Source organism: Benincasa hispida, chromosome 10 (genome assembly GCF_027475165.1).
Source record: "Benincasa hispida cultivar pf3 chromosome 10, pf3_genome.v1.1, whole genome shotgun sequence".
In the NCBI taxonomy this organism is placed as follows: Eukaryota; Viridiplantae; Streptophyta; class Magnoliopsida; order Cucurbitales; family Cucurbitaceae; genus Benincasa; species Benincasa hispida.
Window position 1 is genome coordinate 40,870,892 of NC_143487.1, and position 72,089 is coordinate 40,942,980.

Here is a 72,089-nt window from a genome sequence, read left to right on the forward strand (position 1 = left end):
AGTTGATCCTTCACCGATTGTTCATAATAACGATTGGGTCAAATGCTATTTTACCCCCAAGGTTGGATCTTGTTCCTTAAGTCCTACCGATTCTCCAATGAACAATTTGCTTGTGATCCAATCACCGAATCGAGTCCCTCTCGGGCCAATGAGAGGATGGGACCCCTTGTTCAAGACCTAGACTAAGTACTTAAGAGAACAACTTCTTTACTATCTGAAAAAGCATGTAGGAGTGAATTCCTTCTTGCACCCTGTGACCCAATATTTCCCCTAAAATGGGAAGCTTATTGAACTGACGTTGTTGAGCCAAATCTAAGGATAATCCCGAATAAACAGAAGTTCATAATTAGCTCAGGATTGAGGTCGAGTTACTTAGGTCATCGTTTTGAAACAGTTAGTCTTAAACAGTAAATGGCATTATAAAGTAAGAGTGACTTATTTCTTAGTCCGATCTTATACAAACTCTTTGCATAGGATGCCCTCACTCACATGTCTCTAATGAACGATTCAAAATCACATCGTTTGTACTAACTATAGTGTGGGCCGCATCTAATAGTGTTATCAGAATAAGTACCCAACCTTATTCGTATACTATAGACCATTATGGCTATTTACTCGAACTTGATCCATTCTTATATATCGACATAAAGTTCAAGTACTCATGTAATAGCCATGGATCTTAGTTTATTAAATTTAATTTTTACAAGTGCAATCTACATATTCAATAAAAATTTTATTGAATAAACCTCAATAACATCTTTATTGCAAATAGAATATGTTTAATCTTACAAACTGTGAATTTTAAGACATACAACCAAACAACATATATGTCATCCAATAACATATATCGTTTCTCATCCAAAAAAACTTAAGCCTGCTTATTGCAACAAATAAAATGACCTCACCAATACCGACTGTAAGAGTCATCTCTCCAGCTACCAATTGTCTCTAGGAATTAAATCCCTGATAAGAAGAACATACGTGATTAGTAGGTCCTGAATCAACTGTCCAGACAGAATCATCATTCTCTACTAAGCACGTCTCGAAGCAAAATAAATTAGATTTATTTTCTTTAGAGTTCTTCCTTTTTTTGGAGAGTAATGGGATCAACTCCATGACCTTTGTCATAAACTCCAAGTTTCATCTCATATGACAATCCCCGTGTTGGGTTTTATGTCCTAAAACTCGCAGTTTGTAAAATGATGAACATTTTCTATAATCAATATACTTAATATTGATTCCATAAATAGTATGAAAGTCTAAATCCAATAAACGAATACCCATGATTATTGTATGAGTACTTGAACTTTATGTGGAGACATAAGAGTGGATCAGTTTCGAGTAAATAGTCAAAATGATATGTGGCCTACTCTGTAGTTGTTACAAAGAGTTGTAAAGTGCTACATACGATGTGATCCTAATTTGTACATGTTAAGGAGTGAGGGCGTCCTATGCAATGAGTTTGCATAAGATGGGACCAAGAAATAATTACTTTATAACGTTGTTTACTATATTAGACTGACTATTTCACCTAGATGACCTAAGTAACTCGATCTTAATCCTAAGTTAATTATGAACTTCTGTTTATTCGGGATTGCCCTTAGATTTGCATAGGTGAGGGTTGGCTCAACAGCACCAGCTCAATAAGACTCCCATTTCAGGGGTAAGACCGAATAGATAGGTAGGGACATAGGGTGCAAGATGAAGTTCACGCCTACTCGATTAAAGGATAGAAGAAAGTCTCAAGTACTGAGTGTAGGTCTTGAACAAGGGACCTCACCCTCTCACTGGGCTGAGAGAGTTTGGTTTAGTGATTGAATCACAAACCAGTTGTTCATAAGATGATGAGTAGGAACTTAAGGAATAACATGTAATCTCGGGGGTAAAACAGATATTTTGCCTAGCAGTTATTATGAAAAACCTATGAAGGGTCGACTTGCTGATTATGGTTAAATTATGTGGACATAATATATCTACAATGAGGAGAGTGCAACTATGGGCTTTAGTGGAGTGACCAATTAATTAACTGATAACTTGTAGAAATACAAGTTATTTATACTGTTTTATTTAGATATTACGGCTAAAAGGAAGAAAAGTTGCATCGAAAGTATAGAAATTGGCTAAGATATGCGAGGATTATAAATTGTCGTCAATACACCCACTAACACCATTGCGATGGTAGAAAAGAATGTTTCAGTTCTGTTTTGCAGGAAATCAAGTCACCGCATGCATTCATGGTTCAGAGATAAACTGAACAATGCATCTACGTCACATTGCGCCCGTCAATCGAGAACGAAGAGACAATCAACGCAATGACGACGCATGCGACAATCGATCAAGAGCTTTGTGATCGAACTTTCAATCGCATGCGGTAATCAAAAAACAACACCGCATGCGGGTAAACGATCGAAGATGTAAAGAACAACACAATTGCAGAGGATTCTAACGCGTGTACAACTATCAGTTTTGCATTTCTGACAGGATTGATTGCATAACAGAAGGAATATTCACTCCACCATTTCAGGAATTGCCTTAACAATAAAGTGAGGACTACAATGCAAAGAGTTAAAGCTTCACCTATAAATAGCTTATGCAATTCCATTGAAAAATATACTCTATATAGGAAGACTTGATACTTGAATATTGGAATACATAGAAACGTGTATATACTGATCTCAGAAAGAGACTGGTCTGAAGAGCTGATCAGAGTAAATCCGGGATAATCAAGAAACAAGGCCGAGAAGTGAGTTTCCGATTTCAATCCCTGTCGTTGAAGCTCTGTACAAAAGTCACTTCTACCAGACGAGCAAGCCTGAGAGGGAAGCTCTTCTCTTCATCCATTCCACATGTTGGCAAGCAAAACCTCCATCCAGGTCTGTTTCAAGACGTTGACACTCTTCTGTATTTGTTTCTATCTCTTTATCATCACTTGTATTCATCTTCTTAATCTTTTTATTCACACCATGTACCAGACGCTTAATCTTAGTATTAATTGTTATGATCATTTCTATTATCATCTCTCTGTCCATTTCCGTTCATCCATGATTCACTTTCTCCATGATGTTCTCTTAATTCTCTGGGTAATTAGTAAGAATTAAGAAAGTAAATTAATCTGTGTTAAGGAAATAGTTATGTTTAGCTAAGGCATGCTAGACGACATCTTCACCTATGAGAGCAAAAGTGGAGATGCTATTCTGCCTAACGAGAGAGAGTTGGAAGAATGTGTTAACTAAAGCGAGAAGTACTTCTAGAGATGGAAGCAACCTTGCATTCATCACGTTCATCCCTGTTTCACCATAGAGATATGGGAACGCGGCTGATCACCGAGAGGTGTACGCCAAGGGAAAGCGGAACCTTAATTACATCTTTAACGCAATTAATGAACTTGCGATGTTTTTACTAGTTATTCTTTTTATTTCTGATTCATCCATAAAAACTTGCCATCGCATACCACGATACTTTGTATAAACTTCATAGTCAGTCTCGAACTTAGTATCATGTATCATGTAGCTTGTATCTTGTATCATAATAGTTTAGGTTTACTTTTTAACGCACTTTTATTTTATCAACGCAATTTATGTTTTCACACTTTAAATTCATGTACAAACCAAATTCTTTATTAATTGTAAAAACCGGTCGCATATACCATAAAAGTAACACATTAACAAAAACAATCCCTGTGTTCAACCTCAGATTACTCTGAGAAACTTGCGTTGGAATTATACTTGGTTTCAACGCAAGGAAATTTGTGACACGCATTACTCTATAGCATACTACAGGCATATAGTTAACAACGTATATTTAGAAGTAGTATCACATAAAGTGTGCATGAGAACCAATACAACATAAGATAAATTTTACGTTACAATTTTATGGTAACATGAGCTTGTAGCACATGATCTAAGCATCGCATACAAATCTTATGTTAACATTAACAAATGGGGATTAATCAAGTCTAATGAGTTTAGCCAACTAATCTCAGATCATTGGAGCCCATGATCTATAGGTCCACGAGGTCCCCCTATTAGCTCGTAACAGACTAGCTTTAGAATAGCGTGTTGAATTTATTTGAAATGTTAAAATTAGAATCAAGGGAATAGTAATTATATGAGATATAATTACATGTTTAATTTGAGAATTAAACGGAATAGGGAAAATCTATAATTAAATATGTTTTAAATATATAAAGATGGATATGTGTAAAAATTAATTTAATATTTGATATTAAATTAATTAAGTTTTATTTAAAAATTAATTTATGAAATTAATTTCTTTTTTCAATTTTTAAAATCAAGATGGATTTTGGAAATATCATTTTTGGTTTTATGATAAAATTGGAAAATTAGAAAAGTAAAACACAAATGGAAAAATTGGGTTTTCCATTATCCATCTTTCAACTTGCTCACACAAAAAGTATTCTCTTTGCCTCTTCTTACTCCAAGCATGAGCTGCAACTCATGCAACTCTCTCTTTTGTATGTTGATCTGCAATATAATAAAGAATTTGGAGTGAAATTTAGGCATGCAATCTATAGAGAATTTTAGAGAAAATTCGGGTTGGAGAAAGGGATCTTCACCAAGATTGCTGCTGTGAGCTTTTCTCCTTCATCCCTTGATTCAAGTTTGTTTTGAGTTCCACAACTCAATCTAGAGCACCAAGAGATTAGTGGGGAAGATCTTGAGGTGGTCTGCAACAAAATTTGGGGAAGATAGCAGCTGAAGAAGGAGCTTTGAAGAAGTTCTACAGGAGGTATGTCTTAAAACTCACATGTTTTCTTCAAGAGCATGCTTTATATTTTGCAAAAATTAGTTAATTAAAGTGCTTAGATGATCCTTGTGCTTCTGCTATTGCTGATACAATCCTACACCTCGTTGATTAACTTTACTAGATTTAGCAACATTTGCCTTTTCTATTTGCCTCTTTATATTCAATATGGATTGGTGTTTATCTAGGGATTTGACATTATGAAGGAAATCAAACACGAGGATTTCCAGGATCAGCGGAAGAGATCGTTTCAAATTTCATTCGAGTAAACACAATCAATTACAGTCTAAGAATGGAAATTAACAGGTCATGCACAAAAAGAAATGACAGCATACTTTAATATGATATAAGGGATAGCGTCCACAGCAACTCTTGAACACAACGAATGGAACAACACAACCAACATCACGAACACCTGAATAGAACGAATAGATCCTCGAACCCAATCGAGTTTCACTCGATCCACAAACTTAGTGAGGACACCACCACATTGGTTACCTTGGTATTCTCAGTGTGAGAATCCAGAAGTTGTGGGCTCTATATGATCTTGGCTTGAGGAAGAGACTAGAGGACAACGATCGAGTAGACGATCGATCAAGTGAGAGATAAGATGTTGTCTATCGTATACACGATATGCTCAATCTTGTAGCAAACGAAAGCCTATCGTGTCAACTTGCCACTCGTTCGTTTAGCTACGATCAGCTAAACTACTATCGTATAGTCAAAGGTGCACAATCGTTTGGTCTTTGTCAGCTATCGCTTAGTGAAACTCTTTCACTTGTTATCTTAATCCGTGAGTTCTTTTTCAAATGCAGTAATTTCTAAAATTAGGAAAATAATTTTTCTTTTATCTCATGATTACCATAAAATCACCAATAACCTCCCACTCAATCGGTTATTAGAGAAAAAGAAATTAATTATCATATAATTAATACATTATAAATAAATATGATAACCAACTTAGCATATTATATTCATAACCTTTAGCTTTAATATTTCATCGCATGAAACATATAAACTATAGTTCTTTTTCTATTTTATTGTACTTAATGTAAATCATATTTACATTAATTCTTCCACTTAATGTATCTCATACATCACACCAATTATATCATATATAATTGAGTTTTCTCTTGTTAATTTTAACACTTCAAACTAACCCTAAGAATTGATTCTCAACTTGAATCCATTGAGCTACCAAGGGGACCTTACGAACCTGTAGCTTGAAGCTCTAACGATACGTCCAGAACTGACTAAACTCTTTAGTCACGAGATCCACCATCCGTTAACCGTCGGGCAGTCCACTAAAGACCGACATCTACACTCTTCTCACTACATATATATTTCTATGTCCATATCAACCAATCAACAGTGCAATAACCCTTCATAGATCGCTCGTAAGTTAGGCTTGGCGAATTTACCATTTTGCCCTTGTAGTTACATCTAACTCCTCAAGTACCACTGATTCCTTTAATGAACAATAAGTCATAGTCTTACTATGACTGGGTTCTTTCTTCCAAAGAGAGGATGTGGCAACTATGTTCAAGACCTGGAATCAACCTTAATGGAGCAATCTATCTACTTACTCCTGCTTCAAGGAAGGAATGAATTCTGTCTTGCATAATTGAGTTCCTAGCTCCCCAATCAGACAAATCTCCAAAAAGGTAGGCTTGTTGAGTTGGCAATCTGACCACTCTCACCCATACTAATCAAAGGACTACCCTCATAGGAAGGAGTTCCCAAAATACTCAGGATTAAGATCATGTCACCTATGGTCGTTTTAGTGAGATGTAAGTCTTAAGTATCAACAGTGTTATATAAATAGACTAATCATCGTGGTCCGGTCTTAGAAAAATTATTTCTATAGGACACCCCCGCTCGCATGTCTCCACATGAACAGTCAAGATCAGACTATCTGTAGTAGTTCACAATACTTGTAAACCTCTACAAAGCGGATCGTATCCGTAGTGTAACCAGGATAAGGTATTCCTACTTAATCCTTATACTACAGACCTTTTAGGTTATTACTTAAGGCATGATCCACTTGTATATCTCATATACATGCTTAAGTTTACATAAAATAACCATTGATCTTTGTTTTTTGGATATGAGTAAATGCAAATAAAATAACTCTTATTTTATTAATAACAATGTGTATGAAGTTTACAAACTATGAGACTCCGGGAGAATTAGGATACCAATCCCAACACATTACTAGTTTCATCGTTAACAACCCCATTTTGTTTGAATTGGTAGAACTTTCACTCAAACAATTCTTGCATTAATTGCATAGTCTGATGTGTAGTGACCATAACTCTTATTCTTGCATTGAAGGCATCAGGTATGCTTGCCAAAATGTAAACTCGGGCCCTATCATTTGCCTTCGTCCACTTTTCATATGCATGACAAACATTTCTTGTTGCATCAGGGGTTGGAACTTGAGGACAATCCTCAGTCAAGACGATGTTGAGGTTAATAAGTATTGATTGAATCTTTTCAAGTCATATAATTTAAACTAGTCAAACAAGTGGAGGCAAATAACGAAAAAACACAATTTGACATTTTTGGTGAAAAGAAACAAATTGATCTACATTAGATTTTAGCATAGCTTCAAAACATCCAATTAATTTGGATACAGGTCATGTCACCTATGGTCATCCTGGTGAAATGTAAGTCTCTACTTTTAATGGTGTTATATAAAAAGACTAATCATTTCGTGATCTAGTCTTATACCAACTTTTTGTATAGGATACACCCACTCACATGTCTTCACATGAAGGATCAGGATCAGATCACTTGTAGCACTTTAAAATACTTATAACATCTACAAAGCGGACCGTATCCATAATGTCACTAGGATAAGGTACCTAGCCTTATCCATCTACTACAGACTGTTTAGGTTATCAGTTAAATATGATCCACCCTATGTCTCTACATACATCTTTAAATTACATAAAATAACCTAGGATCTTTGTTTATTTGATTGGGTGTATGCTCATAAAATAACAATTATTTTATTAATAATAATTTGTTTAGACATAGTTTACAAACTACGATAATACAAGATTGGAAACCAATCCCAACATTCATAGCTTTCAATGCAGGCCTCACACTTCGTCATTTTTCTCTCTAAAACTTTGAACGCATGGCATGGCAAAACCATCCTCAAGCTCTCTTATTCTTTTAAGCACCACTTCCACTTATTTCACCCGAGAGCCTTTCTTTCTGTACTTAGAAAATGTTCTGCTCACTTCTAAGTTCGCCACACGCCTAACTTTCCATTTCTTTAAGCTCTCATGGTCCCTATACGTCGACTGCCCTTTACAATCCGAGAGCACACCTTCCTAACACTTAGGGAATTTTCCTCTTTTAAACATTACAAATACATTATTCATTACATGTAACTTGGCTTACACTTATATTAATATTACTAAACATTTTAAACACATAATTAAGAGGACTTGAACATAATTGACTAGTAAACCATGTTTAGGGCTTACAATTTACCTTCCCATTAGAGATATTTTGTCCTCAAAATTTACTTTAAACAACATCACGTGAATAAGTGTGGATACTTGCTTCTCTTATGCTCTTCAACTTCCTATATGGCTTCCTCTATTCCATGGTTCCTCCATAAGACTTACTATGGAATATTCTTGTTTCTCAACACTTGTTCCTTTCTGTCTGAACTTGAACTGGTTGTTCTTCATACAAGAAATTTTTCTTCAACGGTATTGGCTGATCTTGTAGAATATAAGCAGGGTCTGGAAGGTACTTCCTCAACGTAGATACGTTGAAAACATCCCGTATCCTAAGTAACTCTATGGGTAGGGCTAATCTGTAAGCCGTTGGCCCAACCTGGCTATCTCATAGGGTCCGATAAATCTTTGGCTCAACTTACTTTTCCTTCCAAATCTAAGTATTCCTTTCCATGGTGATAACTTATGAAATACTCAATCTCCAATCTCAAACTCGAGCTCTATTCTCCATCTATCATCATAACTCTTCTATCTATCTTGGACTATCTTTAGATTTTCTCTTATCACCTTAACATTATTTGAAGTCATCTGTACTAACTCTAGCCATATTAACTGCCTTTCACTAACCTCATTCGAACAAACTTGAGTTCTATATGGTCTTCCATACAAGACTTCATATGAAGCCATCCCGATGCTGGAATGGTAACTATTATTATAAGCGAACTCTACTAATGGCGAATGTGTATCCCAACTTCCATTAAATAGTAACACACAAACCCTCAACATATCCTCTAATGTTTGAATCGTTCGCTCGAACTGTCCATCTGTCTATGGATGAATTGTGGTACTAAAATGTAACTTAGTACCATGCGCCTTCTGTAAAATGTAACTTAATACTATGCGCATTCTGTCCATCTGTCTATGGTGAACCTCAAATCTATATCTAATACAATCGATATTGGAAACCTTAATTGACTCATATCTCTGTCAACATATGTCTTAGCCAACTAATCAAGGTGGAAGTGGCTCTGACTTAGTCATTTTATCTACATTCTGTCTATAATTGCCAATATACCATCATAACCATTGGATGTCTTGGGTAAACCAAAAAGAAAATCCATGGTCACATATTCCCATTTCCATTCAGGTACTGGAAGTGGGTTAAGTAATGTTGCAAGCCTCTGACGTTCTGGCTTAACCTGTTGACAGATCAAGCATCTATCTACATAGGCCACTATATCTTTCTTCATTTTAAGCCACCAATAAAATTTCTTCAAAGTTTTATACATTTTGGTACTACCTAGCTGCATAGCTGATGTGTGAACGCAATTGTATATATCGAAGTAATAAATCCCAAAATAGGGTATCGCCCTCAGGGACCAACATGAGCAATTATTCCTAAGCTTAGCTATCGTAGTTGTTTATCAATTTTATCCAGGCAACCAAACGATGATTTTTATCAATGATTAAAAAGAACAAAAATTCAGTCACACACAAATACAATTCAGATCGAACTTATCCAGGGTGTTGTTTCAGTTAAGGAATACAATGAGTAATGACATGCAATTGATTGAAATTGATGATTGAGGCTAGAAGTTTTAAAATTAGGAAATCCTCTCTCGGGCTCAAGCCTTCCTAATAACTAACCATCGACCCAAATCTCTTCTCTACCCAACGAATTAAATTCTCTCTGAAGACATCTAATTAACTTAAGTTCATTCAATCAATGGCCAGTTAATCAAAAGCATTAAGCACAAACAATTTAGAAATCTATACAAAATAAATCAATTGTAAATTCAAATACTCAAAGTAACATCCCTAAAATCTATAGACACCCTCGAAACAGAGTTTAGCCACACATGATTCTAACAACAGTAACCAACAAATAAACAGTCATCATGGCAAAACAATAATGAAAATGTAGAAGAACAATCTCCTTTCAATAGGATAAAATCCCAATAACGATCTCCTTGACTCTCACCACAATTTGTGGATTGGTCTTCTACAAAACGCACGTTCTAAATCAATTCTTCCCATCACAATCAGCCCAAAAATTCTTTCGGATAAATCCTCAATAAAAATCTTGAGTCTTCAGCCCAAACGGTTCGAAATCGCTCTGATTTACCTCTGTACGTACTTGAATTTTTGTCTAAGACTCTAAAATTGCTCTCCCTTTCAGACTTAGCAGTGCAACACAGTTTTTATAATGCTCTCGCAATGTTGCAATGCTACAAATTAGCATTGGAATGTTGGCATCATGTCAATCGCACATAGAAGTCGTAACGTCGCGAACACTAGGTTGTCATGTTTCAAATTGCCCTCGGGTCTATAATGTCAAGGAGCAGTGTTGCAACGCTCATCCAATGTTGGCTCAATCCAATTATTTTCCAAAATTGCCTCTTCTTATGCCCCTTGATCCTTGGTTTCTTCCTAATTCCATTGCCAACCCATAATTGCTCAAATTATGAGTTTTGTAGTGGGTTTCTTTTTTTCTTTTTTTTTTTTATCATTTTTGCACTAATTACTCCTAATGCTTAGTTTCTTGAAATTACTCATAAACCACAAACTAAACAAAGCTAGCAATATTAGTTCTAAATTTAAAGGTAATAAAAGCACATTTTATACTTTTGAATATCATACGCTGAACTATAAGTCTCCTCTAAAACTGCATTCTTCAACGCCTCGTAATTTGGAACACATAACTTGTGTTCCTTTAGTAAGGCTCCATCTTGTCTTAACACATAATCTATTCTCTGTTGTTTACTTACCTCTTCAACTACCCTTTTGAGATAGGATCTGATAGCTCTAAGAAAGAGTTATTATTCCTAGCTTAATTCGAGATTATTATCGAATTTTATGTTTTTATTTCCCTATTTCGTAGGTACCGAGCAATCAAGAGGTAGAATTAATCATTTGGTGAAGAACAAGATTAATTTGAAGCAGTTTGGAGTTGATTTTAGCATCCGGGCTTCAAAAGAGTTGAAAAGACCAAAATGCCCCTACCAGAGCATCACAACGCTCGTAATTTTCCTAGGTATGACGCTCGTGCAATGCTTGGAGGTAGTAGATCGTGATGCACCTAGCGTCGCAATGCCCTAGAGTTAGAACATTGCCACCGTTGTAACGCCACGCAACGCTCCAACCCAACGTTGTGTGACAAAATGCTCAGTGTTACAACACTCTCAAGAGCGTTGCAACGGTACGAACTTTGACGGACGGAGTGCAAAGCATGCGCGTGAGATAGCGTTACCCCTAGCGTTGGACTTCTGCATTGACACTCCCCTTCAAACACTTCAGCTCTGCAACGCTATTTCTAGTGTTGCAACGTTGTCCTTATTTTTTATAAATATTCCTCTTCGGTTTTAGGTCGAAGGATGCTAACTTTTGGAGGCTGAGCTGATGGAGGCCAAAGTTAAATTTTATTCTTCTTCCTTTCCCTTCAGAATTTAGTGTCTTTAGGTTAGTTTTTCTTTTATTTTGGGTTGTAATCAATGGATTGGATGTGTATCTTAGATTTTTCTATGAATTAAGAGGTAACTCCTACTTAATTTCTTTTGAGCAAGAGCCCTATGTTTATTTCCTTGAAGGTTTTCTAATTAATTTAACTTAATTTTTGTGCACTCTTTGGTATGATTTGATTGATTCTTAATGGATTTTTTATAAATTGATCTGACAAATTAGTTTATTGAAATTTTTGTTTGCAAAATCGTCGTAGCCTATGCATATATTGATTGATTTAGTTGCACATACTAGAATCACATGTGTAAAGTTTAGACTTTTTTTTTTACCAAATGCATGTATGCCGTAATATAATCTTTTCCAAGTAAATCATGCTACAAGATATGGCTTTTCCGGCTTGCACTATGTCTCAACAATTGAACCCATTCGTAATTTAATTCTATTTTAACTTGTATGTCGCTAAGAAGAAAGAGTTGTAAATTGAATTAGGGCTAATTTGGTTTAATATCTAATTTGGCTAATTGGGCTATTAGATTTTCTAATAGGTTGACGGGTTGACAGATTCACTGTAATTAATTGATGCCTAATGAGAGAAATTGCATAGGAAACTCTCTCTTTCTCTAGAAATTAGATAGACTCCTATTCTAGATTACATTTACCTTTTTATTTTTAATTTCACGCATATATCCCTTCCACACAAAACATCCCTTTACCAGTCTAGTTAGAACATTAATTTAACGAAAGAAATCGTGCTTCTAAGCAGATCGACTCAGACTTACCACTGTTACTACGTTAAAGTAGTAATAGGAGTAGTTCAGTCTATACAAATTTTCTTTTGATCAAGTTTGAAGCTTATTAACGACGTAAGTTTTGGCCTTGTAAAAAAGGGCACCGCTACCGAGGAACCCATTGACAGTTTGTTAGTTAAATTTCTAGTTAGAGTATTCTTTTGCTTTTGATTTAATTTCCTTCTTGTGTCAGTATTTTAAGCATGGACAGATATCATCATCAGGGATGGGGACAATCAAGTGGAGCATCTCAACTTAATGACAAGGTTCGTGACCTCCGAGGTCAACTTGCTGAGTTAACTTCTTTGGTTACTCAGATGGTTGTAGGTAACCTGCAACAAGTGCAAGCATGTAGGACTAATCACCCTGAACAAGTATGCCCAAGTCTGCAGTGGAGCCCTATGCCACGAAACTACTCCATGGGAGGGTATCCTAGTTATATGGATGACGATTTTCATTGGCCTAGATGGGAGGAGTCTTATGGCTATGGAAACCTAGGATGGGACCAGTTCCACTATGATTCACACCCTGCCACATCTGACATGACGATGCATGCTCAACCTGCTAACTCAAGTATGTCATTAAAAGATGTGATTAGATAACTTGCTATTAACAATATTATTTTTTAGCAAAAGATCTGCAACCTCCAAGAGTGCTTTAGTTTTCAAACTGAGGTTGAAGCTGATCTTCAGAGTTTGAGAGACTCAGTCACACAATCTTCTAATTCAATTAACCGAAGATGGGAACCCTAGTTACACAATCTTATGACATCACCGACGCGTGCAGCAATGTGGTAATCTATGTTGACATTGAGGATTAGTTGAAGGATAGCATGCTATGTTTAGAACCAATTTGTGAGGACTATGGAGAATCTAAGCCTAAACTTGCTGATTTCAAGGTGATAATGTTAGGGGTTGAAAAACCTCGCCCTGTTCTGTCGTCTAGTATATCGTATATTTTTTTAGTTTTGTTCTTCTTATTCTCAAGAGTAAGTTGAGTCAATTGAGTCAGAGTCTTTATTTTCAGTTGAATAAGTTCTTGAGTCTTTTGATTTTTCTTTTTCCCCTTTTTTCAAACAAAATTAAAAATACCAAATTCAACCTATCTGGTTCTCTTCAAAAGATGAAGAGCCTTATAGGCTTACTGGGCTATATCGACTCATCCAAGAACGAATTAGAGAAATACAAGAATTTCTTTATGCCTTGACAGAGGATAGGTTACGTTGAGCAATCGACGTTAAAAATTTGCCCTTCTGGAGGGAGCCGGGTGAAAATTTTACTGTTTTCTTTATTTGTTTTCTATATTAGCTTTCTTTTTGTTTTTGTTTTGTAGGGACGAAAAAAAGAGCAAAGCATCCTTTTTAGAGGTGAGCCTACTACCACAACCATCTCATGCATGACTATGTTTCTAGGGGAGGTTTTCTATTCCCTCAAACTTTTTCTTTTTTGAGCTTTACTTGAGACACATTTGGGACAATGTATTATTTTAAGTTTGGGGTGGGGTACTTGTCAAGTAGTTTTTACTAGCTTGAGGTCCTTGAGCATTGTGCTCGGACAATGCTTGTGTGTTTTGATTGCCTTGCTTACTGTTTGCTCTATTGCTATCATGATAGTTTATGACGCACTCTTCATGTAATAAAATTTGCAGGAAAGAACATTATAAAAGCATGATCATGATTTTAGCCTGATTTTAAAAACTTTTCTTATCTCTCATGCATCTTTATGTCATTGTTTTGGGAAATTAAAATCTTGCGTGCTTAGAATTGGGTTATCTAGTTTGTACTTCTGTTGTCACCAGAAAGGTCCACCTTTAACTTAGGAGTAACCATACTTGTCATAGAGCAAAACTAGACAAAGTGGATAAAATAGGGTCTACTGTGAATAAAGAAAAAGAAAAAGAAAAAAAAAAAGAGAAAATGAGTTGAAAATATAAAAAATAACATAAAAATGAAAAATAAAAAAATAAGGCATAAGTTTTGGGCTTGTCAGGATCTCCCGACTGAGTTCTGATATTATCATCTACCAAGGTAGGCCTTACCTGAACATGTGCCAATAGCTCACCCAAGTGACTTACTGACAATGTTGTATTAGCACTCTTGAATTCCTGCAATAACCTTCCCTTTAGAGAACTAAGCACTTACCTAGGGTAGCTCGACTTCCTGCCTAATGTATCGGCTACCACATTTACTTTGCTTGTGTTGTAGTCAATGAAGTAATCATAATCTTTAATTAACTCTATCCATCTCCTCTGTCTCAAATTCAACTCTTTCTGCTCGAATATGTACTTCAAACTTTTATATAATACGTAAATATATCATTTCTCACCAGAAAAGTAATATCTTCAAATCTTTAATTCTAACACCGCAATTGTTAGCTCTAAATCATGCATAGGGTAGTTACCCTCATGTTTTTTCAGTTGTCTGGATGCATATACTACTACTTTTCCATCCTGCATCAACATACATCCTAATTCTTATCTGGATGCATCACAATAAATTTTGAACTCCTTCTATGGAACTGGAAGTGTTAGTATTAGTACAGACACCAATCTTTATTTCAACTCCTGAAAACTCTATTCACAATTATCTATCAATTCAAACTTTGCATCTTTTCTAGTCAGACAGATTAATTGGAGAGCTATCTTTGAAAAGTCCTCTATAAACCTCCTATAGTAACCTATGAAATCAAGGAAATTAAGCATCTATGTTACTGTGGTGGGTCGTTCCCATTTAACTATGGTTTTGTTTTGTAGGGATCAGCACTAACTCCAACTGATGACACCACGTGCCCAAGAATACTACTTGGTTGAGCCAAAATTCACAGTTACTGAACCTGGCATATAACCGTTTTTCACGCAGTATTTGTAACACTATCCTTGGATGCTCTGTATGCTTTTCCTACTATCTGAATAAACTGGGATATTAGCTATAAATACAATTACAAACTGATCTAAGTATGGATTAAATATCATGTTCATTAGGTCTATAAACACTATCGGGATATTAGTTAAACCAAATGGCATAACTAGAAACTCATAATTCCATACCTGGTTTTGAAGGCCGTCTTAGGGAAATCTATGTCCCTAACCTTCAACTAATGGTAACCCGATCTCCAATCGATATTAAAGAAAAATCATGCTCCTTTCAACTGATCAAACAAATCACCAATACGAGGCAATGAATACTTATTACGTATAGTCACCTTGTTCAATTACCTATAGCCAATGTATAACCTGAGTGTGCTATCTTTCTTCTTCGCAAACAGAACCGGTGCTCCCTAAGGTGATACACTGGGTCTGATATAGCCCTTATCAGATAATTCTTGCAATTGAGTTTTCAACTCCTTCAACTGAGTTGGTGCCAATCTGTAAGGTGCCTGCAAAATAGGTGTTGTTCCTGGGATCATATAGTAAACTCCACCTCCCTACCAGGTGGTAACCCTGATAACTCCTCAGGAAATACATCAATAAACTCTCGCACCCACAAAAATATCCTCAGGTCCTGTCATATTCTTGTGACACTATTACATGAGCCAAATACACTGTCCATCCCTTACTCAACAACTTCTTGGCCTTTACCACCAACAGTACTTTCGATTTGCCTTGTAGTCTGAATTTCACTTCCTTCTTATGACAATCAACAAATGCATGGTATCTAAACAAGAAATCTATCCCCTGAATAGAATCAAACTACAATTCTAAGGGAATCAAATCAATCACCATGCTTTGTCCCTCTATTAAAATCACACAATTCATATAATAATCATTTATAATCAATATGTCACCAACATAGGTGGAAATAACTAACTCTTCAGGCAAAGTTTCTAACACTCTATTAATACTCAATGTAACCATGCTGAAAGTAAATGAATGGGTCGTTCCTGGATAAAATAATGCATGAGCAAGCCTATGATGAATAAATATCGTACTAGTAATAACATTTTGTGCATCTTCAGCCGCCTGTGGGGTTATAGCATAAACCTTACCTTGTTGACGTGGCCGTCCTGCTAAGCTCTTCTGTTTTGCACCCCTGGTGCCCTCATCCTTTGTTGCACCTGCCTTAGGCTGACTCAGTCTTGGATACTGCTCTCTGCTCAACCCGTGCCCCTAAAGCTAACTAGGCACACTCTCTTCAATAATGTTCGGGCTGTCCGCACGGGTAGCAGACATTATGCCCCTCGTAACACTATCTTGAATGATGTTTACCACAGCTTGCACACTAAGGTTTCCTAACTGAAATGGTGACAAACTCTAGTGTATACCCCGATCTAGATCCTCCAATTGTCTGAATATATCTTTGCCTGTTCCTTTTCTGCTGGCTTTCTGTTGTACTACCCTAGGAAGTCGTTTGGCCACTGTAACGGGGCTTACCATCTCTTCTTCCTGAGCCTCCTGGAGAAAATTTTCATTTCTCACATCTGAAGACCTCGCTATCTTGCCTATCCTCTGACAGGCTTTCTTCAACTCTCATTGCGAATTCAACTAGCTGAGAGAAATCCATCCAGATGGCTATGCAGTCATAAGAGTTCAAATCTCTTTCCTCAGTCCATTCCCAAGTCGTTTACATCTATCCTTCTCCTGAACTATAATGGTAAAAACTTTTATTCATATTCAACAACTTTCATATTCCCATGAACAAGTTTCAAAAAACTTGTTCCTCTCTACCTGACGAAAGGAAGCGGGATAATACTTTTCCTCAGTTTAAGGCTTTAAACATTTATTGAATTTTTGAAAGCTAGTCACTCACTATCTTTGAGTTACTTTCTCAAAGGGTTGTAGGCCTCCCCGATATGCGTTTTCCCTGTAACATCAATAAATATCTTTGGTTCATGCTACTAGCTCCCTTTTGATCTTAACTTCAACATTTAAGTTTAACATCAAGCTTAGACATGCCTCACAAGTCAACATCGTATAGCTTATCTCAACATATAACCATACTTCGACAAAATTTACCTTGCACTCAACTGGTAAGTGACTATACGCTAACTATGCTCACTTAGGCCCTAAGACACGCCCACTGTGTCTATGGGTTGAGTGCTTGTTTACACTTCCCTTAATGCATATCGATCGATGGCCTCTTCCTCCGCGCAACTATGTGCTCACTTTGCACACACACCACGATCAGCCCTTCGTTTAACCATGTATGTCCTTGCGCGCTTGCCCATGCATAGCCTCAACCGTGAACTGCTTTCTTGTCCCTCGGACACAACTTCATGGTTGTTCATCTATCAAATTTCTAAATTCAATTTTAAGTGTTAATAACTTAAATTCCATGCATTATCTCATAAAATTTCCTTCCACATACTTGTTCCAAGACATCTTAACTAACTTTCTTTAAATTTCCAACCTCTAATTCCTTTCCACTTACTTGAAAGTTTTCACTCTTTCCACTTGCCCAATTAATTTAAAAATCTTGAGCACTTGAGGGATTCTTCAACTTCCAGCTCAATTCTATAGGAATTTTCCTCCTATAGCCCTAGATTAACTCCTTCACTATTCAAAGTTCAAGTTGGTAGCGACGCTTTTCCTTTAGAACGAGTAAAATGCTCAAACCGAGCTTTTTCATCTCTAGCTTTCTTTCATACCACATAAGCATGATTTGAGGGCTTAATAAAGTGACACTTGGTCACTAACTCTAATTAAGGCTCTAAACATGCCACATGGCCCTCCTGAAGCAGTTGATTATCCTAAATACTTTTCTGCTCCTTAGTTAGCACATACCTTATACCTTATGGCCTGCCTAGCTCTTTGCTTAACACCCCTCATGCGCTCTCCCAAGCAATTTTGGCTGCACACATATCACATGCCTTGGCCCTCACTAACCTCTAGTGAAGCTAATGCATCCTCGATAACCATTCCCTCGATAGGCTCTTCTAACCTCTTCATAGCTCTCAACGTGGGCCTCATACTTGATCATTTTTCTTTCTAAAACCTTGAATGCATGACATGGAAAAACTATCCTCATGCTCTTTTATTCTTTTAAGCACCACTTCCACTTACTTCACCCGAGAGCCTCTCTTTCCATACTTAGAACATTCTGTCCACTTACAACTATGTCAAACGTCTAACTTTCAATTGCTTTAACCTTTCAAGTTCCCTATGCGTTGAACCTTTACCACCCGAGAGCACTCCTTCATAACACATAGGTTTCCTCTTTTATAGATTACAAATAAATTATTCATTACATGTAACTTGGTTTACATTTACACTAATATTTCTAGACATTCTAAATAGATAATTAAAAGGACTTGAACGTAATTGACTAGTAAAACAAGTTAAGGGCTTACATATATATTTCTTGTCTCTCTCTTCTTTCTCTTTTCTTTCTCCTTCCTCGCCCTTCTATCTGTTGTTCTCTCTCCTCCCTTATTATCTTCTCTCTTTTTCTATTATATATGATGGCAAATATAAGTTGCAGGTCTACACTGGTTTGGGTAGACAAGGAAGAAACTATATGCGGGCTCAAAGACCTCAGAAAACCAAAATTATTTAAGAAAAAAAGAAGAAGAAGAAGAAGACGACGACAACGACTTAGGGTAACTTAAAAAATGAATGAACAATCGAGCAAATAGACCATCCAAATCTAGACAAATAAGAAGAAAGTGGTAGGAAGGATTAAAAAAATATTTTTCCAATCATCTTGCCACATTATCTATTTAATCAATTTTATGTTTAAACTTGATAGAATTATTAGTTGAGAGACATTTTAAACTTATTTTTGAAAACTTTTGGACTAAAGCTAATTTAAAACATTAAGAACCAAACACGCCTATTGTTAAAAACTCAATGACCAAAATTACATTTTCCTTAGTCTTATTAGAACTTATAGAGCTATGTAGAACAATGTCATTGATAGAATTATAAGTATAAAATGGGTAGACCAATATTTTATTCAGACTTTGATAGACTCTATTATATTCTATGACTATTTATGTCCAATAAACTGTAATAGTCAATGATCGACTTATATCCATTCAATGATAATTTTTTTTTTAAAAAAAAACAAATCAAATAGTTTTTTTTACACAATAATGACTAGCAAACATTTTATTGAAATCAAAATTAATAAACAATTCAAGAGAGTTTCATCTTAAATTTGGATAAAACACACGTGAAAAAGGAACATAAATTGGTTAAATATTTTTCTTCAAACGTCATCACTATTACAAAGCCTTATCAAACACAAATCAACAATCAATTAAAAAATTCAAACCAACATAAGAAAGCACTTGTGAAAAACATATACTCCCTATTTACAAATCAACATAATATTCAATTACAAGGTCGTTTAAAATCCGCTAGCAACTCTTAGTATAAATATACTTCTATAAGTAATGTACACCCAAAGGTATGCAACCTATAGTGACTGATGGCAAATATCGAACTCCAATAGCTTGTCGAAAACTCAAGAGCCATCTGGTGAAAAAAGATGAAAAAGAAAAAAGAAAAAGAATGTACTAAAACACTTCAGTGACTTGTAAGTTAATGACAAAATAATATCAATAGAACTCATTAAAACATTATTAATGCAAGAATTGTTTATACTCAAATAAAACATCAAAGGGATCTATAATAAAAACTACTAAAAGTACATAATCCTAGCCAGCAAAACTTGCCACAAATCTATACCTAAATTTTTGTCACGTTTGTTATAGAATAATCTCAAATACGTGCTGTTATACAATGCATAGAATAATCTTAGATTACCATATTATATATCAAAGAATTTTTAATTATATACAGTTGAGCAAATTTCTTTTATACTTTAATACAATATTGTAATAAACGACTAAACACCTCAACACACGACATAAAGTGTATATATGTGTGTATAATGAAGATCTAGCAGTTTGAAAACGACCATAAACATAAAACTTTCGATCTTTCTCTAATACATTCTCAATTTATTTTCTCTAAAAAACAACCTTAGGTAACTTAAACATTTTTCAACGTAAAACAATTTTAAATTCTCAAATAAGCATAAACCATCTCAAGCACTTCTAAAATCATAATTTCAACTAAAATCGTGATATTACTAAAATTTCATAACAACTTTCAAACGAAGCTATTGCGAAATTGGCAATTAAAGAACACAAAAAAGAACGTAGAGATAGGAAAGATCGACACACAGATATACGTGGTTCACTAACAATATGTTAGCTACGTTTACGGACAGAGTGAGAACAATATTATTTGAGAGAATGTTTTCAAAATTACATTAAAACGACGTCTCTAAGGTTAGAGAGTTTATATAGTGCATTACTCTAATAACTGCAAATAAATAAATATGTTGAATACAGACAAATTCAAGACATTTCAATAGAAGCTCATAACAATAGATCTAAGATCATAGACGTTATAAACTCTTTAAAATTCTGTGCAATGATAAATCATTTTGTTTGCAATTCAGATATTCGTAACAAACAAAAAATTATCTCATAATCAAACAGTCAATATATCATATTCCCCATTTGCTGTTCACAATATGTTTTCCTTTGAAAATACACTATAAAATAGTTTTGAATATGTTTAGTTTGTGGGTGCTTTACCTTCAAATGATAGAATCATCTTCATAATCAGAATCTGCACAATCTTCCTCTTCATATCTAATGAGACTAAGAAATTTAAAGGAAAAAACAATCAATGGATAGTTTAGAAATCATAAGGAATGAAAAATATAATTTAGGGGTAAAGTTCCTATATTCCATTTCAAAATTATTAATGGTAAATTTTTTCAGATAAACAGCAACATGTAAGTTTTGTCGCGTAAGTATTTAGGTCTTGTTTGGTAATCTTTTCGTTTTTAATTTTTTTTTTTAATTTTTTGTTTCTTAGAAAAAATCATACATGTCTGGTAACTGTTTTTTATTTTTTAAAAAATATAATTGCTAACTGTCTTTTGTTTTTTATTATATATTTATTTTAACATTTTTTAAATCATAACGATAAAAACATTATCGATATTTTATAGGAATGAATTAATCATAAATCAGACAAAAAAATATAAAAAATAAACATATCGATAAAATAAAAAAAAATAAATAGTTTAGTTTGAAACTATGCTGTTTCGTTAAGACAATTTTATTTCTTATATGATACTCAATGTCACATGAATAGTCATTTTACAAAATAGAAAAATTAACTAATATGTGAATACAACCGTTCAATCACGCGACTCAACAAATACTATAATAATAGGTTAGTAATGAAGTAATTATGTATAAGAGAGAAAGGAATTGGGGTAATAATTTTTTATGTCTTTTGTGTATTAAGTATCATAAGAAAAGCATTATTAGAACCAATTTAGATAATCATATGTTTTAAGAAAATACGTATTTTTTCTTTAAGATTGTCTATTTCACACAAAAGAGAGGGAAAAAAAAAAAAAAAAACTTATATACACAATCTCATCTAAGGTTGTCTTTTTCTAAATTTTTAAATAATAATAATAATAAATTTTATTCGCATGTCCAACCATTTTAACTTTCAATTTTGAAAGAATTTTTTAAAAGCTTTAAAAAATATGAATGTCAGAATAAGAAATTACAATTGATGTGAATATAAAGTGTATTAAAAAAAAATATTTCGAACATTACTTTTCATTGAAAATTTTCATATAAAAAGTATGAAAAATAAATTCAAAGTTAAAATACAAATTTTATTGTAGTGAACAACTACAAGTCACATTTTTGTTTTCAACTTGTAACTTTTTCTTTTTTTCCTTTTAAATACGTTATTTTCAAATCTTCATAATTCCAAAAATAAATTATAAAATTTAATTTAAAACATACATACCACTGGCAGCATACATATAATTCATGGTCGGAAGTTTTGGATGGTTCTATTTACACTATTCGTTGTTGATGATACTTCAAATTCTGTATCTTCCACCCACATGGATTGCAATTCAGGTGTCATTATTACTCCAAGTGAAAATGTCTTCATTTTAGGGCATCTTTTTATGACCAAACTCTCCAAACTTGGAAACTCAAGCATGCATTTTCCAGAGTAAAAGCTATCCAATCGTGGTAAACAATCAAATTCCAGCTTACCCAATTTCTTGAAAATAACACTTTCATCATTTTCTTCTTTTGCTTCAACTATGCAACTCATTCCTTCACAATAAGACACTTCAATGGATCTGAGATTCACTAGGTTTTTTGCCACAGTAGAGCTAAACAAATTCATCATTCCATTGCATTCCTTGACGTGAAGTTCATTCAAGTTTAAGAACGTGATTGATGATGGCAGTAAATACTTCAAATTCTCACATCTTTCTACTTCAATGCTTTCCAAGCTATCAAAGCTTGTGGTCATTTTAGTGTTCTCCTTCCATATGTGTGCCAGCTTGGTACAACCATGAATTTTCACTCTCTTTAGACTTGGAAATTTCATGAACTCAATGACATCTTTTCGCCACACGTGTTTTAGATTTGGTAGATTGAGTAAATGTAACTCCCTCAAGGACCATGCTACTTTTGTGTCACCAAAACTCTCCTTTTCAATTTCAAAGATTCTCTTTAATGACGCACAAGAAGTAATTTCTATTGTATCTAAAGAAACAAGTGATGTCACCATGTTCGAAGGAAACATGCATCTTATTTTGGTGCACATTTCAATTCTAATTGATTGGAGTTTGCAAAAAGAATTTGTAGTTGGCTCATTATTTTTATGCCATAACGTCTCCAAATTTTTGCTTCCGATAATTGATAAATCATTCAATTCGGGAAATAAAACCTGTCATTTCAAAATATAATCCTTTCGTTATCAAGAGTATGGTCATCTGAAATTTTTTTCCTTAAAAAACTAAACACAAAGCCAACTTATGGGATTCTATTTTACCTAAATAATATAAAAATGTATCTTAACAATTTATTAAGCTTCGAGTTGGATAACAATTTTGTTTTTAGTTTTCTATTTTGAATTTTACATTTTCATCTCAATTTCCTTGTCATGTTTTCAACTTCCTTACAAAATAGTAATAATAAATTTGAGTTCTATTTTAATAAATATGATAGAAATTAAAATGAATAACAAAACAAACCAACTTAAAGATGGGAGTAGTGTTTGTAAAACTTTATTTTTTTAAAAACTAAAAACCAAAACCAAAGGTCAATCTAATAATCATTTATTATTTAGTTTTATGGTTGTTAAATTTATGTTTGTTTCTTCCAAATTTATCAATTACGATTTTTACCTTTCTTAATGAAACACTTAAATTCCTAATTCAATTTTAATACGAATAAACAAAAACACTATACATACTTTTCGAAAAGTATTTTTTCGAGCTTCCAAAATTTTACCTTTGTCTTCTAAAACATCAGTAGAAAGACTAGATGACAAAACATAAAAAGTTAAAAGTATGGATAAAGTAATACTTTTCAAACACTAAAAACTAAAAATCAAATGATTATTAAACAGAACCTTAGTTTTCTCTTTTCTAAACTTCGACCAAATCATTTAAGGAATAAATTCATATTTTTGTTTCTTTCATTTTGTTAAATCTATTATAATGTTTTCAAAACTAGATTATACCAAATAGAAAGCTATAAACAAAAACAAAAGCAAAATTGATTAAAACATAAAACAAAAGAAAAGTAGAACAACAGAAATTTGATGGTACAAACCTGCTGATCAAAAAAGGGAAGGATACTTTGTGGACTTTCTTGGATTAATCCTTTGGTACAAAAACTTGAAAGTTTATCCACATTTTCAAGTATTAAAGAAGCTAAAGGAGTAGTACAAATGTTGGGTTGATCTTCAATTTCCATGAATATAATCTCGTCCATCATACCACAGTTAATCACCTCAATCTCTTGAAGATCTGAAAGCCCTTTAAAAATAGAGAATGAGAAAAGATTCCTTAGCTGCCCACAAAATTGAATTGCTATAGTTTTAAGCTTCTTGAAAGGACTTATTGTAATATGCTTTGGAACAATATTCTCCAATCTCCTCATTCCATAAAGAATCAAATACTTTAAAGAAGTGAAATCACTTCCAATCAAATGTGGCATTTCTGAATTACTATGTTCATCAATAATCCATAGATACTTCAAAAGAGGAAAACCATTTCCATTTGGTTTGAAAATGCCATTTACAAAATTACCCATTGAATCACTTACAATCAACCTCTCACTTCTTTGCAATAGTATTTCAAGTCCTCCATCAATTGAACCAATTTGGGATTCAATATTAAGCATCAAGGTTGTTGCATATTCATTAGAAACTTTGGGTTGAATAATATCATCTGACTCATTACTACAAATCCAAAATTCTTTTAAGTTCTTACAAGTTTGTGAACTTATTTCGGATAGAATCTTAACTTTCCAACTTTCTAAACATAAATTTGAAAGACGTGGCAGATAATTCAATTCTGAAAGTTTGACATTCTTAATCAATTCATCTTTGTACCATACTTCTTCTCCCCATCTGCAAAAGCTATCTTGTAATTTCAACTCTTCTAGTTTTGTCATACTTGAAAAAATATTTGCAGGAACCACCTCCAATTTAGAGCAATTTAACACTTCTAGTACCTTAAGGTGTGTCAATTGACTCATAGTTGTAGGTAAATGATCTAGCATATTACACTTCATGATTCTCAAAATTTCTAATTTCTTTAGCTCGCCAATTGTATCGATATCATTAAATTCACAACATACCATACATAATGTTCGAAGGTTGTTTAACGATGATGTCGTCCATAACGGTCGGTGGAAACACATCCCCGTCATGTCCAAAACCTTAAGCTTTTCCATTCCTTCAAAAAATGCATATGGAATTTGAAGATTATTTTCCACCAACCAATTAGAAACTCTTAATATTAACAACTCAAGTTGTGGAAACTTCATCTTTGGGGGAAGGTTGTTTAAGTTATCACAATTTGCAAAGATGGCACGATGAGAACCACTTCTATACTCATCTTCCCATTCATTAAGTTTATATCCAATGTTCAATGTAGACATGTTGCCTTCATTTGATGCAATGTGTATGGCAACATCACGAACCACGTCGTGCATTTTAACATATTTGTCTTTTGAATCGCTGTCGGCTTCGAGAAATAAAGAAGACGATATTAGATCATGAACCAACTTCATTACCCTATTTTTTGCATCCTCCCATGTTTTTACTTTATTCAACAATCTCATACCCATGGCATACATTTGTAAATCTTTCATACCAATCTTATAATCATCTGGAAATACGCTACAAAGAAGAAATAGTAACTTGGTTTCTTCTCCATCTAAATATTCATAACTCAACCTAAGTGAAGCATAAACTTTGTCACTCACTCCTTTAATATCCATTCCAATGGAATTTTTCAATTTGCTTAAAGCATCCTCCCAATAGTGCATATCTTTTCCCTTCAATGCCTTTGCAATAGTATCAAGTGCAAGTGGTAACCCTCCACATTCTTTTGAAACCTCCTTTGCAATGCTTTCCATATAAATTGTATCAAACTTATCACCAATAATTGCCTTAAAAAACTTCCAGGACTCTTCTTCAGTTAGAGAACTCACTTGAAAACATTCTTGTGTATTCATGTTATTGGTTAATATATCTCGTGATCGGCTTGTCATAAGTACCTTACATCCTTCTTTACTTAATGGAATCCCAATCTCTTTTATAAGATCATATTCCTTCCACAAATCATCTAATAAAACGAGGATATTACCTTCCATTTTCGCCAAATTATTTCGTAGAAAAGACGCTCTCCCCTCCTTACTTTTTGGCAACTCTATGTTCAATTGATCTCCGATTTGTTCTTGTATTTGTGTTAGATCATTAGATCGACCTACACTCACGTCGATCACCCGATCAAACGATTTGTCGTCCTCTTTCAACACCAATCTCTTAACTTCATTGAGCAAATAAGTTTTTCCAACGCCTCCCATACCATATACCCCAACCTTATTGACATCAGGCTTTGCAAGTGCATTCTTGATATCTTTAGCCAATGATGTTTTTGACTCCAAAACTTGATAATCTCCAGGAACAATGGTATTCTCAGTATCTGCAAGAGGTGCACGATATCCAACTTCCAAAAACTTGTTTCTTTTATCTATGAGTTGAAGGATATAATTCACTTTCTTCTTTGTTTCTCTACTTAGTCGGTATCTTTGAGCCAAGTTAAAGCATGATGGGTTGGAACTGGATAGCTGATGATGGATCATTGCACCATCTACATCGGTCAGCCACTTTGAAACTTCATCAGAGACCGTATACGCCTTGCCTTTTGCTTCCTCAACCCTTTTATCTACATCCCTTTTAGTAGTCTCAAGATTTTCGATTTGCTCTTGAAGCTCCTTCTTGTTTTTGTTGTAGCAAACTAGGTAACCTAATTGATGTCCAATAGGTTTAATTGTTGCTGCAACGACTGAGACTAGAACATCCATTCTTAGTTACGGATGTTTTCCTTTCAAACTCCTCTTGATTATCCCTACAGATGGCAAAATCACCACAATACTAATTAACAAGAAATATTTTATATAGATTTAGAGGAAAATGTATGTTTTTACCTAGTTAGTTTGGAGTTTAATTTTCATTTGGTTCCTATCTTTCTTATTGTTATATTTGAATTTTGAATTTGGTTTCCGTTTGATACAAGTTAAAGTCTGCTTGGATTGATTAGGAAAAGGTGTTTTTTTTAAAAAAAAAAATATATTCGTGTTTAAATTCTTTTAGTAAAAAACGGTTTAAAATGAACTATAAATATGTTTTAAAACCTATTTTGAGTGGTTGTCAAACGTATCCGTTTTTCTATTTTAAAATGAATTATTTTCAAAATTAAACACTTCAAAAGTTAATACGAACATATATTTAAAGGGTTTAAAAGTTAATGATTAAGAGTTAATATTTCAAAATATATGGTCAAAAATTATTGGTCGGTTCGATATTTTAGGGGTCATTTCATAACTAATTATCTTTTAATTTTTGACTTTCAGATTTTAATTTTTTAAAAAAGAATGGGTTTGATAACCGATTGAGTTTTCTATTTTTTTCCTATTTAAAGCACGTTTTTAAAGTGTTAAAATATTTTTTTTAAAAAAAAAAAAAAAAACGGTTTCTCTTTTTGAAAAAACGCGTGTTTTGATATTTTTTCCGCATTGTTCTTTGATTTATTTTCCATTTTATCATAATGATTTCTATTTATTTATATGAAATTGAATTGCAAATAATGTTTAAAATATTTTCTTGTTTTACATTTAATTTTCACATCAATTCTAGTTTTTCATCTTAGGAAGAATATCTTAAAGTTTCTAAAAAAACTACATATTTCAAAATAAAAATAGTTGGAAAAAATGCATAAATATTTTGTTAGTGTTCAAGGACAAATAAAATATTTATATAAAATTATAGTATTCGATAAGTTATGTGGCTGAAGTGTTACATTCAAAGATTGGTAAGTTGTTTTATATAAGAAGAGTATTTATGTCACTTTTTGAGCACCATAGCTGGTACATAATTTTCTTAAGAAAACAAGGTGAATTAGTTGGGTCTAAATTTATTGTTTTCATTGTTTCTTTATTCTCTTGTAATTTGTTCTTACAAAAAATAAATCTAGTTTCTAGTATTTTGTCAATTTGTTAATATTGTTGTTTTCCTCATTTGATTTTTTATTCATCAATATAGATATTATTTTATCAATATAGATTTTATAAAATGAAATGAAATATTATAATAGTATATATTAGATGAAAAGAATTGTAAACACTTTCATTTTATTTTTATAAAAAATATAGAACAAAAAATGTCACTGAAACAAAAATATGATTTTGAATGATAGATGATGTGGAAAATGTATTTTGTTTTTTACTTTTTAATAAGATATGTCTTTTTACGTACACTTCAAATCTACATCAATTCTCGTTTTTTTTTCAACAATATATGTACAGTTAATATTTACCCTTTAATATTAATAAAAAATGGAAAATGATATTATAAAATGGCAAAAAACTTAATAGATAGACACAACAGCCTCTAATCCAAGGCATGCAATTAGAAATAAAATTATCGACATTTATAATTAAAACTACACCGCGTTTTCCGAAAATGAAAACAGGTTTTCTAAGAACTTTTTTTTTTTCCTTTCTGTCGTTCTTAAAATCTACTAACAATTTTGAAAACGTTTTTAAAATTTAAAAAAAAAAACCAGAAAATTGAACAGAAAATTATTTCAAGTGTTAAAATGGTTGAAAATAATTATAAGATAGAGCAAAATTTTAGAACTACAAATGATAGACGTTAATAGGCCGTGTCTTTTAAGTAACAATGATAGAAGTCTATTAGTATCTATCAATGTCACTGATAGACACGGATAGAAGTCTATCAATGTCTATCAGCATCTATCATTGATAGTTCTAAAATTTGATATATTTTGTAAATATTTTGGTTCATTTTTTTATATTTAAAAATAACCGAAATAGAATTTTAAAGAAAACCTATCATTCTTTAAAAACTAAGAACTAAAAACGAAAAACAAAAAATCAGTTTGTTATAAAACACATCTTATTTTCTTCGTTTTTTGTTTTTAAAAATTAATCTTATAATTAACCACTATTTTGTTCTATAGTTTCTTGCTTTTATTACTACATGAGAATAAAAACACTTTCAAAAACCAAGGCCGAAGTAGTTTATAAAACTACATTTTTCTATTGAAATTTTTTAGAATTCAAATGTGTTTTTGAAGGAATTTAAAAAGTTCATCCAAAAACTGTATAAAAAAAAGTATCATGTCCAAAAATATAAAATAAACAACAAAATGATCATAAAAAAGAATCTAGATTATATAGGGAAGATCATCAATGGTCAATTATATGAAGAGAATTCAAGACAAGGTTACAAGTGAATTAAACATAGTTAAATACCACTTTTAATTTATTTCACATTTACAAGTAACTTGGAAACATGTTTACATGAAAATCACATTCATAAATATAAATTCAAACATTATTAAATCAATTTTAAATGATTAAAAACATATCTTCGTAGTAATTTTACACACAATAAAAGTAATTCGAACTCTTTCGACATCATTCCTAAACATGACAGTAATACTAATAATGATAAAACAAAAAAAAAAAACGAAAAACCAATATTGAGCTCGAAATTTAATCATAACTTGTGAACTAGAAGTAGATGAACATATAAATGAAAAGAAAATGACGTAAGTAGGTATAAGAGGTATTCTAGAGATATCACTCACCCGGTAGAAGGCTGAAATGTTGATTAAAGTGAAATACAAAAGGGTTAATTTGTTTAGTGAACGTGGGGGAGTTGTATGATTTATATGCTTAATTTTAATTATCCATGTTTGGGAAGAGGAGAATATATAATCTTAATTAATTTAGAAAAGTGTGGGTTGAAAATGTTTGGATCAGTTGGATATAAATGAAGCTTAGAATATGCCTTTTCCATCTTCATTTTTTTCTTCGTTTTTGAGTGTTTCTTTAGCAATCCCTTGCCTTTCAATTTTCATCTTGAGTGGACTGATGAAAATTTTGTTGATTTTCTTTTATTCTTTTAACTTTCTTACTACTCATTGATCACCATTAATATTTAGTTATCGTTCTACATTCGTGTTTGAAATACTTTTGAAAGTTCTACATTTTAAAATAATTTCTACTATTAAGAGGGGTGTAATAGATGATTTTTTTTTTTTCAAAATAAATTTTATTTATATATATTTCTTTATTCGTCTATATATTTTGAATTGTGGATATGATTTGATCCAACCTTTGTCTAATTCTAAAAAGTATTACCTAATCGATAATTAAAGAATATAAAAACGTAAAAAGTATTAACTAACAGATATACGTGATTCACTAATAGTGTGTTAGCTACGTTCATACGGTAGGGGAATAAAAATATTATTAGAGATAATGTTTTTTTAATACAGCAAAAACGATGTCTCTAAGGGTTATAGAGTTTATATAGCACACCGTTCTAAACCCTAGTGTCATAATCGTAAATAACTACAAACAAGTAAATATATGCTAAATACGAATTTTGAATAGGTTTCGGGAGTGTTGCCCCCTAACCCCCACCAGGGCATGCTACCCCTGGACCCCAGCTCGCTGACCCATACTTGGTTGTTTGAAGCACCAACAAACAAATAATTCAAGGCATTCAAACAAATTTCCACCTTGACTTGAATTCTCTCCTAGATAACAGATGTACCAGATGCAACATAAATCAACATTGCCAGACGTACCCATACTTCTCCCTCATGCCTCAAAATGTCCCACAAAGGGGACCACTAACAATTCAGAATATTCAGCAAGTCCAAACAATGTTGGAACTTGCCTTGTGGAACAAGTTTGGTGAACATATCAGTAGGGTTATCAACAGTACCAATTTTCATCACTTTAACTCTCTGCTCACCTGTTAAGAAATGATATCTTACATTAATGTGCTTACTTCTCTCATGATGAACTTGATCCTTGGCTAGGCATATTGAACTCAAACTCTCACAATATACAATAGCTTGGTCATGATGCAAACCAAGATCACCAACTAACCCCCTCGACCATATTCTCTCTTTAGTAACTTCTGTCAAAGTAATGTACTCTACTTCAGTAGTAGACAAAGTAACTGTATGTTGTAAGGTTGTCTTCCAACTAACAATAGAACCACCTAGAGTGAACACATAGCTAGTCATAGACCTTCTACTGTCAACATCTCCAGCATAGTCAACTACAGAATATCCAATCGCCGTGTCATTCCCATAAACGAGACCAGCGTCAGATGTACCTCTAAGATAATGAAAAATCCTTTTAATAGCTTGCCAATGCTCCTTCCCAGGTTGACCCATGAACCCGCTGACAACACTAACAGCATGGGTAAGATTAGGCCTAGTACAGACCATAGCATACATCAAACTTTCCACTACACTAGCATAAGGAACTCGAGACTTGTACTCCTTCTCAGCTTCAGACTGTGGTGAAAAAAAAATGACGACGAGTATTTGCGCACTGGGTGTATTTATAGGTTTAGCTGATAACATACCAAACCTGAAAAATATTTTTTGAATATACCCTTTTCGTGACAAGGAGAGCTTATTCTTATCTTTGTCCCTATAAATCTCCATATCCAAAATTTTATGAGCAACACCCAAATCCTTCATATCAAACTCAACACTGAGAAGATTCTTCAATTTCAAAATGTCAGACTTGGACTTTGTAGCTATGAGCATATTATATACATATAAAAGTAAATAAATCATCAACCCTGAAGAAACCTGTAAAGGGACCATTAAACGGAAGAAGATCGTCCCAATTTCCAAAATTTTATAGAATACTAATTTTACAGTAACATACATTATGAATAAAAAATTTATGACATGCATAGGCTTAATTAAAGAGAAGAAAAATAGAAGGGTTCGAAACTCTTACCTTTGAAAAACAGTCTTCAATGGATTCCCTCACACTAATGAACATCACCTGTTGGGGTTGATACCCTAAATCTCGTAGGGTCCTATACTTTGTAAACCTTGTATGAACAAACTTATAAGTGATTAATAATATTTGATATTTTATTCACTTTGTCTATGAAATATGTGATATTTTAATTGCATTGACCACAAACCAATAAACTATCATCCATGGTTATCGTTGTAACTTAAACATATATATGGAGACATACAGGTGGATCCTATTTAAGTGATAACCTAAATGGTCTATATTATATGGATAAGGCTCGGTATCTTATCCTGCTAACACTACGAGTATGGCCTGCTTTGTAGATGTTACAAATGTTGTAAAGTGCTACAGATGATCTGATCCTGATCATTCATGTATTAGACATGCGAGCGAGGATATTCTATATAAAGGAGTTTGTATAAGACCGGACCATGAAATGCTTAGTCTTATTGTATAATGTCGTTCATAATAGAGACTTTCATTTCACCAGGATGACCATAGGTAACATGACCTTAATCCTGAGTGAGTTGTGAACTCTGTGCGTCGAAGCCAAGGGTCATGCATTAGAGAGCAAAGTTTGAGATGCTAGCTTATGTTGACAGCAAAAAATAGAATGTTGCCTTAACCTAATAGAATGTTGACTAAGTCCTAGTAGGATGATTAAGGATCAAGTTAGAACATGAAGAAGACACCAAACCACATCCATTAGTTGGACAAGCTAAGGGAAGACAACTAAGGATAACATGCAAATAGGAGGTGGCCTACATGTGGAACTAGGAGAAGGGATGCAAGCCTTATAGATGGCAGCTCCAAGAAGCCCTATGCATTGGCCACTCCAGGTTGAAGACAAGAAGACTCTCCATGCAAGCTAAGTGCCAAGCTGTGGAGGAGTTAAAGTGCCTATAAATACCTTGAAGGAGGGACCTCATTTGCATCACGAAATTCCTTTTTCAACTTAAGGGGTAAGGGTGAGATGAGAGTAGAACCTGAAGGAGGAAGGGGAGGCTAGGCATCCAAAACATCCAGGTAGGCATTGGACCTCTCAGAGTCAGGCGTTGGAACCTGTTTGGGTGTTGGCAAAGTGGGCCAGGCGTCCAAGCCTTGTTAGCTGAAAGGCAACCTTGTGTCTAAAATAGTATTGGTCGGTTAGGAAGCTTAGTTCTCACCTGTTATGGTTGGTAAGATGAAGTTTAAATAAAAAAGGTATTCTAAGGTTAATTTAGCCTTAACTTTAATATTTTATGTTGAGTATAAATCCTTCTAGACTCGAGAATTTCAAATGGAGGATGAGTAGTTGTCGATTGAGAGCGAGTGATTGTTTTTAAAAGAACGTCTTGATTTATCAAAGTTTTAAAGATTTTGTTTTTATGCTTTGAGTTAATTGGGACTCTAGTTTGAATGTTTTTGCTATGATTTCCAAAGAAGTTTCATAATTATGAAACCTAGTACCAATACGAGAGCTCTACGTGAACATATGACGAGTGCTATGAGTTGAGATGGTTCTGCATTTGCACAAAAACTGAGTGTGTTGAGTTGGTTCCACCTCAGTGAGCAAAGGTGTGAGTATGGTTCCACCTTATTAACCAGGAGTATGGAGTTGGTCTACCCCGGTGAAGTCAGAGTACATGTCTGAAGTATAGTTATCTCATGTTTAGTAACATGCTTACAGTTTTATCACATGTTAGTTATTTATTCCAACATGTTTTGAATTATGAGTTTATTTGAGAAAGTAACTAACTAACTGCCACAAGAGGTTAAGATTTGCAACATACCAAAGACCTAGCGCTGCTTAGTCATGTGCCTTAAACTAGGGTTGATTATCATGAGTAAACTATAGTTTGTAAAAAATAATAGGACAAGTTGTGCGAAATTGTTAAGTTAGTTTGTTAGGCAATGAACTATTGAATGTATGGAATTCGTATTTTACGTGTAACTATAGCTAAGAATGGAATAGTTTGCCAGTAGATATCACAAAAGGGTTGTATCTACTGTCTTCACGCTTCCTTCCGGGTTCGAGAGGTCAGCTTAGGAGGGGGTGTGACATGTAGCTTGAATCTCCAATGGTACACGAATAATTAATTAAACTATTTAATTAAATTATTCACGGTTCATTAACTATTGGCACTCCACTGAAGACCAAAAGCTGCACTCTTCGCACTATAGATATATTTAGGTGTCAATTTGATGTAACCAATAAATAGTATAATGACCTTTCACAAATTGCTTTTAAGTACAGCTGGGTCAGAATTATAGTTTTTAATAGGCAAATATATGCTAAATATGAATTTTAAATAGGTTTTGGGAGCGTTGCCCCCTAACCCGCACCAGGGCATGCTGCTCTTAGACCCCAACTCGCTGACCCCCGTACTTGGTTGTTCGAAGCACCAACAAACAAATAATTCAAGGCATTCCAACAAATTTCCACCTTGACTTGAATTCTCTCCTAGATAACAGATGTACCAGATGTAACATAAATCAACATTGCCAGACGTACCCATACTTCTCCCTCATGCCTCAAAATGTCCCACAAAGGGGACCACTAACAATTCAGAATATTCAGCAAGTCCAAACAATGTTGGAACTTGCCTTGTGGAACAAGTTTGGTGAACATATCAGTAGGGTTATCAACAGTACCAATTTTCATCACTTTAACTCTCTGCTCACCTCTTAAGAAATGATATCTTACATTAATGTGCTTACTTCTCTCATGATGAACTTGATCCTTGGCTAGGCATATTGAACTCAAACTCTCACAATATACAATAGCTTCATCATGATGCAAACCAAGATCACCAACTAACCCCCTCGACCATATTCTCTCTTTAGTAGCTTCTGTCAATGTCATGTACTATGCTTCAGTAGTAGACAAAGTAACTATATGCTGTAAGGTTGCCTACCAACTAACAACAGAACCACCTAGAGTGAACACATAGCTAGTCATACACCTACTACTGTCAACATCTCCAACATAGTCAGCTACAGAAAATCCAATCGCCGTGTCATTCCCATAAACGAGACCAGCGTCAGATGTACCTCTAAGATAATGAAAAATCCTTTTAATAGCTTGCCAATGCTCCTTCCCAGGTTGACCCATGAACTCGCTGACAACACTAACAGCATGGGTAAGATTAGGCCTAGTACAGACCATAGCATACATCAAACTTTCCACTACACTAGCATAAGGAGCTCGAGACTTGTACTCCTTTTCAGCTTCAGACTGTGGTGAAAAAAAAATGACGACGAGTATTTGCGCACTAGGTGTATTTATAGGTTTAGCTGATAACATACCAAACCTGAAAAATATTTTTTGAATATACCCTTTTCGTGACAAGGAGAGCTTATTCTTATCTCTGTCCCTATAAATCTCCATATCCAAAATTTTATGAGCAACACCGAAATCCTTCATAACAAACTCAACACTGAGAAGATTCTTCAATTTCAAAATGTCAGACTTGGACTTTGTAGTTATGAGCATATCATATACATATAAAAGTAGATAAATCATCGAACCTGAAGAAACCTGTAAAGGGACCATCAAACGGAAACAGATCATCCCAATTTCCAAAATTTTATAGAATACTAATTTTACAGTGACATACATTATGTATCTAAAATTTATGGCATGCATAGGCTTAATTAAAGAGAAGAAAAATAGATGGGTTCGAAACTCTTACTTTGAAAAATAGTTTTCAATGGACTCCCTCGCACTGATGAACACCACCTGTTGAGGTTGATTCCCTAAATCTCGTAGGTTCCTATACTTTGTAAACCTTGTATGAACAAACTTGTAAGTGATTAATAATATTTAATATTTTATTCACTTTGTCTATGAAATATGTAATATTTTAGTTGTATTGACCACAAACCAATAAACTATCATTCATGGTTATCATTGTAACTTAAACATATATGTGGAGACATACAGGTGGATCCTATTTAAGTGATAACCTAAATGATCTGTAGTATATGGATAAGGTTAGATACCTTATCCTGTTAACATTACGAGTATGACCCGCTTTGTAGATGTTACAAATGTTGTAAACTGCTACTGATGATCTAATCCCGATCATTCATGTTTTAGACACACGAGTGTGGATATTCTGTACAAAGGAGTGTTTTTAAGACCGGACCACAAAATGCTTAGTCTCATTATATAACACTGTTCATAATAGAGACTTTCATTTAACCAGGATGACCATAGGTAATATGATCTTAATCTTGAGTGAGTTGTGAACTCCTGCCCATGAGGGCGGTCCTTTCATTTGTATGGGTGAGAGTGGCCAGATCGCTAACTCAATAAGCCTATCATTTTGGATAGTTGTCTGATTGGGGAGTTGGAAACACATTTACCCAAGATGGAATTCACTTCTTTATGGAAGTAGGGATAAGTAAATAAATTTCTCCCTTAAGGACTGATTCTGGGTCTTAAACAATGTTGCGCCACACCTTCTCCTTGCCCGAGAAGGATTTAAACATAGTAGGACTCTGATCTATTTTTCATTAGAGGGATCAGTGGTACTTAAATAGTTAGATGTAACTATATGGGAGAAATGTTAATTTGGCCCAGCTGTACTTGCAAGCAATTTGTGAAGGGTCATTGTACTGTTGATTGGTTATATCCTATGGACACATAAATATATATGTAATGAGAAGAATGCAGTTGTCGGTCTTTAGTGGAGTGCCCGACAGTTAACGGATGGTGGATAATGTAATTAAAGAGTTTAATTAATTATTCACTTACCATTGGAGCATCAAACTATAGGTCCATAAGATCCCCTTGGTAGCTCAAAAGAATTTAGTTGAGAATCAGTTTTTGGGCTAATTTGAATTGTTTAAATTAATAAGAGGGAATTTAATAATATCTGATATAATTAAATTGATTCAATTATATATGATATAATTGACATAATATATTTCATACATTATAGTTTAATTGGAGGAATCAATATTTGAATGTGATTCAAATATATTTTTTATGAATGAGATTCATAGTTGTTAAATATAAAATAGAGAAAAGGAACTATAGTTTATATTGTATATGATGCAATATTAAAACATATATTATAAATAAAATATGATAAGTTGGTTATCATATTTATTTATATTATTTATTATTTTGAATAATAATCATTTTTTCTTTCAAACCACCTTAGTGGGTGGTTAAGCAGTTTTTTATGGCAAATAGAATAAATAAAATATATTTTTATTGTTCTATAAAAAAATCTACACGAAAAACAAAAAGATCATACAATAGGCTACACGATTGAGAAGCTTGCTAGTTGCTATACGAGAAGCTTACTAGTTGCCATACAATAGTCATTTTCCTCCATATTCTTCCTCCTTCAAACTCTCAAACTCCCTCCTTACGAAAATAGTCAGAGCCCATCACTCCTGGGTTCTCATCCTGAGAATACCGAGGATTCCAAGTAGTACTATCTTCAACCTTTTGATTCATGATTTTCTTGAAGAGGGTCTTCAAGTTCTTGTTGTTGTTTGAAGAGTTCGTGACTGTTCGACGGTTGTACGAGAAGAAGTGTTCTTCAAAGGTATAATCACTTGATCTCTATTTCTTGTTTAGAAAGCATGTTGTAATTTTTTTTTTAGAATGCATAAATTGTATTAACTATAAATTTGTAATTTCAATCTAAATGGATTTGAATGATCCACTTCCGCTCAAGGATATCTTTTTAAATGAGTTCTTTCACCACCAACATTAAAAAGGTCACTACCACAAAAGCAACATCAGTATTCTCTAGATGAGAATCCAGGAGGAGTGGTGCTTTGGCTATTTTGGATTTTGAGAGGGAAGGGATTTTTATTTATTTATTTATTTTTGGTAGAGAGGAGAAGAATGAAGGATAATAAAAATCAGGACCTTTCTATCATATTCAACACACTCCTCTGTATTCCTTGGAAGAAGAACAAAGAAGAAAAAGTGCAGCCTTCCACTTACGTGATGTGAAGTGGAATGGGGGAGGGGGAGTTACAACTCCCTCCCATTAATTACTTTTAAAAAATTAAATAAAATAAATTAAAAATTGACCTTTTTAAATATAAAAATATTTAAAAATATTTATACTTTATAGTAAAAAGTTTCAAAAATACAAAGCACTTTTTAACTTTTGGGTATAAGGTGTAAATATTTTTGGGAATTTTCTATTTACAATAATTTTCCATTAAAAAACATAATTTATTTTTATAGATAATTTAATATATATATATGATAAACACTTTATCATATAATATATATATTAAACTATATGTTATACCAAATATAACATATAACCTATAGTTTATATATTGTATCAAGCACAATATAACATATAGTTTCCTTCCTCTTATCAATGACATTTAATATAAATCATATTTACATTAAGTTTTACAATATGAATCCAATTCATATAATTAATATTTGAATCATAATCTTATTTTCTCTCATTAATATTATAATGTATCAAATACATTATAGAAATTATATTATATATAATTAAAATTTATTAATTATATCATATCTAATTAATTCCCTCAATTAATTTGAACAATTCAAATTAATCCCAAAATTGATTTTCATAAAATCGTGTTGAGCTACTGAGAGGACCACATGGACCTGTAATGTAAAATCCCGACCAAGATTAAACCCTGAGCCAAGTAGCTACGTTACCTAAGAAGTTCAAAAGAAGAGAAGGCTACGCTAAGGAAGCTAAAATTTACTAAGTATTTGACTTATGCTTGGAAGGGGATTGAATTTCCCATGAAAAATTCTAAGTGTTGGTACATAGTGGTTTAAACCTAACAAGGTGAAGTTAGAATTTTGGCTAAGTATCCAACTATGCAGTGGAAGTTAGGAGTTAAAACCATGCCATAGTGAAAAATGGCGGGATTGGACTAAGTGTTTGAGGCATGCTTTGGGCTTGGAAATACTTGGAGGCATAAACTAACCTAAAGCAGTAAAATTGGGCCATGTGTTAGAAACTACTTAAGTAGGACGCATACTAAGACCCTTTTGGACGCATGATGAGCAATTCTTAGGTACCTAAGGTTAAAGGAATGCATAAATGAAGAAAGGGTTGTGTGGGACAAACCATGCGTTGAGATTGGCAAAACCAAGTGAAGGGAATAGGTGTGGATGCATGGTATGTTGAAAGCAAAAATTTGGCTAAGTGTTTGGGAGAAAAATGGACGCATAGAGCATATAGTAAGGGGAAATCTAACCAAGTGCTAAGTATGAAAGGAGTAAGAGCTTAAGCTTGGGTATGCTAACCTAAGTTGAAGAAATAGTTGGAGTTGTTGAAGTTTCTAACACATACCAAAGGCAAATGAATGCATAGGACTAGTAAGGATAGCTCAACTCATAGCTATGTGCTGGAAGAGAGAGCTCAACTCGTAGCTCAGTGCTAGATATTGGCTAAGAGCTGGAAGAGAGAGCTTAACTCGTAGCTAAGTGCTAGATTTTGGCTAAGTGCTGGAAGAGAGAGCTCAACTCGTAGCTCAATTGGGAAAAACCCTAAATCTACTCTACCATGTGAGTGCATGCCATGAGAATTTTGGCATAGGTGAATGCATGAGGGGAATTAAAGGTGTTGTAACCTAAGTATAGAGGCAAGTTAGTAGTATCAAAGAGGAGCCATGCGTCAAAGCTAAGGGTCTTGTGTTAGAGAGAAAAATCCGAGATGCTAGCTTATGTTACCAGCAAAAAATAGAATGTTGCCTTAACTTAATAGAATGTTGACTAAGTCCTAGTAGGAGGTGGCTGATTAAGGATCAAGTTAGAACATGAAAAAGACACCAAACCACACCCATTCGTTGGACAAGCTAAGAGAAGACACCTAAGGATAGCATGCAAATAGAAGGTGGCCTACATGTGGAACTAGAAGAAGGGATGACACCTCCAATAAGCCTATGTGTTGGCCACCCCAGGTTGAAGACAAGAAGACCCTCCATACAAGCTAAGTGCCAAGCTGTGGAGGAGTTAGAGTGCCTATAAATACCTTGAAGAAGGGACCTCATTTGCATCACGAAATTCCTTCTTCAACTTAAGGGGTAAGAGTGAGATGATAGTAGAACCAGAAGGAGGAAGGGGGAGGCTAGACATCCATAACACCTAAGTAGTCATTGGAACCCTGTTTTGGTGTTGGCAGAGTGAGCAAGGCATCTAAACCTTGTTAGCAGAAAGGCAACCTTGTGTCCAAAACAGTATTGGTTGGTTAGGAAGCTTAGTTCTCACCTATTATGGTTGGTAAGATGAAGTTTGAATAAAAAAGGTATTCTAAGGTTAATTTAGCCTAACCTTAATATTCTAAGTTGAGTATAAATCCTTTTAGACTCGAGAATTTCAAACGGAGGAAGAGCAATTGTCGATTGAGAGTGAGTGATTTTTTTTAAAAGAACGTCTTGATTTATCAAAGTTTTAAAGATTTTGTTTTTATGCTTTGAGTTAATTGGAACTCTAGTTTGAATGTTTTTGCTATGATTTCCAAATAAGTTTCATAATTATGAAACCTAGTACCAAGACGAGAGCTCTATGTGCACATATGACGAGTGCTATGAGTTGAGATGGTTGTGCATTTGCATAAAGACTGAGTTTGTTGAGTTGGTTCCACCTCAGTGAGCAAAGGTGTGGGTATGGTTGATGTGTGTTTAATGCGAAGAAATAAGGTGTAGAAAGCGATGGTGGAATATGCGTTGTGCATGCAAGTTTTCTTAGCAAGACCCAAGTATAAGTCCTACTGAGTTGCCTGGTAAGCCTAGAGTTGAACACAGGGACTAAGGACACAGTATGCGATGGTAAATTTCGATTACTTTGCGGTAACAAATAAATCAATGTGTTGGTTGGTTTCTTGTTTATGGTATAAATTTATGCAGTGTATTTGAGAAAAGAGCTAATAATGCGAAAGATACAATAAGTATGTGGAGGAACGGGTTGAGAAGGTCTTTAGCTAGTGTTTCCTGAGAATGCGTTCAAGCTATGCGATCATGCTACACTCATGCTATAGCAATTCATTTTCCAATGCAAATGTGATAGCTCCTAGTTTTAGGACGCATGCGATGTATGCGATGATGTATATAGAGCTTATTCTCAAGTCTCTACTTCTTTCCTATGCGATGATGAAAGATGTACACAGGTACAAGGTGACCGCATACAATCATATCCTATCTCTAGGATGCATGCAATGCGTTAATAACAAACAGAACTTATTCCTAAGCTTCTATCTCTTGATTATGCGGTTCCAATCTGACTCTCCTGAGCCTAGATTCTAATCTGACTTTTCCAAGCCTTGATTTTATCCTTAGACTACCTCTCGAGTATCTCTAGAGGACGAATGACGCATACATAATACAAAATGATCGCATAAAGTGAAGATCCCAAGTTATGCTAGCTAAGTGCTTCTCAACCCATTCGATAGTTTTAGCTACTCGTGCGTACGTAAAGAGAGTGACAAATATAAAGATGCAATTTCCATTTTATAAATAAGTTCAGAATACAAAATGACAATGGAAGAATAAAGGTAGAGAGCCTGGTAGCAATATCTTGCTTCCCAAGGCTTTTACAATGAGTTATCTCTATTCTACCCAAAAGATGTTCTTGCTTCCGCAAGAGTTGGCCCTCTCTCTTGTTTCGACGCTTCTCGACACTCTTCTGAGTTAACCAGGACGATCTCTTGGCGTATTCTCCCTTCACTCGCTTCCGGCTTCTAAGTAAAGGAACTATGAACAAGGCTAACTATCTTTTAAATGGTGAGCTCTCCGAATTGAGTGAACTCCTTTAATGAAGGTGGCCTTCGGTATTTATAGAGCTTCAAGGTGAAGAACTTTTTCTCTCAAATGATTACACTTATGGGATGTCATTAATCCTCTGTTTGATGCGCCGAATATTTGTCATCGAAAATTTGGGTGTACTTACTACATTGTGTCGTTAATGACTTGTCAACTTAATTCGGAATCGACTGTCATCAACTTTCTGTCCCATCGTGATTTATTAAGCTTTCACCTATATGTGCCCACCTTGATGTGCCTGCTCTATGCGGCCACCTTTTTTAGTAGATTTTCACGAACGCAAACGATCACATAGCCTTGCGATTGCAATCTCTTATGCGCTCGGACGCTAATTTCCTTCGATCGCAATTTCTCCTTGCGTTAATGCATTTTTCTGCATAAAATACACAATTTAGTTGTTTTAATTCGATGGATGCATGCGATTGCAATGTTGCAAACTTAATGCTTTTGGACGCAATATTATATATTTTTACCGTCGCAATCCTGCATTGTTTTATAACTTTGCACTGTAATAACGTGTATTTATGGCCGTTATCACACCCCTAAATTTAAAACAATGCCTGTCCTCAAGCATAAACTAAAGATTTTCTTTAGAAAGTCGACCGCCTCTTCTTTCCTAGATTTCTCAAGGTTGCCTTATTAAATCCTATGTACCAAAATCTCCTTAATTCTTATCCAGGTCTATTCTTAAAATATTTCTAAAATTTAGGGACCACAAGTTTAACCTTAAAAAAGACTTTACTTGTTTTCTAGACCACTGACTTCTAGAAATATTTCATGATTTGACTTCCTACAATTAACTTGACTCTAGCATATATGAAAAAATAGAGGCTTGCATTTCATCATTGAAATCATAATTGATAAAGAGAAATAATGTGGTGACTTACTAAATTAATCATTGTTAAATGATTGCGCCGACTAAAGAGGATGTGATGAAGTTAAAATGATATGTCAAGGAAAGATACAACCCCCAAATTTTCTCTATCACTCACATTATTTGTGAACACATCCTTCTTTGCGGCAAACTGCATTTTTCGATTGCGGTGGCGGAATAAGCTAGTTGCGTCTTTCATGTAGTTCCCCCGCAATCGTTCACCACGATCATTTCAAAGAAAACGTTGAGAGGGTTAAATAAAAGATAGATTTTGCAAAAATATTTATTTTATTTTATTTTATTTTTATTTTTATTTTTATTTTTTTTATTTTATTTTTTTATTTTTAATAAGGAGAAAAGACAGATAAACGATAACCGATATAAAAGAAGAGTAGTGTGAGTTCATTCATCCATGTTACAAAAAGGCCGCTCAATTTTTCTTCATTCAAGATTTTTCAGGTCTACAGAGGTCTTTTCTCAATGAAAATCACCTCCGCAATATATCTTGACTCTTTGCTCGTTATCCTTGAATGCACAGGTGCCTTCTTCATTAGTCAGTTCGACCTCACCATGCAGGAATACTTCTTTGATTATAAAGGGTCCAGACCAGCATGACTTTAATTTGCCGGGAAAGAGTCGTACCCACGAAGTTAAAAATAAGACCTTTTGTCCAACGTGGAGATTCTTCTCGCATAGTTGTTATTCATGCCAACGTTTTTCTCGCTCTTTGTAAATTTTGGCATTCTCATAAGCTTGCGTTCTCTATTCATCGAGCTCGACCAACTGAAGTTTCCTTGCTTCCCCTATAGCTTTTAAGTCGATGTTAAGCTTTTTCACCGCCCATAGCACTTTGTGCTCCAACTCAAGCGGTAGATGACATGCCTTACCGAACACCAGCGCATATAGGGACATGCCTATAAGTGTCTTATAGGCAGTCCTGTATGCCCACAATGTATCGTCCAGCTTTGTTGCCCAATCTTTTCGTGAAGGCTTTACTACCTTCTCTAATATCAGCTTGATTTCTCTGTTGGACACTTCAGCTTGACCATTTGTCTATGGATGGTATGCGGTGGCCATCTTATGGAGGATATTATATTTGAGCAGCAAGTTGTTGACGATGTGATTAACAAAGTGGGAGCCTTCATCACTTATTATGGCACGTGGAGTGCCAAAACGAGTGAAAATATTTTTCTTTAAGAACTTAGAGGCTATCGCCCCATCGTTTGCGGTGCAAGATACCGCTTCTACCCATTTGGAAACGTAGTCGATGGCTAACAGAATGTATATGTGACCATTCGATGGTGGAAATGGTTCCATGAAGTCTATGCCCCAGACATCGAACAATTCCAGTTCTAAGATGATGTTCATGGGCATCACATGTTTCCATGAAATGTTTCCCGTGCATTGGCACCCGTCACATTTCATCGCATAGTCTCTTGCGTCCTTAAATAATGTTGGCCAATAATACCCACTTTGTAACACTTTTGCTGCTGTGCGTTGGCCTTCAAAGTGTCCTCCATATGGAAAGTTATGACATTGTGATAATATGCGTTGGCAAGTAGCATCTGGTACTCACAGGCACAAAATCTGGTCTGACCCCCTCTTATATAGATTTGGCTCATCCTAATAATATGATATGCATTCATGTCTGAGCTGCCTCTTTTGGTGGTTTGTATAGTCTTCAAGAAATTGTTCACAAACCAGAAAATTGACCATGTCCGCATACCATGGCAATTCTTCAATCTTGAATAGCTACTCGTTTAGGAAAGTTGCATTCACCTCTGATTGGTTGCGGTCAACTTTTGGATTTTTGAATCTGGACAAACGATCCACAACTTGGTTCTCCGTCCCCTTGCGATCAATGATTTCCATATCAAATTCCTGGAGGAGGAAAACCCATTTAATCAATCTCAGCTTCGCATCTTTCTTTGTCATCAAATATTTTATCACCGAGTGGTCAGTGTGAATGAGTACTTTAGTTCCTAGCAAATAAGCTCTGAACTTTTCCTACGCAAATATCACTGCAAGCAATTCTTTTTCTGTGGTCGTGTAATTTGTTTGAGTAGGGTTCAAGGTTTTACTCACATATGCGATGGGGTGTGGCATTGTTTTCTTCTTTTGTGCCAACATTGCTCCCATCGCATAACCGCTTGTGTCGCACATTAATTCAAAGTGTTGTGTCCAGTCTGGTAGGATCAACACAGGTGCGGTTGTTAATGTGTTCTTCGGTATCATGAATGCGTTGCGACATTGATCATCAATGTCAAACTTTCTTTTTGCCTCCAGCAACGCACTCAGTGGTCGTGCAATCTTTGACAAGTATTTTATAGATGTCTATAAAAGCTAACATGTCCTAAGAAGCTCCTGACAACCTTCACATTCGTTGGATGTGGAAGCTTTTCAATCGCCTCAATCTTTTCCTTGTCCACCTCTATCTATTCCTTGGAGAACTTGTGCCCAAGCACAATACCTTCCTTCACCATGAAGTGGCATTTCTCCCAATTAAGCACGAGGTTCGTCTCTTCACATCTTTTCAATATCTTCTCCAGATTGTCGAGACAGACTTTATATTTTTGCCCATACACCGAGAAGTCGTCCATGAAAATTTCCACCAAATCTTCGAGATATTCAGAAAAGATGACCATTATACACCTCTGGAAACTGCTCGGTGCATTGCAAAGGCCAAACGACATGCGTTGAAATGCAAATGTTCCATACGGGCAGGTGAATGTGGTTTTCTCTTGATCTTTAGGAGCAACCATGATCTGGTTATAGCCGACATATCCATCGAAGAAGCACTAGAAGTCATTTCTAGCTAGGCAATCTAGCATTTGGTCGATAAAAGGCAAAGGGAAATGATCATTCTTTGTTGCTGCATTTAGTTTGTGGTAGTCCATGCAAATCCACCATCACGTGACAGTCCTTATTGGTATTAGTTCGTTATTTGCATTGGGGACTACTGTCATCCCTCCTTTCTTCGGCACGCATTGCACGGGACTAACCCACATGCTATAGGCTATTGGATAGATAATTCCTGTGTCTAACCACTTGATTATCTCCTTCTTTATGACCTCCTTCATTGCAGGGTTGAGTTTACATTGATGTTCGATCGATCCTTTGTGATTCTCTTCGAGACAAATGCTATGCATGCAGTATGCGGGGCTGATTCCTCTAATGCCTGCGAGCATCCAGCCAATTGCTTTTACATACTTTCTCAGGATGCTCAGCAGCGCATTTTCTTACCTTCATTAAGTGTAGAGGAAATTATTACAGGTAGCTTTTCATTCTACCCCAGAAACGCATACTTCAGGTGGTTTGGAAGGGTGTTTAGTTCTTTGTTGATGGTTGTTTCAAGGATGGTTTTGTTGTTTTTCTTTCTTCATTCGTTGTCAGCTTGTCTTCTTGGGATGCAATCATCTCATCTTCTTCGGTTATTTTTTCTGTGATCGCATTGCATGCTACTATGGATGCGGTCGCATCCTCATCTTCATTTTTCATCTTCAGAGTTTTCTTCTTCATTCAAACTTGGTTCATCGTTGGATTCATTGAGGTCTTCTTATTTAGGATATTTCATGGCTTGAATGATGTCAAACCTGAGCTTCTGTACATTCACACTCAATGTGATCTCTCCTTTGTACACATCAATCTGAGCACGACAAGTGGATAAGAATGGTCACCCAAGGATGATGGTACATCCTTGTCTGCTTCATAGTCCAAGATGATGATGTCTGCCGGTAATATAAATTTGTCGCTTGTAACTAGAACATCCTTCACCTTCCCTTCTGGATGCACAAGGGATCTATCAGCTAATTGGAGAGTCACCATCGTATGCGCCAGCTGCCCCACATTCAACTGCTTGAAAATTGACAGGGGCATCAAGTTGATGTTGGCCTTGAGATCGCAAAGCACTTGATCGATGTATAACCCTCCAATAGAGCAGGGTATGGTGAAACTTCCAGGGTCATGCCTTTTCGATGGAATTATGGATTTTGAACTGTGCGTCAGTGCCACCATTGCAAACTTACCAGTGTTTCTCTTCTTCATCACCATATCCTTCAGAAACTTTACATACGTGGGCATCTGTTCGATCACCTCAGTAAACGGAATGTTAATATGCAACTATTTCAGCATATCCATGAAGCGTTGATAGTGTACCTCATCATTTTTCTTCTTTTTGAGTCTCTGGGGAAATGGTGGCCACTGTATTCTAATAGTCCCCTATTCTTTCGGCTTTGAGGTGGACGCAATATCTAGTTTCTTCGCTTCCTTTTATTCTGTTTCTCCTTGAGTTAATGCAATCTCTGGTTCCATCGCAATTTGAGCAGTCCGGCTAGGCTACATCTTCTTCCCCGCTACAGTCTTTCCACTCCGCAATGTCACCACTTGACATTGCTCTTTTCTCGTACCTCATAGGTTGCACGGGATTTCCGTTGAACTCGGCAGGGCCTCGTGTGGTCTGTTTTTTAGTTCCCTCGCAATCTATCCCATTTGAATCTCCAGAATGCGGATAGACGTCGCTTGATTTTGAAGCACTATTTCATTCTTTTCAATATATTGCTTTAACAAGCTCTCCAAAAATAAAGATTGCGGTGCATGCGAACTGTTGGCTTGCTTTTGCATTGGACCGTTTGTTTACGGGGAAAATTTTGGTGGCCCTTATTTTTGCGCCACTGATTGGAAATTTTGTTGTTGATTTTACCACGCGAAGTTAGGGTGGTTTCTCCAGCCAGGGTTGTACGTGTTGGAAAATATATTATTCTTCATAAAATAGACTGACTATAGGTTTCTCAAGCATTCCTCCATTGGATGACCTTCACCGCAAGTAGCACAACTTGTGGTCATCGGGTTGATTTTGTTTACTTGCCCACTATGCATGCTGATGCATTATTTTATGAGGCGGAATTATGGATGAAATGCGATGATAAAAAATGCGTTGAGCACTCAAGTTTTCTCAGTGGAATCCAAGTGCAAACCCCACTCAGTTTCTTGGTATGTCCAGGATCGAACTCAGGGACTTGGGAAAACAATATGCAGTGGTAATTTTCAGAAGACTTTGCGGTAACCAAATAAATCAAGTGATTGTTGGGAATGTTGTTGCGATAATAAAAATAAACAAATGTGGCGGAGTTTCGAAAAGAGTTGATAAACGGAAGATGCAATGAGTATGCAGTGAACGAGTTGAGAAGGCTTTCGTCTAACAATCCCTAGGATGCGTTCATGCTATGCGATCATGCAACACACATACAATAGTGAACCATCTCTCGATGTGAATGTTATAGCTTCTAATGTTAGAACGCATGCAATATATGCGATAAGTCTATAAGACCTACACTATTCTTATTCATGCGATGATGAAATGACACACACACAAATAAGGCAACCATATAATATCATACCTATCTCTAGGATGCATGCGATGCAGGTCCCTATCTCTTGTTTATGCAGTTCTAATCTTACTCTCTTGAATCTAGATTCTAACCTAGCTCTCTTAAGTCTTAGGTTCTTTCTTTAGACTCTCTCTCGAGTAGCTCTAAAGGGATGTTTGGCACAACATGAAACAAGACAATCGCAAGTAATGAAAATCCTAGGTCATGTTAGCTTAGTTCTCCTCAACCCATTCGACTAAGAGAGTGAACAGATATAGAATAAGAACTTACATTGTATAAATATAAAGATGAAATACAAAACAACGATGCAAGAATAGAATAAAGAGCCTGGTAGAAATTTCTTGCTTTCCAGGCTCTTACACTGTTTTTTCTACTCGTGCTCAAAAGATAATCTCGCTCTCGTGAAAGTTGGCCCACTCTCTGCTTCTACGTCTCCGGGTTCTCTCTTGAGTTTCCCTGAGCGATCTTCTGATGTCTCGGCTCTTCTCTTGCTCCGCCTTAAAATTAAAAGAAAACTTTGAACTACTAGACTGGTGACTTGTGAACTTCGAAACCTTCAAACCCCTTTTCTGAAGGATGCCTTCAGTATTTATAGAGTTTCAGGGTGAAGGGCGCTTCTCTCTTATGATTGCACTGATGCGCCGAATATTTGTCACCAAAAAGCTTAATGTACTTGTTATGGTTAGCGGCTATCAACTTAATTCGAATTCGATCATCATCAGCTTTATGTTCCATCATAATTAATTATGCCTTTCATTCAGATGCACCCACCAAGTTGTGCCGACTCTATGCGGCAATCCTTCTTGAGCAAATGTTCGTGAACATAATCACCACAAAGCCTTTCGGTAATGTTGTGTTTAACCAATGATTTCTTGTGATCGCTCTTTCCACCTTGCGTCAATGCATATTCTGAATAAAAATATAAAAATCAACTGTTTCTATGTGATGAACGCATGCAACTGCAATGTTATAAACTTAATGCTTTTTGGACGCAATTTAACACATTTTATCAACACAAGCCAACATTGTTTAAGAACTTAGCACTGTAATAACGTGCATTTCTACCCATTATCACACCCCCAAATTTAAACAATGCTTGTCCTCAAGCATAAGCTTAAGATTTCCTTTAGCAAGTCGATCGCAATTCTCTTTTCCTAGATTTCTCAAAGATACTTTATTCAAATCCTATACACCAAAATTTCCTTAAGTCTTGTTCAAGTCTCCACTTAAAATATTTCTAAGACCTAGAGACCGCAAGCTTAACTTTCAAAAGGGCTTTACAAAATTCTGAGACATCACATGATTTATTTCAAAAAGAAAACTTTTCCCCCGGGGTATCAAATGATTTTTATCCTTGTATATTTCTTGATATTATTATTATTATTATTTTTTCTCTGACCTTGCGCTGATCGAAGTGCCTTGCCTTCGTTTTGGCTTGCCTCGACATGTGTCATGTAAACATCCAATTACGAGCAATGCGCTATTTCTCAGACTAAACTCATACCTACTTGGCAGCGAGGTTGCGGTCATTTATTTAGGCATTGATCCTGGCGACTTACTTTTGTTTTGGCTTGCCCCCATGTGTGTCATGCGAACATCCAACTACAAGTAAGTACCCTTCACAACTTAACTCTTATCAACATGGGTTTCCCATTGCGTTAACAGCGGAGTTGTTATTCAAAATTTTTCTCTTTTCTTCTTTTTTTTTCTTTTTCAAAATAGCAAGGTCGAAAATAAATACCTTACCCCCAAATTTAAAATGCGGCAATGTCCTCATTGCCAAAAGATTGAAAGAAGTCATGCGATGTTCTTAGAAAGCTTCATAAAGAGAGTTTGAAAGAAAGCTAGTAGACCTCTAACTTCTAGAAATCTTTCATGAGGTGACTTTCTAAGATTAAGTTGACTCTAGTATATATGAAAGAAATAGAAGCATGTTTTTTTTCATCATTGAAATCATAATTGGAAAAGAGATAGCATGCGGTAACTTACTAAATTTATCCATGTCAAATGATTGTGGTAATCAAAGAGGATGCGGTGATAAAACTTTTAAAACTAAAATGCGATGCGATAGTGCAAAATTTGAAATAAGTTAAGGAAGAATACAACCCCCAAATTTGCGTTGTCGCCTGCATTATGTATTGATGCATCCTTCGATCGTTGCAAGAAAAACAGAGAGAGGGTCAAATAAGACTAAACAACTCCCCCCCTCCCCCCTTTTAGATTAAGAATAGATAAATAGCTTAAAAGATATAGTGGAATGAAAATTCAGAGTAGTAGAGAAAAGTTGAAGATTCTATGATTCCCCAAACTTGCGTCCCTGATGAATTTCGATCGTCTGATAGCGTAGGGACCACCTACTTCCTTCTTTATTCAAAGTTTCTCAGTTCCACAGAGTTGATTTGCCGATGCCAGCCTTCTCCGTGATATGCTTTTACTCACTACCCATTAACTTTGAATATGTCGGTTTCGTCATCATTTGATAATTCAACCGCGCCATATGGAAATACCTGTCTAACTATGAATGATCCGAACCAACGTGAGTTTAATTTTCCAGGGAAGAGTCGTAGTCATGAGTTGAATAGTAAGACCTTCTATTCGACTTGGAGGTTCTTGCCGCATATATGTTGGTCGTGTCAGCGCTTTGTGCGCTCCTTGTAAATCTTTGCGTTCTCATATGTGTTGATCCTCCATTCCTCCAGCTCGACCAGTTGAAGTTTTCTCGCTTCTCCTGCTTTCTTCAAATCAAAATTCAGTTTCTTCACCACCCACAATGCCTTGTATTCCAATTTCAGAGGCAGATGACACGCTTTACCGAATACCAACGCATACGAGGACATACCTATGGGTGTTTTAAATGCAGTCTGGTATGACCACAATGCATCGTCGAGCTTTGCTACCCAATCCTTCCGCGAAGGCCTTACTACATTCTTAAGTATAGCTTGATTCTCGAAAGGACACCTCAGCTTGACCATTCGTCTGCGGATGGTATGCGGTGGCCACCTTGTGGAGAATGTTATATTTACGCAGCAGCTCCTTGACAGTATGATTGACAAAGTGAGACCCCTCATCACTTATTATGGCACGTGGAGTGCCAAAAGAAGTGAAAATGTTTTTCTTCAGGAATTGAGAGACTACTGTTGCATCACTTGCGGCGCATGCCACTGCCTCTACCCACTTGGATACATAGTCGATGACTAATAAAATATAATGTTTACCATTTGAGGGAGGGAATGTTCCCATGAAATCCATGAAGTCGATATCCTATAGGTCGAACAACTCAAGTTCCAAGATGATGTTCATCGGCATTGCATGTTTCCATGAAATGTTACCTGTTCGTTGGCATCGATCACACTTTATCACGTAGTCGGCTGCATCCTTAAACAATGTTGGCCAAAAGAATCCACTCTGTAAAACCTTAGCTGTGGTGTTCTATCCTCCAAAGTGCCCACCATATGGTGAGTCATGACATTGTGATAATATGCGTTGTTGAGCATCATTGGTACGCATAGTCGCAGAATTTGGTCTGCCCCTCTTTTGTACAGATTCGGCTCATCCAAAAATATGATCTACATTCGTGCTTGAGCCACCTCTTCTGGTGGTCCGTATAATCCTCTGAAAATTGCTCGCAAACCAGATAGTTGACTATGTCAGCATACCAAGGAAATTCTTCAATATGGAACAGCTGCTCATCTGGAAACACCACACTCACCTTTGACTTATTGCGGTTAACCTCAGGGTTTTCCAATCTTGAAAAGTGGTCCGCAACTTGGTTCTCCATCCCCTTTCTATCAATTATTTCTATGTCAAATTCTTGGAGGAGGAGAATCCATCTGATCAACCTCGACTTCGCATCCTGTTTTGTCATTAAATACTTTATTACCAAATGATTAGTATGGATGAGTCCCTTTGTTCCCAGCAAATATGCTCTAAATTTTTCCAGTGCAAAAAATTACCGCAAGTAGCTCTTTCTCTGTGGTGGTGTAATTGGTCTGAGCAAGATTTAATGTCTTACTCGCATATGCGATGCGATGTAAAATTGTTTTTCTCTTTTGTGCCAAAGTTGCTCCCATCACATACTTGCTTGCATCGCACATTAATTCAAAAGGAAGTGTCCAATCGGGTGCAATTAACACGAGTGCGGTAGTCAGTGCATTCTTCAAAATTCTAAATGCGGTTGAGGCAATTGTCGTCAAAGTCAAATTTTCTATCAGCCTCTAACAACGCACTCAGTTGTCATGCTATTTTCGAAAAGTCTTTGACAAAGCGTCTGTAGAATCCAGCATGCCCCAAGAAACTTCGTACAGCCTTTCACGCTTATTGGAGGTGGAAGTTTTTCAATTGCTTCTATTTTTGCTTTATCCACCTCCAACCCGTCTCGGGAAACCTTTTTCCTCAAATTTTCTATCAGCCTCTAACAATTTCTTGCTTCTCAAGCTTTTTCACTGACTTTTCTACTCGTGCTCAAAAGATAATCTTGCTCTTGCAAGAGTCGGCCCGCTTTCTACTTCTATGCCTCTGGGTTCTCTCTTGAGTTTCCCTGAGCGATCTTCCGGCGTCTCGGCTCTTCTCTTGCTCTGCCTTAAAATTAAAAGAAAACTATGAACTATTGGGCTGGTGACTTGTGAACTTCGGAACCTTCAAACCCCTTTTTTGAAGGATGCATTCTGTATTTATAGAGCTTCGGGGTGAAGGGCGGCTTCTCTCTTATGATTGCACAGATGGGATGGCTTTAATTCCCTGACTGATGCGCCGATTATTTGTCACCAAAAAGCTAAATGTACTTATTATCGTTAGCGACTATCAATTTAATTCGGATTCGACCGTCATCATTTTTCTGTCCCATCGTGATTAATATGCCTTTCACCCAGATGCGCCCACCAAGTTGCGCCGACTCCATCCGGAAATCCTTCTTGAGCAAATTTTTGTGGACACAATCACCGAAAAGCCTTGCGGTAATGCTGTGCTCGACCAATGATTTCTTGTGGTCGCTTTTTCCGCCTTGCATCAACGCATATTTTGCATAAAAATACAAAAATCAACTGTTTCTATGCGATGAATGCATGCCACCACAATGTTATAAACTTAATGCTTTTTGGACGCAATCTAACATATTTTATAAACGCAAGCCAGTATTGTTTAAGAACTTAGTACTGTAATAACATGCATTTCTTCCCGTTATCACATTCCTGGGTGCTACTGATTGTGATTCCTTGTATCAAATTCATCATCGCAGTCATTTGGTTCTGAAGGGATGCGATGGCCCCATTATTCGTTTCACTGTCCTTGATTATCAATTTTTTATCGCTTTCTCTCTAGTCTTCATGATTTTTAGAAATGCGATCAAGGATATTCTTGGCCTCATCGTAATTTTTATCAAGCAGGCCTCCAGCTACTGCTGTGTTGCCAGTCGTCTGCGATGCAGGGTTCAATATGTGGTAGAAAATTTTCATTTGTAAGCAATCTGGTAAGCCATTATGCGGACAATCTTTTACCAGCCTCTTAAACCTCGCCCAGGCGTCACTGAGCGATTCGCCAATATCTTGTTCAAAATTTGTGATTAGCTTCCTCCTTCTAGCATTCTCCGTTGGAGGGAAGTACTTCTTCATAAACTTCTCAACTACTTGTTCCCATGATGTAATCTCCCCTGGTTTGAGAGAGTAAGCCCATTTTCGTGTCTGGTCACACAATGAAAATGGAAACAATGTTAATTGAACCTCTTCAGTAGAGATGTTTGGGAACATAAACGTGTTGCAGATCTCAATGAAACTTTAGAGGTGGGCGTGCGGATCCTCGCCACGCCTACCACCAAACAGTCCGACAGTTTGGATCATCTGTAGCATCACCAGTTTCATTTCAAACCACGATCTGTCAAGAGCTGGCTTCATGATTCCTGGGAGAAATCATAGAGGTTGGGCGACGCAGAGTCTCAAATGATCCTATTGCGGTCGTTCGCCAATAGGATGGGATTTGCCATGATATTATTTTCATTTGGTGCTCAATTTCTTGGTTGTTCCACCAAGTTTGCATCTTTCTCTTGTTGTTGTTGTTGTCGGTTGTCTTTTCTTCTTCTTCAGAAGGTTCTCTCAATCTCTAGGTCATAATCGGGCTCACGGTTTTGTCCTTCGCTCATATGACACCCACTTCTTCCCTTACCTAAGGAGAAGCAGTGCATAGAGATGGAGAGTCTGCAAAGAAAATAAAAAAGTTACCATTAGCACAATGTATTGCCGAAGTCCCCGGCAACGGCGCTAAAAACATGATGCATGTTTATTGCAATGAAATAATGGTGTAGAATGCGATGGTGGAATATGCATTGTGTATGCATGTTTTCTCAGCAATACCCAAGTATAAATCCTACTGGGTTGCCTGGTCAACCAAGGGTCGAACACAGGGACTAAGGACACAGTATGCGATGGTATATTTGGATTATTTTGCGGTAACAAATAAATTAATGTGTTGGTTGGTTTGTTGTTTATGGTATAAAGTTTATGCAGCGGATTTGAGAATAGATCTAATAATGCGAAAGATACAATGAGTATGTGGAGGAACGAGTTGAGAAGTTCTTTAGCTAATGTTTCCTGAGAATGCGTTCAAGCTATGCGATCATGTTACACTCATGCGACAGTAATTCATTTTCCAATGCAAATACAATAGCTCCTAATTTTAGGACGCATGCTATGTATGCGATGATGTCTATAAAGCTTATTCCTAAGTCTCTACTTCTTGCCTATGCGATGATGAAAGATTCATAGAGGTACAAGGTGACCGTATACAATCATTTCCTATCTCTAGGATGCATGCGATGTGTTAATAGCAAACAGAACTTATTCCTAAGCTTTTATCTTTTGATTATGCGGTTCTAATCTGACTCTCTCGAGCCTAGATTCTAATCTGAATTTTTCAAGCCTAGATTCTATCTTTAAACCCTCCTGAGTATCTCTAGAGGACAAATGACGCATACATAATACAAAATGATTGCATAAAGTGAAGATCCCTGGTTATGCTAGCTAAGTTATTCTCAACCTATTTGACAGTTTTAGCTAGTCATGCGTACGGTAAAGAGAGTGGACAGATATAAAGATGCAATTTTCATTTTATAAATAAGTTTAGAATACAAAATGACAATGAAAGAATAAAGGTAGATAGCCTGCACTACAAGAAAAATGAGTTCTTTCGACGCCTAAATCGAGCATCTGAAATTCGGTCGTCAGGAGAGATCGTTTCTCCGAACGTCGTAAAGGCAGGAACTCTCGATGCTGTAAAGGCTCGTCAGAAGTTCTCAGGAACTCCCGACGATTAAAGCTGGTGTCGGGATTTCCCTGGGAACTCCCAACGAATAAAAATAGGCGTCGGGAGTTCATTAGCCATTGGGAGTTCCGATGGCTATCCCAATGCCCGTTGGGCGGCGTCGGGAGAGGGGTCTGGTTTAAACCAGACCACTTTTTCCCCATCTTCTCCATTTTCTTTTCCCCCTTTCTTCCCTAAAACCCTAACCCACGCCGCCCCCTTTCTTTCCCATCTTCCTCCTTTCTTCTGCCTCTCCTTCTCCCATTTTCCCCTCACTGCCGCTCCTTCTCCCATTTTCCCCATTCTTCCCCATTATTCTTCTTCCATCTCCCATTTTCCCATATTTTAACTGCAACCGTCGCCGCCACCACCCCTCGCCGCCACTTCTCTCCTCTCCCTCCCTCTCCCATTTTTCCTCTCCTTCCCCAACGCCGCCGCCACCGTTCACCCTCCCTCTCCCATTTTCCCCCTTTTTCCGCCGCTGCCGCCACTACTCCTCCCTTTGGTCAGTAGCTACAATCAAGTGCTCGCCGTCACCGTTGTCTCCTCGTCTCATTCAGCCACCACTGCTGGTGGTAATCTTCTCATTTTATTTTATCTTGTATATTTATTTAAATCATTATTTCACATCCTTTTGTACAAATCATGCCCATTCAAATGTGTGTATCCATTTCTATTCGTGACTTTCAATTTAATCAAATTAGACCTCAACTTTGATAAATATTATAATTAATTGACCCACTAATAAAAAAAAGACAATGTTAAGGATTGTGTCAATTTCACTAGATTTCAATAATATCAACTTTGATACAAATTTTAAATTTTAACTAATGCACATATTTATCGTCCAATATCGGTGCATGTCGCTTTTGTTAAGATCTCGTTAATTTTGCATCATATATTTGTTTTACAATTCTCTGAAATTCTATAGAGTAATTTTATAACAAACATGTCATAATTCGTTAGAGATAAACATTATTATATTCTTTTAAGTTTCAAGTTGATTATAACACTATCTTTATGTCTAAAAAATGATATGATATTGGTTATTTGGAGCCTAAGCATGCATGATTTAACATTTCGAACTTTCCTTGAAAGGAGAAAGAAAATTAGTACATAGATGCTATGTGCTATTTTTAGTATATGAACTTTTTAATGCTTATATGTTTGTGTCTAATAAATCTATAAATCTAAAAAATATAAAATAAATCTTTAAACCTCCAATTTAGTACTTATTAGGTCCCTAACACATTTAATATTTTAAAAAAGTTTAAAGAATCTACTAGATATAAAACTAAATTTTGTGTCTAATAGAAAATTGAACTTTAAATATTGTGTCCAATAGGCTTGTAAATTTTAGAAGATGTTGAATAGATGAAAGGCCTATAATAGACACAAAATTGAAAGCTTGGCGACATACTAAATAAAACACTTGAAAGTTGTTAGACAATTTAAATGGTTTAGGGACCTAGAAGGTTCTTAACCATTAACAAGGAATGAAATTTGTGAGATGGTTTTGGGTAGACGACCCGGATATTCAAAAGTCTATGTGGACCATCAGGCCTTGCAAAAGCGGGGGTACTACTGGCCGGGCATGCGAGATGATGTTCTACTGATAAGGACTATCTTTTAAATGAGAAAAATGAGAAAAAAATATATAAATTGTAAGGAGAAGAGACATAGGGAATTGTGTGAGTATATGAAGCAGGACATCCTTCTGCTTGGTGGTTCCATTCCAGTGGATGAAAAATCAGATGTGGGGCTGGCAATTAATGTTCTCTTGGAGAAGAAGAGAGGCGACCTAAGATTCCTCTCGAGGGCAGGCAAGTCAAGTTAGTTTTTAGCAGTCTCGATTAAGCCTGCACGACCTACAAATTTAGGAAGAAACGGGGAGTAGGCACATTTCAGGGAATAGGAATTAGTCCTCTTCTTTCAAAGCCGGAAGAGAAAAGCTGAAATTGGTCTATGACCCATCAAACCAAACTGTGTCAAAAAAGTAGTCAATCCTAACTGGATCCGTACTAAGCTAAGAAGGATCGCCTTCGATAGTAGTCGATAGTGGCATACCTTCCAGATTGAGGGTCCCCTTGGTAAACACCATACAGGCAAAATACTAGCGGGGGGAGGTGACCCTTCCCACTTAAGCTCAAGCATTTACTCGTCTTTAACTGAAAGCAATGAGTACTCATTTTAATTCAGTTTTTAGTTTTGATCTAACAATCTAAAAAACATTCAAAGTAGCGCTTCTTGATACCTTTGGCCTAGGCCGGAGACCATTGGGAAGGAAAGATATTGGTTGGGAGGACGTGAGCAAGAGTCTGATTAGGATTATGCTGGAACTGCGTCCTTGGACAATGCTCAAGGCTAACGACCTAGGTTGGGGCCCTAAGCCTAAGTCAAGAAGGAGTAGCATCTCATCAAGCTCGTCATCTACTCAAGGAACGAAGACGGGAATGGAGGAATTGAGAGCCAATTTCCAACAATCTCAGTTGAGGATTAAGGAACTTGAAGACATTCAAAATAAAATGCAAGAGTATCATGCAAGACAAATGGAGGAAATGAAAAAAATGATTGAAGACATGATACGATCATATAGAGGAGACCCATCAAATTAGGTATGATTACTACATTATTTAATTGTCTAATATGTTGCTATCCTACAGTTATGGTAGAAAAGTAGTTATGTCTTAAGTAGCTTTATGATAAAGAATTATTGGCTATCCTGCAGTTATGGTAGCCAAACAACTAGATTTTGATGTGTTTTTTGTTGTCTATCTTGTGTATTTATGAATGTTTACGAAGTTTAATGTGTTGTGGTGGGGGGGGGGGGGGGGGGGGAGGTTGAGATTGGGTTAAATAATTTTGGGGACAAAGTTTGAGTTTTATGTGTGTTGGTCATTGTTTACTAATTTTGTGTGTTTTTTTTATGTTCGGGAGGTTTCATGTTTGTCGTGGGGGGTGGGGTAGAGTTTCATTACACCCGTCTTGTCCTTAAACTCGGAGTTCTTGTGTGTTTATGAATGTTTACAAAGTTTAATGTGCTGTTGGGGTGTGCATTGAGATTGGGTTAAACAATTTTGGGGACAAACTTTGAGTTTTATGTGTGTTGGTCATTGTTTACTCGTTTTGTGTGTTTTTTATGTTCGGAAGGATACATGTTTGTTGTGGGGGGTGGGTAGAGTTTCATTACCACCCGTATTGAAGTTTGAACATGTTGTGGATGTTTATCGATATAACATTGGAATGTTTTTGTTTTATTATAGAATGTTGTTGAGAGATGAGGTGGGACAATTGTTGAAGATGTTGTATTCGAGACATGTAGACGTTGTTTTGATTTTGTTTCTTTTATGTATTTATGATATGAATGTTTATGAATGGTGCTCGAATTTTATGAATGTAAATATGGATGATATGCATTGATGGATTGCATTGTCCACTCAAGTTTCCCCAACGAAATTCAACTGTAAATACCTCTGAGTTTCCTGTTAAGTCCAGGGTCGAACACAAGGACTTGTGAAAATAGTTGCGTTGATAATGTTTATGAAAACTTTGTGGTAACCAAGTAAATAAATAAAGTGTGGGTGTGTTGTTGCATTGATAAAAAAAGAGTAAATAAAGGCGACAGATTTGAGAAAGAGAGTTGCATTGATGGATGCAATGAGTATGCGATTAAGGGGTTGAGAAGATCTCTAGCTAGCATTACTTGGGAATGCATCAAACTTTGCAATCATGTTATAACCATGCAAAGCAAGTCATTTCCCAATGTAAATGCGATGCTCCTAAGTCTAGGATGCATGTGTTGAATGCAAAATGTCCATAGAGCTTATCCCTAAGTCTCTACTCTTGTTCTATGCATTGATGCAAAATGCATGAAAGTAAGGTGACCGCATACATTCATATCTTATTCCTAAGATGCATGTGATGCATTAATAACAAATAGTGCTCATTCTTAAATGCCTATCTCTCATTTATGTGTTCTTATTTGGTTCTTCCAAACCTAGATTCTGACCTGACCTTCCCAAGTCTAGATCCCTTTCTTAGACTACCCTCCCGAGTATCTCTAATAGACGAATGAAGCATACATAAACAAGATAATCACAAAGGATGAAGATTCCCTAGTTGTGCTAGCTAAATGCTTCTCAACTCATTCAGCTGTTTAGCTACTCATGCGTGAATTACAGAGAGTGAATAAATATAGAGGAAGACATTCCATTCTTATAATTGAAATGAGTACAAAATGATAATGGAAATTAAAGATAGAGAGCCTGGTAGCAATTCCTTGCTGACCGAGGCTTTTTACACTGAATCTCTATTCTGATCTACAAATATTCTGCTTTTGTGGGCGTCGCCCCTCTCTCTGTCTTGGAGCTTCCAGTGCTTTCCCAAGCTTGCCAGAACGATCTATCGGCACACCTTCTTCCTCGTGTCTACCTTAAAATGGAAGAAGACTATGGATAAAGACGCGAACCTGTAAAATGATGAAATAATCGACTGCTTAACCCCTTCTCTGAAGAATGCACTTGGTATTTATAGGGCATCAAAGGTGAAAGGCGGCTTCTCTCTCCTGGTTGTATAGATTGGACAACTTTAATTCCTGACTGATGCACTGATAATTGTCACCGATAAAGCTGAATGTACTTTGTGACCGTTATCGACTGTCAACTTAATTTTGATCCGACTGCCGTCAGCTTTCTGTCCCATCGATCTTAATTGTCCTTTTGTCCAAATGCGCCCACCATGTTGTGGTGATTCTTCTTGGGTGAATATTTGCGAGCACAATCAACGCAAAGTCTTGCGGTGAAGTTTCGCTCGACCAATGTATTCTTGTGATCACATTCTTTGTATTGCGTTAACGCATTATTTTGCACAAAAATATAAAGATCAACTACTCTAATGCATTGGACGCATGCGACCGCAATATTATAGAATTTATGCTTAATAGACGCAATTTAACATATTTCATCACCCAATCCGACATTGTTTAAGGATTCAGCATTTTGATAATGTGCATTTCTGCCTATTATCAATGAACTTCTAGTATCGACTTCATTTGGATATTGTACTTTTTTATTTACTTGTTATAATATGGACTTCATTTTCATTTTTTAATTATGTGAATCTTTATTTGGTTTACTATGTTTTACAGGTTTTTAGATCAAATTTTAAAAAATTACAAACGATAGATTAAAAATAATTTTCAACTAATGAATGAACTCCTCATGCATATATTACTGTGTCGGGAGTTCTTGTATCTCTCGACGCATTAAATAAAATCGTTGAAAGTTCTGGAACTCCGGACGTATAGAACAACCTCGGGAGTTTGGGATCTCCTGACGCACTTTAACACGACGTCGGGAGGTATTCGGGGAACTCCCGACACGTATATAGGGCGTCGAGAGTTATTTGGGGAACTTTCGACGCCTAGCATCGATAGTTCCCCAAATAACTCCCGACGCTGTTTTAAAGTGCATCGGGAGATCCTCTCCCGACGGGTTTCTCCTGACCAAACTCCCGACGACCTTTTATTCGTTTAGATAGGCTCTCCCGACGCTTTTTCCACACTTTTTCGACGAAATGTGATGTCGGGAGAAGTCAGATTTCTTATAGTGTTGGTAGCAATATCTTGCTTCCCAAGGCTTTTACACTGAGTTATCTCTATTCTGCCCAAAAGATGTTCTTGCTTCCACAAGAGTTGGCCCTCTCTATAGTTTCGATGCTTTCTGACACTCTTCCGAGTTAACCAGGATGATCTCTCGACGTATTCTCCTTTCACTCGATTCCGCCTTCTAAGTAAAAGAATTATGAACAAGGCTATCTTTTATATGGTGAGCTCTCCGAACTGAGCGAACTCCTTCAATGAAGGTGGCCTTCGGTATTTATAGAGCTTCAAGGTGAAGAAATTTTTCTCTTGAATGATTGCACTTATGGGATGTCATTAATTCTCTGTTTGAAGCGCCGAATATTTGTCACCGAAAAGTTGAGTATACTTGCTACAGTATGTCGTTAACGGCTTGTCAACTTAATTCGGAATCGACCGTCATCAGCTTTTAAGCTTTCACCTAGATGCGCCCACCTTGATGCACTGGCTCTATGTGGCCACCTTCTTGAGCAGATTTTCACGAAAGCAAATGATTGCATAGCCTTGTGGTCGCAATCTCTTATGCGCTCGAACGGTAATTTCCCTGGATTGCAATTTCGCCTTGCGTCAACGCATTTTTCTGCATAAAATACATAAGTTAAATGTTTTAATGCGATGGACGCATGCGATCGCAATGTTGCAAAATTAATGCTTTTGGACGCAATATTATATATTTTTACCGTCGTAATCCTAGATTTTTTTATAACTTTGCGTTGTAATAACGTGCATTTCTTCCAGTTATCACACCCCCAAATTTAAAACAATGCTTGTCCTCAAGCATAAACTAAATATTTTCTTTAGAAAGTCAACTGCCTTCTTCTTTCCTAGATTTCTCGAGGTTGCCTTATTCAAATCCTATGTGCCAAAATCTCCTTAATTCTTATCCATATCTCTTCTTAAAATATTTCTAAAATTTAGAGACCGCAAGTTTAACCTTAAAAAAAATCATTATTTGTTTCCAAGGCATCACATGATTTATTTCATAAAAAAACTTTTTCAATTGGGGTATTTTCTAATGATTTTTATCCTTGTGTATTTTAGATTTTTTTTCCTTTTTTTTTTCCTATGATCTTCCACTAATCCAAGTGCCTAGCCTTCGTTTTGGCTTGCCCCCATGTGTGTCATGCGGACATCCAACTACGAGCAAGGTGCTCATTCTCAGTCTAAACTCATGCCCATTTGGCAGCGGAGTTGCGATCATTTTATTTATGCCTTGCTCACAATTCTTACCTTCGTTTTGACTTGTCCCCACGGGTGTCATGCGGACATCCAACTACGAGTAGTATCCGATCACAATTTTTTTTTTTGTAATGCCTAAAAATAACAAGGTTGGAAAAGAATACCGCACCCCAAATTTAAATGCAACAATGTCCTCATTGCTGAAAATTTGAAAGAATTCATGTGATGCCCTTAGAAAAATTTCGTAAATATCAGTTTGAAAGAAAGTTGGTGGACCATCGACTTCTAGAACTATTTCATGATTTGACTGTCCTACAATTAAGTTAGCATATATGAAAAAAAATAGAGGCACATGTTTCATCATTGAAATCATAATTGGCAAAAAGAAATAATGCAGTGACTTACTAAATTAATCATTGTTAAATGGTTACATCGACTAAAGAGGATGCGATGATAAAATTATCAAAGTTAAAATGATATGTGATAGAGAAAAATTTGGAATAAGCAAAGTCAAGGAAAGATACAACCCCCAAATTTGCTCTGTCACCCATATTATTTATGAACGCATCCTTCTTTGTAGCGAACTGCTCTTTTCGATTGCGGTGGCGGAATAAGCTAGTTGCATCTTTCATGTAGCTCCCCCGCAATCGTTCACCATGATCGTTGCAAAGAAAACATTGAGAGGGTTAAAAAAAACAGAGTTTGCAAAAATTTTTATTTTATTTTATTTTTATTTTTATTTTTTTTAAATTTTTTAAATTTTTTTTTATACAGAGAAAAGACAGATAAACGGCAACCGATATGAAAAAAGAGTAGTGAGAGTTCATTAATCCATGGTACGAAAAGGATATTCCAAAAGACTCGTGCCCCTGATGAGATTCTGTCGCATAACAACGTAGGGGCCGCTCGATTTTTCTTCATTCAGGATTTCTTAGGTCTACAAAGGTCTTTTCCCACTGAAAATCACCTCCGCAATATATCTTGACTCTTTGCCCGTTAACCTTGAATGTGCAGGTCCCTTCCTTATTAGTCAGTTCGACTGCACCATGCAAGAATACTTCTTTAATTATAAAGGGTCCAGACCAGCGTGACTTTAATTTGTCGGGAAAGAGTCGTAGCCGCAAATTTAAAAGTAAGACCTTTTGTCCCACGTGGAGATTCTTCTCGCATAGCTGTTTGTCATGCCAACGTTTTGCTCGCTCTTTGTACATTTTGGCATTCTCATAAGCTTGCGTTCTCCATTCATCGAGCTCGACCAACTGAAGTTTTCTTGCTTCCCCTGTATCCTTTAAGTCGAAGTTAAGCTTACCACCCACAGTGCTTTGTGCTCCAGCTCAAGCAGTAGACATGCCTTACCGAACACCATCACATATGGGGACATGCCTATAGGTGTCTTATAGGCGGTCATGTATGCCCACAGTGTATCGTCCAGCTTTGTTGCCCAATCTTTTCGTGAAGGCTTTACCACCTTTCCTAATATCAGTTTGATTTCTCTGTTGGACACTTCAGCTTGACCATTTGTCTGCGGATGGTATGCGGTGGCCACCTTATGGAGGATATTATATTTGAGCGGCAAGTTGTTGACGATGTGATTAATAACGTGGGAGCCTTCATCACTTATTATGGCACGTGGAGTGCCAAAACGAGTGAAAATATTTTTCTTCAAGAACTTGGAGACTACCGTCGCATCGCTTGCTGACTTATTAACCGGAAGTATGGAGTTGGTCTACCCTAGTGAGTAAAGGTGTGAGTATGGTTCCACCTTATTAACCAGGAGTATGGAGTTGGTCTACCCCAGTAAAATATGCAATACTTTTGTTTTAGTAACATGCTTACAGTTTTATCACATGTTAGTTATTAATTCCAACATGTTTTGAATTATGAGTTTATTTAAGAAAGTAACTAACAAAGCTTTTCAGCTTATGTTTCCAAAATATTTTTCCCTCCCTAGGTAGCCACACAAGGAGTTCCAGATATTGGTCCTGAACTGCCACAAGAGGTTAAGATCTGCAACATACCAAAGACCTAGTGTTGCTTAGTCATGTGCCTTAACCTAGGGTTGCATATCATGAGTAAACTATAGTTTGTAAAAAATAATAGGCCAAGTTGTACGAAATTGTTAAGTTAGTTTGTTGGGCAATGAACTATTGAATGTATGGAATTCGTATTTTACGCGTAACTGTAGCTAAGAGTGGAATAGTTGGCTAGTAGATATCACAAAATGGTTGTATCTACTGTCTTCACGCCTCCTTCCGGGTTCGAGAGGTCAGCTTGGGAGGGAGTATGACATGTAGTTTGAATCTCCAACAGTATGTAAATAATTAATTAAACCATTTAATTAAATTATTCACGGTCCATTAATTGTTGGCACTCCACTAAAGATCGAAAGCTCCACTTTTTGCACTATAGATATATTTATGTGTCCATTGGACATAACCAATCAATAGTACAATGACCTTTCACAAATTGCTCGTAAGTATAGCTGGGTCAGAATTACCGTTTTGCTCCTGTAGTTACATCTAACTTCTTAAGTACCACTGATCCCTCTAATGAACAATAAATCATAGTCCAAGTATGACCAAATCATCTCGGGCAAAGAGAAGGTGTGGCACCACATTGTTCAAGCCTCGAAATCAGCCTTTAAAGGAGGAATTTATCTACTTGTCCTGACATCAGGGAATGATTTAATTTCGTCTTGTGTAGCTTTGATCTCAGCTCTTCAATCAGACTAATCCCCAAAATAGTAGGCTTGTTGAGTTGACAATCTAACAACTCTCGCCCATACAAATCAAAGGACTGCCGTCATGGGTAGGAGTTCACAATTCACTCAGGATTTGGGTCATGCTACATTTGGTCATCTTGGTGAAATGTAAGTATCTACTATGAACGACATTACATAATAAGACTAAAGATTTCGTGGTCCAGTTTATACAAACTATTTCGTATAGAATATCCCCACTCATATGTCTTTATACAAATGATCATGATCAAATCATTTGTAGCACTTTACAATAATTGTAACATCTATAAAGCGAGCCATACCTGTAATGTCACCAGGATAAGGTATCCAACCTTATCCATCTACTACAGATCATTTAGGTTATCACTTAAACATGATCCACTCGTATGTCTCTACATACATGTTTAAGCTACAAGATAACCTTCGATGTTAGTTTATTGGTTTTTGGTTAATGCAACTCAAAATGAAATAAAACATCACATATTTTATTAAATAAATAAGATATTTGTACATTACATTTACAAAATATAGGACCCTACAAGATTTAGGGCATCAACCCCAATCATCTCCAACTTGACCTAAAGCTAGTGGAGTGTATAATGTAAAAGTAAAACGAAAATACAAACTACACAAACAATAAACTAGGGCATGATAACGGGCAGAAATAAACGTTATCATAGTGCCAAGTGCTTAAACAATGTTAGCCTGCGTTGATGAAATTTGTTAATTTGCGTCCATTAAGAATAAATTTCATTGCGGTCACATGCGTTCATCGCATTAGAACAGTTGATTTTTGTATTTTTGTGTAGCATATGCGTTGACGCAATGTAAGAATTGCAATCATAGTAAATCATTGGTCGAGCGCAACTTCACCGCAAGATTTTGCCATGATCGTGCTCGCAAATATTCGCCCGAGAAGGATTGTCGCAACTTGGTCAGTGCAACATGGTGGGCGCATTTGGGTGAAAGGCTAATTAATCGCGATGGGACAAAAAGCTGATGACAGTCGAATACGAATTAAGTTGACAGCCGATAAGGATCACAAGTACATTCAGCTTTTCGGTGACAAATATTCGGCGCATCAGTCAGGAATTAAAGTCGTCCCATCTGTACAATCATAAGAAAGAAGCCGCCATTCACCTTAGATGTCTATAAAAACAAGAGGCAACCTTCAGAAAAGCGGTTCACCATTCTTTAGTTCGAAATTCATACGTTCGCACGTCCTTGTTCATAGTTTTCTTTCATTTTAAGACGGATGCGAGAGAGGAGGTTGTGCTAGCAAATCATTCCGGTAAGCTTGGGAGAGCTCCGGAAGCTTCAAGGACATAGAGAGGCTAACGCCTGTGGAAGCATAAATATCTTTAGAACGGAATAGAGATTGCAGTGTAAAAGCCTCGGTCAGCAAGGAATTGCTATCAGGCTCTCTACCTTTAACTTCCATTGTTAATTTATACTCAAACTCATTTATAAAAATGGAATTTCCTTCTTTATATCTTTTCACTCTCTGTAATTTATGCATGAGTAGCTAAATCAGTTGAATGGGTTGAGAAGCATTTAGCTAGCACAACTAGGGAATCTTCACACTAAGCGATTATCTTGTATTATGTATGCTTCATTTGTCCATTAGAGATACTCAGGAGGGTAGTCTAAGGAAAGCATCTAGAATTGGGAAGGTCAGGTTAGAATCTAGACTCAAAAGATCTAAATTACAACGCATAATCAAGAAAGAGGAGATTAGGAATGAGCACTATTTGTTATTAACGCATCGCTTGCGTCCTAGAGATAGGATATGATTGTATGCGGTCACCTTGCTTTTCTGCATTTTGCATCATCGCAAAGGACAAGAGTAGAGACTTATGGATAAGCTCTATGGACACTTTTGCATTCAACACATGCGTCTTAGACTTAGGAGCATTGCATTTGCATTGGAAAATGACTTGTTATGCATGGTTGTAACATGATCGCATAGTCTGACGCATTCTCAAGTAACACTAGCTAAAGATCTTCTCAACCCGTTCATCGCATACTCATTGCATCTCTCACACAACTGACTTTTCTCAAATCCGCTGCATTTGTTTATTTTGTCATTAATGAAATCAACAACAAACCAACAATTTATTTACTTGGTTACCGCAAGGTTTTCATAAAACTTACCAACGCATCCTGTTTTCATAAGTCCCTATGTTCGACCCTAGACTTACCAGGAAACTTAGTGGAATTTACACTTAGATACCGCTGAGGAAACTTGAGTGCACAACGCAATTTCATTAATGCGTATCATCCATAATTCACTTCATAAAAATCAAGCATCAAGGTTTTGGCGCCATTGCCGGGGAATTCGGCAAAATAGTGTGCTAACGGTAATTTTTTTGATTTCTTTACAGACTCTCAATCTCTGGCGAATTACGACCCAAAGATTGAGAGGACGTTTAGACGGAGACTGAAGGACCGCCAATAGCAACCACAGTCAGATAAAGAAGAGATGGCGGAGCAGCCTGGAACTGGAGCACCAAATGATAACAATGTCATGGTGAATCATATTCTGTTGGCAAACGATCGCAATAGACCCATTAGGGACTATGCATCGCTAAACCTCTATGATTTCTCTCCAGGAATCATGAGGCCTGCCCTTGATGGGAGCAAATTAGAAATAAAGCCAGTGATCTTGCAGATGATCTAGACTGTAGGACAATTTGGAGGAAAACGTGGCGAGGACCCGCACGCCCACCTCCGAAGCTTTATTGAAATCTGAAATACTTTTGTTTTGCCAAACATCTCTGCCGAAGAAGTTCAACTAACTTTGTTCTCATTTTCTCTCTGTGATCAGGCTAGGAAATTGGCATATTCTCTCGAGCCGGGAGAGATCACTTCTTGGGAACAGGTCGTGGAGAAGTTTATGAAGAAATACTTTCCACCTACAGAGAATGCCAAACGAAGGAAACTTATCACAAAATTTGAACAAGACATTGACGAATCGATCAGCGATGCCTGGGTGAGGTTTAAGAGGTTGGTCGGGACTGTCCACACAATGGGTTGCCAGACCGCCTTAAAATGGAGATTTTTTATCATGGTTTGAATCCCGCTTCGCAGACTGCTGCTAATGCGGCAGCCGCTGGTGGTCTGCTTGATAAAACGTATGACGAGGCGAAGAATATCCTGGATCGCATCTCTATGAACCATGAAGATTGGAAAGAGAGTGACCAGAGATTGAGACTCAAAGATAATAACGCAAATAATGGTGTTATTTCTTCACTACAAAACTAGATGAACGTAATCCAAGGAATTGCGATCAGCAGCCCAACACCACAAAACGAATGCAATTAGTCAAAACACTGCAAGGTGTGCGACTTGCGGTGATGGGCATGTGATGGAAGATTTCCAGCAAAATCCACAATCTGTCTGCTTTGTGAAAAATAATCCCTTTTCGAATACCTACAACCCTGGGTGGAGGAACCACTCCAATTTTGCTAGGAAGAATCAGCAACAAAATTTCCAACTCGTGGCGCAGAAAGAAGGGCCACCAAGATTCTTCTCACACAACAACGGTCAAACGAGCCATCAAGCCAGTAGCTCACAACCACCGCAATCTTCTTCTTTGGAGAGTCTATTGAAGCAATACATAGAGAAAAATGCAACCATGCTTCAAAGTCAGTCTACATCCATCCACAATCTCGAATTATAGATGGGCCAGATTGCGAGTGAGCTGAAGAGTAGACTGCAAGGGGCTTTGCCAAGTTTCAGAACTCCCACACAACCCAGGGGGATCAAGTAAAGAGCAATATTAGGTTGTGACATTGCGATGTGGGAAGACTGTGGAGGGAGAAAAGAAAGATCTTAGTCGAACAACTATCATTGTGGTTGAACCTCAGATTGCGGTGACGCAAGAAGAAGAAAGAGAAAAAGAAGCAGTAGAACTGGAGGTTGAGTCGACCTAAAAGCCAACTGAAACGAGAACTGTGAAAGTTCAATTACACCCTTTCCCGCAGAGACTAAGGAAGAAAAAGAACGAATAGGTACAGTACCAACACTTTCTATCTATGTTAAAGCAATTACATGTTAATATTCCTTTCAGTAAAGCGATTGAGGAAATGCCTACCTATGCAAAGTTTCTGAAGAATATGGTAACTAAGAAGAGGGGAGTTGGTAAGTTTGCATGGTGGCGTTGACTCGATGTTCAAAACCAATCATTCCACCGTAGATGAACGATCCTATGAGCTTTACGATACCATGCTCCATAGGAGGACTATACATCGGGCAAGCCCTATGTGACCTAGGAGCCAGCATAAATTTGATGCCTCTATCAATCTTTAGGCAGCTAAATGTGGGGCAACTTGGGCCCACAACAGTGACTCTCCAACTGGTCGATAGATCTCTAGTGCATTCAGAGGGAAAGGTGAAGGATGTGTTGATAACCATTAACAAATTTATCCTGCCAGCTGACTTCATCATTTTAGACTACGAGGTCGACAAAGATGTGCCCATCATTATGGGGTGACCTTTTCTATCAACGGGAAAATGCTCAAATTGATGTGCATAAAGGGGAAATCACTTTGAGTATCAATGGACAGAAGCTCAAGTTTAACATAATTTGTGCCATGAAGTTTTCGGATGAAGAAGACCTGCATGACTCTAATGATGAACAGAATGTGATTGAAGAAGAAAAGTTTGATGAAGAGAATGAAGAAGAGGATGCTAACGCATCCGTTGCTGCATGTAATGCGATCATAACAAAAACAAACAAGGAAGAAGATATGATCACAAAATCAAGAAGAAGAGCAACCAGATCAAAGAAAAACAATGCAACCTTCCCTAGTAAAATCACTAACACATGAATTGAAGACCCTACCAACCCATTTAAAGTACCCATTTTTGGGGCAGAATGAGAAGATGCCAGTTATCATTTCCTCTACGCTCAACGAAGACCAGGAGAATGCATTGATGGGAATTCTAAGAAAGCATGTGCGAGCAATTGGCTGGACGCTCGCCGAGATTAAAGGAATTAGCCCTGCGTACTGCATGCACTGCATTCGTCTTGAAGATGACCACAAAGTAAAAATTGAACATCAATGCAGACTAAATCCTATGATGAAAGAGGTCGTCAAGAAGAAGATCATTAAATGGCTAGATGCGGGCATTATCTATCCTATAGCAGATAGCACATGGGTCAGCCCCGTGCAATGTGTGTCGAAGAAGGGCGGCATGCCGGTAGTCCCAAATGAAAACAACGAATTAATACCGCAAAGGACCATCACTGGATGGCGCAATTGCATGGACTACACAAGTTGAATGCGGCCACAAAGAAATATCATTTTCCTCTACCATTCATCGATCAAATGCTAGACCGACTAGTATGGAATGACTTCTATTGCTTCCTGGATGGTTATGATGGATACAACCAAATTATGATAGCTCCATAAGATCAAGACAATACCACATTCACCTGTCCATATGGGACATTTGCTTTTTGCTGAATGCCGTTTGGCCTCTGCAATGCACCAAGCACGTTATAAAAGTGCATGATGGCCATCTTTTCAGATTATCTCGAGGACTCTGTGGAAATATTTATGGATGACTTCTCTGTTTATGGGAACACTTATGAAGTCTGTCTAGCCAATTTGGAGAAGATACTGAAAAGATGCGAAGAGATGAATCTGGTGCTTAATTGGGAAAAATGCCATTTCATGGTGAAGGAGGGCATAGTGTTGGGACACAAGGTCTCTCGGGATGGGTTCGAGGTGGACAAAGAAAAAATTGAAGCAATTGAGAAACTTCCACCTCCAACTAGCGTGAAGGTTGTACGAAGCTTCTTGGGGCACGCTGGATTCTACAGACGATTTGTCAAATACTTTTCCAGAATAGCACGACCATTGAGTATGTTATTAGAGGCTGACAGAAAATTTGAGTTTGACAACAATTGCTTGAACACATTCAGAGTTTTGAAAAATGTGTTGATCACCGCACCCATACTGATTGCATCGGATTGGACACTGCCATTTGAAATAATGTGCGACGCAAGCGGGTATGCGATGGGAGCAGCTTTAGCGCAAAAGAGAAAAACAATCTTGCATCCCATCGCATATGCGAGTCAAACATTAAACCCTGCTCCCATCGACGATCAAATACTTAATGACATTGATCACTCGACGATCAAATACTAGCGGTAATTTTAGCTCTGAGAAAGAACTCCTAGCGGTAATTTTTGCGTTGAAAAAATTTCGGGTATATCTGTTGGGAACAAAGGTACTCATCTCACTGATCACTCGACGATCAAATACTTAATGACAAAGAAGGACGCAAAGCCGAGGTTGATCAGATGGCTTCTCCTCCTTCAAGTTGCGGATCACTTGTCTAGACTGCAAAATCCTGAGGTTGACCGCAATGAGTCTGAGGTGAGTGTCGTATTCCAGGATGAGCAGCTGTTCCATATAGAAGAATTTCCCTGATATGCAGACATAGTCAATTATTTGGTTTGCGAGCAATTTTCTGAAGATTACACTACCACCAATAGAAGAAGCTCAAGCATGAATGTAGACATTATTATTGGGATGAGTCGAATCTGTAAAAAAGGAGGGGCAGACCAAATTTTTCGATTATGCGTACCAAATGCTGCTCAACAACGCATATTATTGCAATGTCATGACTCACCATATGGTGGGCACTTTGGAGGGCAGTGCACCACGACCAAAGTTTTCCAGAGTGGATTCTTTTGGCCTACATTATTCAAGGATGCGGCTGACTACGCAATGAAGTGTAATCGGTGCCAACGCACAGTTAACATTTCATGGAAACATGCAATTCCAATGAACACTATCTTGGAGCTTGAATTTTTCGACGTGTGGGGGATTGATTTCATGGGACCATTCCCTCCTTCGAATGGTAAACATTATATTTTATTAGCTGTTAGTTATGTATCCAAGTGGGTAAATACAACAGCATGCGCTGCAAGTGATGCGGCGGTAGTCTCCTAGTTCCTAAAGAATCATTTTTTCACTCGTGGCACTCTCCGTGCCATCATAAGTGATGAAGGGTCCCACTTTGTCAAACGAAATATCAAGGAACTGCTATGCAAATACAACATACTCCACAAAGTGGCTACTGCATACCATCCGCAAACGAATGGTCAGGCCGAGGTGTCCAATAGAGAAATTAAGCTGATACTTGAGAAGGTAGTAAGGCCTTCACGAATGGTTTGGGAAAAAAAGCTTGACGATGCATTGTGGGCATACCGGACTGCATTTAAAACACCAATAGGTATGTGCCCATATGCATTTGTATTTGGTAAGGCATGTCATTTGCCTTTGGAGC

The 72,089-nt window shown here is 36.4% G+C and overlaps 2 protein-coding genes and 1 non-coding gene across 3 annotated transcripts; 1 reads left to right on the top strand and 2 right to left on the bottom strand.

Annotated features, from left to right (window-relative positions):
* Positions 1 to 19,607: 19,607 nt before the first annotated feature.
* On the bottom strand, positions 19,608 to 29,802 carry LOC120088785 (disease resistance protein At4g27190-like). The gene is made up of 5 exons (XM_039046222.2): positions 29,691 to 29,802; positions 24,115 to 26,924; positions 22,283 to 23,224; positions 21,037 to 21,102; positions 19,608 to 19,903 (listed from the first exon to the last, which is right to left on the bottom strand). Exons 2-3 carry the CDS (start codon positions 26,878 to 26,880, stop codon positions 22,304 to 22,306), a joined length of 3,687 nt encoding a protein of 1,228 aa, XP_038902150.1. The 5' UTR covers positions 26,881 to 26,924; positions 29,691 to 29,802; the 3' UTR covers positions 19,608 to 19,903; positions 21,037 to 21,102; positions 22,283 to 22,303.
* A 16,366-nt stretch (positions 29,803 to 46,168) lies between these two features.
* On the bottom strand, positions 46,169 to 46,633 carry LOC150033359 (uncharacterized). Its single transcript, XM_090306384.1, has one exon. The coding sequence runs from the start codon at positions 46,631 to 46,633 to the stop codon at positions 46,169 to 46,171; it is 465 nt and encodes a 154-aa protein (XP_090162510.1).
* A 6,773-nt stretch (positions 46,634 to 53,406) lies between these two features.
* On the top strand, positions 53,407 to 53,513 carry LOC120089620 (small nucleolar RNA R71). The gene has a single exon (XR_005485293.1). It is a non-coding gene; the product is annotated as a small nucleolar RNA R71 (small nucleolar RNA).
* Positions 53,514 to 72,089: the final 18,576 nt, after the last annotated feature.

Bases quoted from the DNA above. Each gene is read 5' to 3' on its own strand.
- LOC150033359 (XM_090306384.1), bottom strand. From the start codon at position 46,633: ATGCCCACGTATGTAAAGTTTCTGAAGGATATGGTGATGAAGAAGAGA.
- LOC120088785 (XM_039046222.2), bottom strand. From the start codon at position 26,880: ATGGATGTTCTAGTCTCAGTCGTTGCAGCAACAATTAAACCTATTGGA. The intron at 23,225-24,114 runs GTTTGTACCATC...TTGAAATGACAG, and splicing joins TTCCCTTTTTTGATCAGCAG to GTTTTATTTCCCGAATTGAA.